At 41.1% G+C, this 72089-nt stretch overlaps 1 pseudogene across 1 annotated transcript; it reads right to left on the bottom strand.

The window, feature by feature from the left end:
- Nucleotides 1-15850: 15850 nt before the first annotated feature.
- On the bottom strand, nt 15851-34540 carry LOC149186910 (putative potassium transporter 2 pseudogene; annotated as a pseudogene). Its single transcript, XR_016255571.1, has 2 exons — nt 32377-34540; nt 15851-16165 (listed from the first exon to the last, which is right to left on the bottom strand). The product of XR_016255571.1 is annotated as a putative potassium transporter 2 pseudogene (transcript).
- Between the last annotated feature and the right edge of the window lie 37549 nt (nt 34541-72089).

Raw genomic sequence — 72089 nt, 5'->3', positions numbered from 1 at the left:
CTAAAATTGAAAAGAACCGAGTTATCTTTGTCATTAAACTCGTTAAAATTTTAATAGCGACAAACTTGTCTATAGACGAGAACGAGTTTCACTATCGCTAGGCTCGTTAAAACATAGCGATGGGTTTGCCCGAAGGGAAAATTATAGAACAAGCATATGTTATCCTCCTCAAGCTTGATAAAAATAAAGAGGTACTGGTCAGCAATGACTGGGGAAAAATTGGGAAGAAAACTTGAAGAAACTTTGTTGGTAGCAAGTCGCTCCTGAACATGACACTTTCACTCCGCATCCAAGTCGGGTTGGGTTGTTTCATTCACCGGTCACATCACCATGGTCCCATCATACCATCCACATTTGGGGTTAATGCTACCAATCCATCACGTCAGTGTCGTCGATATGTTCAAGAGAAGTCATTCAGAGAATTCACCTGTGTCTCACCCACTGCAATACATTTATACTCCATTCTTTCATGACCACCACCTTGAACCTTATATCACCAGATCGTTTTCACCTCCATTAAAATCATTTTCTCTGTTCTGTGTCATTGATGTGGGATTCATTAAGGCCCTCCTATGACGGATCACTTCTTGTCGACATCAGCTCATTATCCAAGAAGTTGATCTAGGAACACCCCATTCAGTACTTTGAAGCTTGCATGCCTCAATGGCAAATTTCTCACTTCCGGCGACAGGTTTACATCAATGACCTTCGACCGAAAGATTTTGCGTGGTGTTCGACGCCAAGACCTTTATTCACACCACGTGAATTGTACTATAGTACCTTGAGGGTCATTATCATTATCGGTGATTCCTCTCGCACTTGTTAACAGCTTATATCATTGGTTGGTAATCAAGCGATGTCTTTCCATGTTCGACTTCAGAACATTTCTCACATGGATAGACTTGTACTTCGAGTGAAGATCGAACGAGATTGAAGACCCCAGATCTAGTTTCATCCATTCGAGCTGCGATATACATTCAGTAAAATAAAAACATCAAATGTACATCATTGCTGCACAGATAATCATCCAATAAAGGGATGATGGCTCTATCAGAATCATCAGTCTACACTCAGACGACTGTCTGTCCTATGTACGTAAAAATGAATTTATAAAGCTGAGCATGGGAATGCCCGCCTCAGCTAGATCATGAAAATATTATGAAGATAATGTATTGTATTGTATCTTATTACAGGTCTCCTCCCAGCTTGAAAGAACTTCGGATCCTCATAATAAAGCATTTCACCCGACATCAAAAGATTAACGACCTCATGCTTTAGGGGGCAACTGTTATAGACATTTTTGGGCACTAAAACCCCAAGCATGAAATGTCCATAAACCAAGGGCTCCTAAGTCCCTAAAAGTGTTGTTCTAACCCCTAAATGAACAAGGTCAACAGATTACAGCTTCTCCCAGAAGATCTCCATGAAAAACTGCTCAAAATTGGTCAAAACAGGATCATTTCAGCTGCTCCACTGGCCAAGTGCGTTGCATCTCACCTAAGTACACTGTGTGGGTGCGTTGCATTTCAAAAATCCCTTCTATGGGGTGTGATGGGCAAGAAATGACAAATGGCAGTGTCATTCCACGAGGTGGAGAAGCAATGGAAGCTTCCAGAAACTTCTCCTGTGACACTTGCCTCTCTGAATTCGACCAAGGATGAGTAAGAGATCATCAATCTCCAAGTGGAAGCAAGAACTATCAGAGGGAAGACACTAATCAAATCATAAGCTGACTCATCTCCATTACAGATATCTATATATGGATCCCTCATCCCAGAGATCCAGAGGCTGGAATTTTGCATATTGTAAGGAATTGTTGTTGGTTTCTTGAGACAAACATCAGATTGTTGGGTGATCTAAGCTTTGTATGAGGTGAAGAGGGGCTTCCTTGCTGAGAGGTTGATGCTGGGTCAGAACAACTGGTTGTAACTCCTCTTGGCTCTTTCTTGTTTATCAATAAAAGCTATTCAAGTTTTCCTCCATACTCTTGTGTCATTGATATTTGCTGCATTTGTATGGTCAATTTACATCTGATCCTAGATTGTTTATGATTATAGATCCATGTCTTTGTATAGTGTTGTGCTACTATGATCTTACAGGTACTTTGTGAAGCTGGGTGTGCAAGGGAACAAGTAGCGAAAGACTATCAAGGAAGAGAGGAATCAAATCAGGAGATTAGCGCAAGACAGAGGTTGGTCTTTTTGTTCCTCTCTATCTATAATTCATAAAGGAAAAATGAAAGTAGCTTTACTCTGTTTGTTTCTAAGGCAGCTGTCACACCTTAGTGGGATAAGCAGTTCTAAGTAGACACTTTTCCCTGTAACAGGAACTTACCCTGTAAATTCCTACAGTTAATCTTATATCACCGTTGATTAGACCCATGGTCCCCTTCGAAAGCTTTTTGTGTAAAGCACCGTGCAACTCCATCTCCCGACTCCCATATGATCTCCCTTCCCCTCATCCTACGGCTCACATCCATATCGATTCGACCCGATGTTTTTCCTTTACCTGCTCGATAAGATGGTTTTCCCCAATCCCCAGAGTGCTACGTGTCACGTGCTTGACTAGATCGGGTGAGCCCTTCTCAAAGCCACTTCCCTCTCAAAAGCAGTGTGACGAACCATTTAAACCACCCTCTCATATAACTAAAAAACTGCCCACTGTTCATCATTTAATGAACCTGCCAAAATAAACGCTTTTCTATATAAACCCATTTTCCCCTCTTTTCACTCTTTTTCTCATATTTGCCATTGAGAATTCAGAAAATTCGTTACAACCCCTCCAAACAGAAAGTTTACTCACAGACCCCTGCCATTGCTCCACAGACGCTGCAGATAGTTCATCTCATTCACCAGTCCATACCAGAACTGTATGAACCTCTACAACCACCATCAACCACCATTTACAATCAATTTCGCCCAATTCCAGTTATTTAACTGTGGAATACCAACTCCATTATCAAATTCCAAGTAAATTCACCCTCATAACACTGTTAATTAAGTAAAAAAGATCAAAATTACTTCAATCTTAACACTTTGAGCCATAGCCAACTGCAAAACCTCTATTGACCTAAAAAACTTTGAATTACCCCCCACGCTCAAATCCACAAGAACTGAGTATGGATGCCCCAATTACAATGGATGTAAGGCCCATCTCTACACCTCATTTAGACATGTACCACCTTCCTTTAGTTGATAAGGATTTTCAAATAAAAGATACCACTACCCAAGAGCCCCTGCTCAAAGTACATTGCCAAAGTAGGGACAGGTACCTTAACCATGCTGATAATATTGGCTTGTGGGAGTCAAATTTGTCCAAATACTAGTTCCCCCAAGTCCACATTTTCCCAGAGATTGTCCACTATTTTTAAGGCAATTACATCTCTAGTCAGAGAGAAGTCATGTCCCCAGACCAAACCATACTTTTCACCATCATTGTTGAGTCCATTAATGAAATGTTGCCGCTCCAACCAGGGCCAAACCTAACTCCCCTCTCAATTGGAGACTTGTTGGAACTATATCCCAAAATTATCTCTGAAAAATTGGCCCAATTGTTCCAAACCTTCATCAGAGAGGAAAAACACATCCCCAAGGGTTCCCCTCCATATGTAGCTGTTATCTTTTCCCCATGGGGCTAGAACATTGTAGCCATGATATCCTGGGTTTTGGGGTACACCACCAATGAATACATTGATGAATTTATCCTTGCCTTCATGTCCATCTACACTCGAGGACAACCTCCTGATATCATTTATGACTATGCCAAATTTATAGCTGATAGGATGCATGAACAATTTCTTAGAATGAGCGATGAGAGAATTTTCAAGTATTCCTCCGTCTTATATCATATGTTTTTGTATTTTCAACCTGATAAGTTCCCATTCACCCTTCAAAAGCTGGACACCAAGGGTCAGCCCAAGTCAGTCATTTTCTGGACCCCATTGATCCAAAAATATCAGTCTCCATACTCTTATTCTTATTTCATTGATTTATTTGTACACCCAGTCATGACAATGTTGACTAGAAGTCCTCCTAGAATTAGCCCAGAAATAAAGAGGGTCCTCCAGCTTTCCAAGCAAACCAAAGTGGGTGACTGGTACCTTTATCAGAACCACACAGAAATTGGAATATATGGTTGCATGCTCGCACCATATAAGTTTCCAAGATACCTCCCCATGAGGTTGTTTGCCTTAGAGTATTACAGACAAATCATCAATGCAGATGAAGTCAACTTCGTCAATGCCAAAAAAAGGCTTATTTCAAGATAAAAGACCAACTAGGCCCCTTCACATGCAACTCTAGGGAGGCAAGCAAAGAGGCAGAATTAATATTGTAGAGCATGAATTTCCAAAAGAGATTCACATGGAAATATGATCCTTTGGAATTCATCGCCAAGAAGAGACAAAAGGTCAAGCTAGGAAATTTCATTTGCCATCCCATACCTGAAATAGAAGCTTATGCCAATCAAATAGAATGGGTGGAAAATACCCTCATTGACAAGGATAGCACCAGGGTAGACATAGAGAATACTCTCATTGATCTAGAAAGACAACTTGATGAGAGTTCTTTCTTGTAGGTATCAGAGCAATCAGGCCAACTAGAGACAACTATGAGTACCCCTACAATTATGCAGACCCCTCAAAATGAGGAGAAGAACCTAAAGAGAATTAGGGAGGAGGCCACTAGATCAACAAGGGGAACCTCACGCACTTAGCTAGAAACAAGCCAACCAAAAAGGTAGAAAATGAATCCTCTTTCTAAACAGGAGGATACAGAGGGCTCAGCTGAGATCACAAACATAGAAGGAAATAGAAGTAGGCCTACCACACCATCTGAAGGCATGCAAGAGCCTTCCACATCACAGACTTAGATGTTGGAAAGGCAACTTAGTGTGGAAGTGTCTTCATTCAGTAGACTTGCTGACAAAGACCAGGACATAAAGGAAAGATACAAGGAAATCAAAGCAAGAAATGAAAGGCTTAAGGCCCAAACATATGCTCAGTACCTGAAACTGACTCCCACCAATAAAACAAGGCTAATGTCAGCCTTTGACATTAAAGAGGGAAAGCTGCAGATGTCTTTTATTAAGCCTACAACTCAGCAGCCCAAGACAACATCGGATTTCAAAAAGGTGAATTTTGAAGTGTTGGCAAGGGATATGCATCCCATAGACCAGATTGAACTACATAAACAGGCTGGAGAGATGATATGCTCCACTCTGACAAGTAAAGCCATAGCTGCCCATCAGCTACAGAACTCTTTGAACAACATATCTGCACAATTTTAGTTAGAGAATGCCTCCTCATTGGCCAAGGATACCAGGATCAAGTCCTTAGAGGACTTAGTGATTGAATTGGGATACAATCCCAAGGATATAAAAGCTACAAAGCATCATATTAAGAAGAAAAATGATGATATTTTTGCACTTAAGAGGCAATTGAAAATACCCCAGCTGCAACATCCTCAAATGCTTGAGGTCTTAGAGCACCAAACCAGACATGAAGAGTTGATGGACTTGGTCCTAAAGTTGAATGATCAATTAAAGGAGACAGAAAAGGAGTTGGATGCTTTAATTCAATCGAAGCAAGGTGACTTGGCCACAACTTCTAAATATATCATCCCTATGGTATTTAGAGTAATCCCTTCCAAACTAGCAACATCTTTGGCACCAACAGCTCCACCTACAAAAGCATTTCCAGCCACAACAGAATCTATAACAAAAGCAGGTGCATCAGGAGAGAAAGCAACAAAACTAGTCAAAGCCATGGAAGAGATGTTTATCCAAGCTACTGAAATGCACAGGTTAAGATAAACGGTTGCAAGTTTGGAAATTGACTACAAACTTGCCCAGCTTAAGCAAAAGGAAGAAGCACAAAAGACCCGAAGGATGAGCGAGAGAATCAAAGTCTTAGAGAAAGACTTAACACTGGAGAAACCCCTTGGGAAAACCAAGGAAATGTTGTGGACCAATATCATTGACTCTGTCAATGATATTTTGCCATCAATTCAAGTTATTTTTTAACAGACAGAGTTAATTAAGATAGTTATAGAAGCTATCCAGAGAATAAAAGAAGAGTTAGGATACATGCCGGAGGATGCCAATAGACTCATCCACTTCCTCAACAGCAAAAACAGGTATGATCTCCATGAGCTAAATATAGAAGATAGGACCGATACCATTTTGGAAATAAGAAAGGTCCTTTCCAAAAGGAACCTTATGCTTAACTTAGAAGAAAAGTGCCACAACATGTAGATAACCATTGATAGGTTCATGGCTAAATTCCAATTTTTGTGAGAAAAGGGTTTGCCTAGTCCTTTGGTTATAAATGAAAAACTCATGACACAGTTGGACTATGGTAATAGACTCGGATAGTTGGATAAGGAACAAGCCAGCTCTTCATCCATAAAAGCATTGCCAACAGGAAAAGTTTTGTACAACACATTTGAAAACTTGTTTTCTTGGAACATGAGATCAAACATTTATTCCTCACCAAGCCCAATTTTACCAAATATACTGAAGCTGATGAGATCTAAAAGAGGATGATGAATGGTGGGAGAAAATGACTGATTTATTGTGATGAATCTACAGCTAAAATTTACTACACAGTAAAAAGGAGAGCAGCAAGGTAGACAGATGAAAACAGGGCAGCAGGGTCAAAGAGTATCAAGCTCAAAGAGCTATATCAGATGAAAGGTAAAAGTTGAAGAAGATTCAAGCGTGAAACACTACAAAAACAAGCTAGCATAAAGGGTTACACTTCAACGATAAAGGCCAGCACAACCATAATAAAAGGGACATCATGAAACAATTCAATAGTTGTCTCTATCTTCTTGCAAGAAGATATTTGTATTTCCTAGATTAAATCTGAAGCTGTTTTGAGATATTTTGTAATCATTTTTTATATAAATACTTCAAAAATCGAAGTATGTAGGGTGGATTCTTAGACATTTATATAGACTTTCTTGATCTAAAACTGTAAGCTATTGTATCACTGTTTGGACCAGCAAGCTTGATTAATGAATAAAGCAAAGACATTTCACTGGATTCATGTGTAGTGCGAAATACAGACAAGTATCTTCTTTTGTTGTTATTTTCTCTTTAAAAGTTTTTCCATAAATCTTAAATGTATCTAAAATATGGATGCTATAATATGGAATGATATCTCATAATTTTCTTCAATGCACTCTGTTATAACTATTATGCATTTAAATGTTTTCTGCTAATTATCTAAGTTAAGGAATTCTTGATTGCTCCTTTGTTCAGGTAGTTTCCCTCTAATCTATAGTAAATGATTCTTAATTTCCCTTTACTCATGATTATCCTCTGCTCCTCATTTTAATCCTGATTTGAGAATTCTTAAGTGCTCTCTCACCCTGGTTAAGATCATTTCACCCATCCGACCTAAAGACATGTATTTCACTTTGCTAGCTTGCCCTTTGAACACTCCCCTTAACGAGTTAATCCAAGTTCTGCTGCCCTTCTTTGACTCCATAGCCCAATATCTAGAGACATAATTCTATCCATCTATTTAAGGATTCCACCATCCAACCTCCAATACAAATCCAAAACCCCCTGAACTTTAAGAACTAGCATAAAATCTCAGCAAACAAAGCTAAATCATATAGAGAGAGCCCTCTCTGAGTCATAGGTTGGCTAGAGCCTATACTTGAAAGATTGGTTTGTGGTTACCTCGGTATTTTCCTTATTCTGATAAATTCTAGGGAAAATTTTTGAGTGATAACAGTATGAACCTTAAAATGAGGGAGAGGGGCTAGGGTTTTTAAGGTATTGCTTTAGGGATGAAGGAAAAAGGGATATGGAGTGTTTTGGAGTGATATGGGGGAGGGTTTTAGGGTTTTAGTGATAAGTGATGGGAGGAATAATAGGAGTTAGGGTTTTTAATTCAAAAATAAGGTATGTTCTAGGGTTTTAAATTTACCATGGAAAATTATCCTCAAATGCATTAATTGCAAACCAATGATGAAGTCAAGGAACAACACTTACTTGTTTGAGGGGAAGGAGGACAAATGTGATATTTTTTAGGTGGTAGGAGGTTGTTTAGCCCTTGCTAGCCCTATGCACAGCACCTCCTATAGGCATGCAACACCCTTCTCTACACGCAGCGCCATTGATTTTTGCACTGGGAAAACTAGCCTACGCGCAAAGGTCTGTCCCTATGCACAACACTCCAGCCTCTACGTGAAGCACCACTTCAAGCTGACTTTTGACTACCTTCCTAATGTCTAAATTGATCCCATGATAGCTCGTTGGAAAAATATTCCTGTATAATTTCCAGAACATCTTGAATTTTTCAATTTGGAGCTCGTTTGCCCTATCACAAGCTCAATCTCCCAAGACTAGTCAAAATGTGTAGAGTGAGGCTGCCAAAATGAAGAGCGTTGTTGAAGTCAACCTTTGGAGGTCGTCCTCAACTCCAAATTGAGCTCATGATAGCTCATTGGAAATCTCTTTGTGTCAATTTATCATTTGACTCATCAAGAAAGTCTTTTGGACATTCCAGCTAGGAGAAAAATTGATTTTCCCAAGGTCATTTCAGAAGTGCATCAACTCTCCTGAGGCAAATGATGTTTTGGAAGTTTCTCCCAATTCATGAGACCTGTGTTAAAACTGAAGGAGGTTTTTCTTATTTGGTCTATTATAGACAACAACCTCTCTCACTTTTTTAAAATTCATATTTTCTTGGTCAGAAACATCATTTGAATAAAATCTATCCCGATATGTGGAACAAGGGATTTGTAGAAATGAACGGAAATGAAGGGAATGAGGGGCTTCTAAATTCTTGAGAAAATTTTCAGAAGTAGGGAGGGATGTTAGGAAGCAGGGGAAAGTGGAATTTCAAGGATTGAGTGAGGGGAAGGGGTCCAAAAGAACACAGACCTAACCTAAAAAAGTGTCAAATTGTAGCAATAAGCTAGGGTTTGTGGGAAAATGATGAATTTGAGGGATATCAATGATGGGAAGTGTTTAAGAAGGTATATTAAGGATAGGGGAAGGTGCAGGAGCATCAGGATATAAGTTTTGTTGATGATTTTACCATCCAAGAAAAATTACCTTCAAAACCCTAAGAGACAGAAATGAGCCCTACCTAAGCACAACTAAAGCACAAATAAGGTGTAAAATGACCCATTGGAACCTAAAATAATGATGAAAACTCTTTGAATGATGGTACATTTAGCTAAATGGTGACATGGACCAATACTTGGAAAACTTTGGAATGAGTGAAAAAAATCCTAGACCTAATACCTAGTGACCAAATTTTACTTGAAGACTCACTGAAATGATAAAAAATTGACTTTGACACCCCAAGACCACTTTATAAGAGCATATTTGATCACTGGTGGAAGGTTGCAAAGACTGACACTAACACATCATCATTCACTCAGATTTTCACCAACCATTGTTGGGCATGGAATACCCCCAAGGAATGTTTTGGGGCTTAAAGCCCAACTTTTGACCAAGTCCATTGTAAAGACTCCGCGATTTGTGGGCGTGGAGGGTGAAGTCATAATAGAGTCACAAGGTTGTCCGCCCTTGTTTTTTGTAATGTAATGTCAGCTTGAAATATCCACACATGGTTAGGGGACCATGGGATTATATAAATAGAGCGAGGCTCTAAGTGTAAAAGATAGCGAATAGAATAGAAGGATGATGAGTCTAAGAGATTGAGTCAAAGTTTAAAGTGTGTCTTGGGTTGTAGAGTAGGAGAAGGCTCTACAGATGAGTGCGCAGAGGTTTAGTAGCCCACAGTTGAGTGCGCAGGGCAGGTTGAGTCTGTAACCATTGGAAACATCAATAAAGAGAAGTTTTATCATATTTCTATGTATCTTTTCTTGTTTCATGTATTATTGGGTATAAATTGCAAGTGCACTATTTATTTGCTACATGAACTCATATGAATGCGTTGTATAACGAAATATAATGTAAAGCCTCCATTTACATGAAGATAACTAACTGGTGTAGGAAGATAAGTACGATCTTAGGTGGGACTTATGGAAATAATGCAGAGCACTTCTCCAGCAGGGCAGAAGCCCCACAGCCCCTGCGAAGGGCTGCATGAAGGAAAATATATCAGGGTGTGAGGGATAGGGAAGTGCATGAAGTAACCTGCATGAAGGGACTAGCAGTTGGACCAATTCAACCTCTCAGACATCCCAAGGGTGCAGAAACCTGCTTCCAACACCCCCCCCCATACTACTTCGGGTGAGACCTCGGTCCACGCCCCATGCACTGTTTCCGAAAGGGCCAGTAGTACAGGGATTTGTTTAGCTAATTAACCTCGAGCTTGGGTCAGGCCCTAACAAACCAACAAATGGTTCCGTTGTCGGGACCGGGATCTGCATAGAGATGTCTGATGTCGTATCACTGGAATCCAACAAAGAAAGGAATTGAAGACTGGTTGGATAAGAAGATTCATGAATTCACGAAGTAGGAGGACAAGAATCCATGGCTATCAAAAGAAGAGTGGTTAGACTACTACTTATACACAGAGATCCACCAAATTTTCTTCGCATCTTTCCCAACTGAGCTATATGAGTGGATCCTGAAGCTCGCAGATAGCCAAGGAAGGTAAAATCTTGAAAAACCTACTGTGTGGACTCCAGAATTGGTGCATAGATTGGATGCATAAGAGGATAAGATAGTGCGCATTGTTGATCACTGGATCGATCAAATTATGGGAGGATTCATCACTGAGTTCGCGGTAGATACTTCAGTCAGCTATAGCGAGGCAGAACGACGCTTCCTCAAAGGACTGCAAGGTAAGTATGTTAAATCTTTGAACACTTGGATTAAAATGATACTATGTCAAAAACGGGTTATGTGAATAAATTGTTGTTTGGGGCTACTCGAAGTGGGAGAATCTATAGAAACAGAGGTAGTACAAAAAACTAGAAACTAGCCCCTTGATTTCATCTCCGCGACGGGACAAGGAAGAACTCATGAAGGTCTCACCAAAAAGTGTGATCAATTTGATAAGATAAAGGATTCCGTGCATACCACCCCCACCCACACCACCTCCAATTTCACCCTCTTCACCCCCATCTTCGCCCATACCACCACCATGCATCAATATGGCGAGCGCGATAAAGTTACCAGTGTTCAAGGGAGTAGGCAATGAAGATCCGGACCAATTTTGGTTCATGATAAAAGCTGTATGGGAAGCGCAGGGAGTTACGGATGACAATTTAAAGAAAGCGACATTGGTCAGCGCTCGACAGGATCACGCGCTGACCTATTACATTAAGCATTCCAATGACAATCTGAATGCGGGGATCGTAGATATTCAAACTGAGCTAAACAAGGAATTTAGCAGGCTAAAGTCAGAGGTGCAGTCAATCATTGGGTTCAAGGAAATCATAATGCTACCAGGCAAGACCCCTTGGGAGTTGGATTAGAGACTCAAGTGCACAATTCACGAAGCTAACATGACGTTGACGAATGGACAACACCGCGAATGGTTTGTAGCATTGTCAATGCCGCATCTAAGGAACGCAATGTCACAACAGAGGCTAACAACTCAGGCTGAGGCCTTGGAGATCATGATGAGATTGCACAAGACCCTGATACAGGATCCCAACCTGGGGGTTCAGCAGATTCACGCGCAGTTGAAAAACTTGTGCCTTGAGATGCAGAGTTTGAAACAAGACAGGACGGCTCACCCAGAAGTGCGCGATGAGGTATGGTGCATAAAGTACAAGGGTTAGGGACATGACAAGGACCACTACCCAGTGTTTGCGAATTACCTCGCGAGTGGAGGACTAATGCCATTGAGACCATAAGGACAAGCAGGACCTAGCATGACACTTGCATTATGGTGTGCGATTTGTCAGATAGGAGGAAAACATGCTACATATAACTACCATTTGTTGCAGAAGTACATGCAAAATTCACAACAGTTGTCCTGTAATTTCTATAGATCAGTGGGACATGATGAGTGAAACTGTAGAAGTTATGAGTTGATGATGGATCAGACACCTACCTACAAAGTTCAGGGTGAAACTTGGGCCCTTGACCAGAACGCAAGGATGGCGCGAACCGAATTTCAGGGGTGCGGACGAGGCCGAGGTGGAGAAGGGCCTGGAAGAGGTCACGAACAGCTGATATGTTACAATTGCAGAGGGTTGAGACATTATGCCCATGATTGTACAAATCCAACGTGGCCATCATGCTTGTATTGTACATTGTTTGATCATGAGATGGAGGATTGTCCCACAATAATAGCACGGCTACGCGATAAAGGAGCGCTCCAAACTCCCCCAACTCAGAGCCTGCAAATGATGAGGTCTGAGCCACGTGAGGAAGACCCTAATGCTAATATTGTGCTCCGAAGTGGAATTACGATAGGGGAGGACAAAGGCAAGCACCCTGAAGAAAGTACCTGGGTTCACAAGGCTCCAACAAAGGAACCAGAGTTTGATTTGGTGCACTAAGGAACCTGCATGGAAGCCAAGAAGAGATTTGTTGATGCCTCCAATTTAGAAAGTAAAGACAGGTCGAAGCTGGAAATGGACCCATCGATGCTCACAATGTTCCTGGAAACATGTATGAAGTTGTTGCGTGACAGCAAGGTTGTAAAGGGGTTGCAGGAACTCATAAATAGATGCACTGGGACCACGCTAGGAGAACCGCACATAGTCTGGAAGCTCTAAAAGCACATGAAATGAACGGGAAGGGAAATGAGATTGACCATGAAGATTGGATAATACGAGATGGACCAAGTGATTTTAGATCTAAGATCAGATGCGAACGTCTTGCCGAAGCAGACCTATGAGCTCATGGGAAGGCCTAAACTGCAATGGTCTCCTATCCAACTATGAATGGCAAACCAACAAAAGATCATACCTATGGGGAGATTGTAGGGAATCATAGTGGATATCGAAGGAGCAAGCGTGCTAGTAGACTTCGAATTAATAGATATTGTTGATGACAACAATCCCTACCCCGTGCTATGAGGAATAGATTGGGCCACTGACATGAATGGGGTAATAAATTTGAAGAAGCGCAAGATGATTTTTGAGAAGAAGTCCCTGCGTGTAGTTGTACCTTTGGACCCTACAAAAGGATCGCACTACACAGAGCCAGTGCGCAACTATGAAAGTGACGATGACTTGGACTGCATCTACAAGATAATTGCACGAGAACAAGACTAGGTGAACCAACCACAGATGGAAAAATATCATGGGAGCACGAACGCTCTTGCACCTCGGATTCTGACGAGCAGATAGAACGATGGAAGAATTGGCTACACGAGATCACCATGCTGAATTGTAACATGATGATGAGATCGTTGTGCTACGTATCAATAGAGGTAAGGGATTTGCCTACGTATGACGGGTTAAGTGAGGTGGATAACCTCCTGAATAGATTTGAAAGAGACGTGCCAAATAGCAACGTTTCGAAGCTTTGAAATGGATATGGAACGCTACACCCGCGAGGTGGTGGGGTACGCACCAAAGAAGCTTTGAGGACTAGCACGAATGCAGGAGGATGATGCACATGCGGTTAGGAAGCTGCAGATGCAATTAATAGACAAGATTGCTGGATGAAACGGTCCACACGCCCACCTGTCTAGATGGATATAGGCATATGGTACGAAACCTACGCAGATGCACATAATCTTCACATTGGGAGACACGGTCACTAAGCATGTACGGGCGAGGCAATGGTGTGAATGGTTGGATAATAGAAATGGCACACAACAATGCTTCCACATCCTCATCCTTTCTTGAGAGTGCATCTGCTACCACATTTTGCTTCCCTTTTTTGTAGACGATTTCAAAGTCATAACCCAACATCTTTGTGACCCACTTTTGTTGCTCTTTAGAGGATAATCTTTGTTCTAAAAAGTATTTAAGGCTATCATGATCCATTTTTACCTTGAAGTGTCTTCCCATTAGGTAGGGTAGCCATTTCTTAAGTGCATGGAGTATTGCCAACATTTCCTTCTCATAAATAGCTTTGTGTAAAAACTTTCCCTTGATTGGATGACTTTCGAAAGTAATGGGTCTTTCATCTTGCATTAAAATAGCACCAATTCCATTTCTTGAAGCATCACATTCCACAATGAAGGTTTTTGTGAAGTCTAGTGTAGCTAAGATCGATGCTTGGCACATTGCCTCTTTAAGATGCTCGAAGGCCTTTGTTGCTTCTAGAGTCCATGAAAATGCATCTTTCTTCAATAATGTTGTTAGAGGTGCTGCTATTCTCCCATAATTCTTAACAAACTTGCGATAATACCCTGTCAACCCGAGAAATCCTCACATATGCTTTATGGATGTGGGGATTTTCCATTCCTTAATGGCTTTAATTTTGCTAGGTCTACCTTAACTCCTTCATGAGATACAATATGACCCAGATATTCCACCTCTTGTACTCCAAAGAAACATTTGGATCTTTTTGCATATAATTGTTTCTCCTCCAATAGTTGTAGCACCCTGTCAACATGTTCAACATGATCCTTCCAAGACTTGCTATAGATTAGTATATCATCAAAAAATACTAACACAAATTTTCTAAGGAATGGTTTGAAAATGGAATTCATCAAACATTGAAATGTTGAAGGTGCATTGGTAAGGCCAAAAGGCATGACCAAAAATTCATAATGACCCTCATGAGTTCTAAATGTTGTTTTCAGAATGTCTTCAGTCTTCATTCTAATTTGATGATATCTTGAATGAAGATCCAACTTGGTGAAGTAAATTGATCCATGCAATTCATCCAGTAATTGATCAATGACAGTGTTAGAGCCTAAATCCGCCTTAGGTTGAAAGAAGGCAAAATTCAGGGTAACCACAAACATCGCTCAGTTTGGTAGCTAGCCCTACCAGAACAGGAGAGGGCTCTCCGGGTCATGCTCAGTGAGGAATAAACAATATGGTCCGAGATGACTTAAATTGAATACTGATTTTAGGCTAGTAAATAGATATGGAAAAAGACAATTTTTGAATGACTGAATTTTCTGGGCTGTGTGGGACCAAAGGACCACATGAGCTGGGAAATTAAATCAAAGACACAGGATATTTCATGAGGAAAGATAGGCGGGAGGTTTAGCAATCATATTTAAATAAAATGGAGAGGAAAGACTGTTGAGAAAAGCTAAAAAGGGCATACACATGAATCCTTTTCAGACAGAAGAAGATATACAAAATATGAATGCTTTACAAGGCAGAGCATAAACTGAATTCTACCTCTTCTACTTAAGAGCATTCAACCAGAAATGATTATGAATGGATGGCAAACATAACAAAATACATATGAAACATAGAAAGAAAAACACATTTGCTAAACTCACACCACAGGGATCTCATGAATCAGAGCTGCATCATTCTATTAATTTCCAAGCCAAAATTGTACAATGAAAGTGCTAAGTTTTTCTCCATGCTATTCCTAGAAATTCCAACCCTTACAAAAAGATTTTTCATACAATAAATAACTCTACCATAAGGAAATGGATCGACCCAAAACAGGGGATTGTTTAATCATTACTAACTGAAGACGAAAAGCCAACCATCGCTAAAGGAGCAGTGTTACATTTTTTACTCTATTCTATTGATGACCACTGGGAAGGCGAAAACTGTAGCTATAACTCCCTTTAATTCGCAACTGAAAACAAAAGTAGACCGCGTAGCTTATTTCACTGCATACGGTCGATGTTCTTCGTTTTAGATTTAGGCGTTTCGGTCTTCGACCGTTCATTTCCTTTTTGTCGTTTGAATAAAAACTGTCAGTTTGAAACCTTTAGGCTCCGGCACACAAAAGCATCTTGTTAATACGGGGAACATGGAACACTTGATTTCTTTGTAACTGCAGCTGTGCCGATTGGTTTGTCAAGTCACGACCATCCTGAGAAAAGTATTTTCATAGCTGTAGACTGTGATTCTTCAGCTTCCATCTGTATAAATTCAGCAATACTGAGAATAAGTCGATTCTCAAAATCATTATCATCTTTCGGGATATCTTTATACCCATACCTCACAATACATCTGTACATATGGTATACTTTTGGGCCAATGCGACCAATAAGATAACGTTCTTCAGCAGGGACAAATGGAACAGGAACTGATTTGATGCACACAAACACAAGTACTCGATGAAATGCAGGAAGATTTGTGACAAAATGTGAGAATATAGTAGGAACCCCTGTGACCTGTTAGAGCCTAGATTTGCCTCACGCTGAAAAGACAAGGTTCTAGGTCCACATCAAACCACGCTCAGCCTCGTAGCTAGTCCTATGAGGACAGGAGAGGGCTCTCTCCGAGTCAGTCTCAGCAAAAGATACTCAATGGGGCTGGAGATGACCAAATTTGCAACTAATTTTAGGATAGGTATTAAGTGCAGGGATTTGATTTGGTTTTTTGAGGGTTTTTGTTGAAAAAATGGGAAAGGAAAATTTGGGCTCGGGCATGAGGCACAGTTTCTTCAGAGGTTTGATTGGGGCAAGGAAGGCGATAGTTTTGATGCTTTAAAGTGAGTGAGATAGATAGATCAGACTGGTGAGAAGCTAAGGAGAGCAAGAGAATCTCAAGAATTCCCCTTAAACAGATGAAAACATGAAAACTTAAAAAAATTCAAAGGCAGAGCATAGCAGTTATGGATTCTACCTTAATTACTCGTTTGTTCAAATTCAGAAGAAGAAGCATAAAAAATGATACAAAAAACACTATATAAACTTACAATTACTCAGAGAAACACACCATCAAAACATAAAGCGACATGGATCACAAACAGTGCTGCAAAACCCTGGTCTTTCCTTAGCCAAAAATGTAGAAGTGAATGTAGAATAGAGTGCTAAACTTTTCCCAAGAGTCCAACCCTGACAATGACTTAGAAAATACATGATATAGACTAGCCCAATCCATTCCCTTGCCTCTAGGGGTTGAGCTCATCATTCTAGTAGCTGTTTCAACCAATTCTAAACAAAGCACTAAAATCTAGGCAGTCAAAACAACTTGCCTCTATAAGGTAGGAAACTGATTCATTCATTAAATTTTAACTTTTTGGAGAATGAATCCTCTAGAACAAATAACTAAGTACCAAAATTACTTCATTTTCATCCAATTACATCAAGATAGATCAAAAATAACATCACAAATCAAAACTAGTCAAACTGGCCGAATTTCTGAGATGGAAGGTGAAAAATTGGGCAAAAAACCTTTGTGCGCCGCGCCAATTTCTGTATGCGTCGCGCCACTTTGATGCTTATTTTGAGGCACTTGATGAAGTCCAAATTGAGCTCAAGTGTGCTTGTTGGAAAGCCCTGCCTGTCTACGTTCCAATCCAAGTGAAATTCCTGAATTTGGTGCCCATTTTCCCATCCAAAACGTCAATCTACCAAGACTGCTTTCTGTGTGTGAAATTAGGGGCAGAGAGGTCATTTTTAGGGTGTTTTTGACCTCCCGAGGACTCAAAACTTGCCCAAATTTCTTGGCCATGCACCAACAATCATGATTTTTCATGAAAAATCCAAAACTATAAACTTTTTTGCATTTGGAGCCTCCTATCATAAGCGCGCGCCATGTGGCGCGCCGAACAGGGAGGCAAAACCCTGTTTTTTAGTGCAAAAAATTTCAAAATGTCAAAAATGCTCCAAATTTCTTGAAATTTGGGCTGTAGGTCCCCCATCAAGTGCCATGCTCAGCCAAAGAAGCTTTGGTCAGTATCTAAAGATGATCAAGCTCCCTTTTGCCTCTTTTGCCTCTTTGATGCCTTCCTCAATTTTGCCTTCAGATTCCTTATTCGTGCCTTGGAACTCATATTTCGTGCCATGTAATGATGTGCCACGCTATTGAAATCACAATCCTTTGCTTTCGAGCTCCAGATAATCGGGTACCATGCTCTTTGAATTGGGTATAAAATCCCCAAAAAGAAAGAGCAACCATGACTGAGGCATGTTACTAATAAATTTTGCTGCATTAGCAAGCTCTCCAGTAGCCTGTATTTCCTCTGTGTTGCCCCATATTTACCATATGCAATATTCTCCTTAATAGTGGTTGCAGAGAGAGCAGGTTCCTGGCTTACAAGTCCAATATTTTGCCTTATCCATTAAATTGATTGATATTGACACTATCTATAAGCACTTCACCAGCTTGTGGATCATAGAATCTATCTATAAGACTTATAATTGTGTACTTCCCACTTCCACACTAAACTATAGTTGTAGTGGTACCTCTATAGCTGCAATGGTACCTCTGGCTATTTCCAGTGAGAACCCTGAAAATATGTGAACATCAGGCTGCGCTGGGTAACCTAAGTGTACATCTTTAAGCTCAATATCACCCTGAATATCCTCAAGTACCAATCCATTTGTATCATATACATCAATCTCTAGCTTTCTATAAATTGTCTCAAACATTTTGTAAGCTACAGCTTGTCCAGCTCCAAAGGAATTTAACCATGTTGACACCTCCATTCAGAACTGCAATGATGACATTAATCACACTCGGCTCCAAAATATCCTTCATGAATGATTAACCGTTATCCATACCAAAGAGTCAATGCAAAGGTGGAGAACAAAATAAAATGTAAGGACCCAATGCCCAAACTAGCTGCCAACCATTGATGAGCAATAGTCTTGTAAGCAATCGCAAGGGAATTTAGATAGTCAGTCACAACATTCTCCTCCCCAATAAAAGCAGCAACCGTGCTAAGTGAACCAACTTCTCCACAAAATTGTCGGCTTCTACATATGCTTGCTGGCCTCAGCTTGACATCTTTGATATTATCATAGCCATAACACTTATTACGACATGCTTGATGAAGATCCCCCTTTGTGCTTCATTTAAGCTCCTCCAAGCTTGAATCTATACTTGTGGAATAAAGAATTTGCAATTTTGAGGAATATTTGAAAGAATTTCAGGCCTTTTTAGCCTAGTGCGCCGCGCCAGTGTAAATTTACACTGGAAAATTTCTCCCAGTGTGCGCGTCTCCCTAGTACACTGTGCCTTTTTCCAGGCGACTTTTGGAGGCCTTCCTGGTGTCCAAATTGGGTTGAGGATAGCGCGTTGGAAAGGTCTTTGAGTCTACTTCTCAACCCAACTAGAATTTTTCAATTTGGAGTTCATTTTCCCTGTCAAAAATTAAATCTCCCAAGACTGGTCAAAATGTGCCAAATGAGGCTGCCTCAAGGCAGAGTGCTGTTGCAGTCAACTTTTTAATGTCTTCCGCAACTCCAAATTGAGCTCATGATAGCTCATTAGAAATATCTATGTGTCTAGTTATCATTTGACCCATAAAGCAAGTCATTTGGCCAACCAAGCTAGGAGAAAATTTGATTTTCCCAAGGTCACTTCAGAGGTGCATCAATTCTCCCGAGGCGACTATATTTTTGACTTTTCTCTAAAACCATGATACCTGTGTAAAACGTGAAGGAGGGTTTTATTCCTTGGCTAGATTTGGAAAAAAACCTCTCTCAGATTTTCCAAATTCATATTTCCTTGCTCAGAAACATCATTTGAGTAAAACCTACCCTGATGTGTGGAACAAGAGATTTGTCGAAATGAAGCGAAATGAAGGGGATAGGGAGCTTCTAAATTCTTGAGAAAATTTTTTGGAAGTAGGGAGGGATGTTAGGAAGTAGGGGAAAGTGTAATATCTGAAATTGAGTGAGGGGAAGGGGTCCAAAAGGGCAAAACACAGGCCTAGCCTAGAAAATAGGGTTTGTAGCAAGAAACTAGGGTTTGTGTGAAAATGAGGAATTTGGGGGATCTCAGTGATGGGAAATGTTTAGTACATTAAGGATAGGGGAAGGTGGATGAACATCAGGATACAAGTTTTGCTAATGATTTGACCGTCCAAGAGAAATTGCCTTCAAAACCCTAGGAGAGGTAAATGACCTTACCTAGGCGCTACTGAAGCATGAACAAGGTGTAAAATGACCCATTGGAACCTGACATGATGATGGCAAACCTCTGAATGATGGTAGACTCAGCTGAATAGTGACATAGACCGACATTTGGACAATTTTGAAAGGAGTGAAAGCAAACCCTACACCTAATGCCTAGTGACCAAATTTTACTTGAAGACTTACTGAAATGATAAAATTTGACCTTGACACCTTAAAATCACTTTGTAAGAGCATGTTTGATCACTGGAGGAAGGCTAGAAAGAATGGCACTAACATTGGATCCAATGGGGTTGGTAGCTCCTTTGAGGTGCCAAGAATGGCAGATCTTTGGGAGAGCAGACCAATGCCTTCGTCCATTGGGCTATGGAGTCATTATTTTGACAAACAACACAAGACTTTGACTAGTTTATTTGACTAAAAATCTGACTAAATTTTGAAATTGAAATGACTGAAAGACCTGACTCAACAGACCAAACATAAATAACTTATGACTGACTTAAAACAAAAGCTTTTGAAAAAGGCAGCAGTCCATCAAGATTTGAAATCACGATGACAACCACCTGTGTTTCTTACAAGACAATATACCATCAAACTATATCAAAATTCCAATGCAACCAATCAAGCAGATGCCTTCTTGATTGATTCTCCTGATCAGATCTTCTGGTCAGCAATGAATACTTGTAACTGGGCATCCAAAAACACAGCTGACCATGATCTCCTTCATCACTGAATACTGCAATAATCACTTTCACCGCTAACTACAATAGATCTGCCATTGTATCCTGAAAAACATGAGGTCTTTGCTCTTGCTGAAAGAGCAAGGTGTCTTTCTCCTTTGATTCTGATCTTTCTTCACACTGTACTTCAATATGTTCCTGGTCCTCAGAAAATTCTGAACAGGTTGATGAGTGAATCTCCTCTTGAAAACACATTTCAAAACATGAAACATATGAAGAGGAATCTGAAAGGGAATCTTGAATAGTCTGATCTTCAGTAGTCTGAATATATTTTTGATCATCTTCATATGATATGATAGCCAGATTCTCATGTTTCTCTTTACATTCATCGATCATAAGAAAAGAAACTTCAAAATATTCTTGAAACCCAATACTATTATTTATATCATCTACCATACATTCATCCAAAGAAACTTTTTCACTTACTTGAACAAAATTCTCATTTTGTTGTTCATGAACTGACTAGATTACCTCTTTATGTAGGCTTTGTTCTGATGACATGAGAACACTCGGATTCATAACTCTGTCTACTTTATTCCAGCTGTTTTCAGCAGCAAAGTTCTCCTTCGTGAGATTCAACACAAGGTATTCTTGGTCATCACAATCTGAATTTGAAATGGGTGACTTAACTTCATCACATTCTGAAATTGAAACTTGACTTCCCGGCATGCTGTCATCTTCTATGGACAGATCTAAAACGACACCTTTTCTTTCGTCACTTTCAGCCATATGGACATCTTCAACCTGCTGATCCATTTCATGTAATTCCTGTTGACTGTCAAGATGCAAAATTCCTTCATCTTCCGCCGTACTAAGATCTTGATCCTGCTGTAAATTTTCCTGATCATCTTGATAAGTATCATTCTCTTTATGTTGCTGAAATGGATTTTTGTACAATGCTTCCATGATTTCTCCATCCATCAAGTCATCATGTCCATAAAAATTCTCAAGATCTTCAATAAAACTATGAATATGGCTACAACAGTCCTGAACTAAAGCCAAGGTTGGTATGATTCTTTATACCTTTCAAAGAATATTGCATGAAAATTTTTTAAACCATAAATAGAAGTAGGTGGCAAACTTTCATACCAAGATCGGGCTTCATCTTCCTGAGTAGCCATAAACATTTTCATCAAACAATCTTCAGGAAAATTGATCTTTAATTTATGCACATGAATGTGAAATTTCACCAGATGAAGAGCAACGTCAATACCTTTCGCATTTCTGAACATAGGCAAATTCTTTGACCAATCTACCTTGGGCATTTTATTTGGAAAACCTGGGATGTGATCTCGGCTCATGGGAGCGTATCTTCTTGCAAACCGATCAATCTTGAAAACCTTAAAGCTACTAATCTCTTTGCAGTGGAGTCACCATGAAGGATTGATTTCTGGATTTTTCAGCGAACGAAGTCGCCAAGTGAATGATTTAAGCCTTCTTATGTCTGGTCGTTGTCCACCATCAACAATTAGATCTGAACTTGATACATGTACTAGGGAAATTAACAAGTTAGATGTCACTTTCACAAGCTATACCGGAGATTGACTGAAGCAACTTTTATCTACTTGCACTAATGCAAAGCAAAAGCGTTTCGAAGGCTTCCTGGCATAACTTCAGGCTTTTTCTGTAGCTTATAAAACAAATGACATCAACAAGCAAACCATTTTCTTCCCCAGTATGGTCGCCACTATGTTGGAGCCTAGATTTGCCTCAGGCTGAAAAGACAAGGTTCTAGGTCCACATCAAACCACGCTCAGCCTCGTAGCTAGCCCTACGAGGACAGGAGAGGGCTCTCTTCGGGTCAGTCTCAGCGGAAGATACTCAATGGGGCTGGAATGACCAAATTTGCAACTGATTTTAGGCTAGGTATTAAGTGTAGGGATTTGATTTGGTTTTTTGAGGGTTTTTGTTGAAAAAATGGGAAAGGCAAATTTGGGCTCAGGGATGAGGAACAGTTTCTGCAGAGGTCTGATTGGGGCAAGGAAGGCGATCGTTTTGATGCTTTAAAGTGAGTGAGATGGATATATCAGACTGGTGAGAAGCTAAGGAGAGCAAGAGAATCTCAAGAATTCCCCTTAAACAGATGAAAACATGAAAACTTAAATAAATTCAAAGGCAGAGCATAGTAGTTATGGATTCTACCTTAATTACTCATTTGTTCAAATTCAGAAGAAGGAGCATGAAAAATGATACACATAAAACTAGATAAACTTACAATTACTCAGAGAAACACACCATCAAAACATAAAGCCACATGGATCCCAAACAGTGCTGCAAAACCCTGGTCTTTCCTTAGCCAAAAATGCAGAAGTGAATGTACAATAGAGTGCGAAACTTTTCCCAAGAGTCCAACTCTGAAAATGACTTAGAAAATACATGATATAGACTAGCCCAACCCATTCCCTTGCCTCTAGGGGTCGAACTCATCATTCTAGGAGCTGTTTCAACCAATTCTAAACAAAGCACTAAAATCTAGGCAGCCAAAACAACTTGCCTCTATAAGGTAGGAAACTGATTCATTCATTAAATTTTCAATTTTTGGAGAATGAATCCTCAAGAACAAGTAACTAAGTACCAAAATTACATCATTTTCATCCAATTACATCAAGGTAGATCAAAAATCACATCCCAAAGCAAAACTAGTCAAACTGGCCGAATTTTTGAGCTGGAAGGTGAAAAATTGGGCAAAAAAACCTTTGTGCGCCGCGCCAATTTTTGTATGCGTCGCACCACTTTGATGCTGATTTTGAGGAACTTGATGAAGTCCAAATTGAGCCCAAGTGTTCTTGTTGGAAAAGCCCCACCTGTATACTTTACAACCCAAGTGGAATTCCTAAATTTGGTGCCCATTTACCCCTCCAAAACCTCAATCTCCTAAGACTGCTTTCTGTGTGTGAAATTAGGGGCAGAGAGGTCATTTTTAGAGTGTTTTTGAGCTCTTGAGGACTCAAAACTTGCCAAAATTTCTTGGCCATGCACCAACAGTCATGATTTTTCATGGAAAATCCAAAAGTATAAACTTTTTTGCATTTGGAGGCTCCTATCGTAAGCGTGCACCACGTGGCGCAACGCACAGGGAGGCAAAACCCTGTTTTTTAGTGCAAAAAATTTCAAAATGTCAAAAATGCTCCAAATTTCTTGAAATTTGGGCTGTAGGTCCCCCATAGAGTGCCATGCTCAGCCAAAGAAGCTTCAGTCAATATCTGAAGATGATCAAGCTTCCTTTTGCCTCTTTTGCCTCTTTGATGCCTTCCTCAATTTTGCCTTCAGATTCCTTATTCGTGCCTTGGAACTCATATTTCATGCCATGTAATGATGGGCCACACAATCGCAATCACAATCCTTTGCTTTTGAGCTCCAGATAATCGGGTACCATGCTCTCTGAATTGGGTATCAAATCTCTGAAAAGAAAAGAGCAACCATGATTGAGGCATGTTACTAATAAATTTTGCCGCATTAGCAGGCTCTCCAACAGCCTGTATTTCCTCTGTGTTGCCCCATCTTTACCATATGCAATATTCTCCTTAATAGTGGTTGCAGAGAGAGCAGGTTCCTGGCTTACAAGTCAAATATTTTGCCTTACCCATTAAATTGATTGATATTGACACTATCTATAAGCACTTCACTAGCTTGTGGATCATAGAATCTATCTATAAGACTTATAATTGTGGACATCCCACTTCCACTCTAAACTATAGTTGTAGTGGTACCTCTATAGATGCAATGGTACCTTTGGCTATTTCTAGTGAGAACCCTAAAAATATGTGAACATCAGGCTGTGCTGGGTAACCTAAGTGTACATCTTTAAGCTCAATATCACCCTGAATATCCTCAAGTACCAATCCATTTGTATCATATACATCAATCTCTAGCTTTCTATAAATTGTCTCAAACATTTTGTAAGCTACAGCTTGTCCAGCTCCAAAGGCATTTAACCATGGTGATGCCTCCATTCAGAACTGCAATGATGACATTAATCACACTCGGCTCCAGAATATCCTTCATGAATGATTAACCGTTATCCATACCAAAGAGTCAATGCAAAGGTGGAGAACAAAATAAAATGTAAGGACCCAACGCCCAAACTAGCTGCCAACCATTGATGAGCAATAGCCTTGTAAGCAATCGCAAGGGAATTTTCATAGTCAGTCACAACATTCTCCTCCCCAATAAAAGCAGCAACCGTGCTAAATGAACCAACTGCTCCACAACATTGCCGGCTTCTACATATGCTTGTTGGCCTCAGCTTGACATCTTTGATATTATCATAGCCATAACACTTATTACGATATGCTTGATGAAGATCCCCCTTTGTGCTTCAGTTCAGCTCCTCCCAGCTTGAACTTATACTTGTGGAATAAAGAATTTGCAATTTTGAGGAATATTTGAAAGAATTTTAGGCCTTTTTAGCCCAGTGCGCCGCGCCAGTGTAAATTTACACTGGAAAATTTCTCCCAGTGCGCCGCGCATTTTTCTAGGCGACTTTTGGAGGCCTTCCTGATGTCCAAATTGGGTTGAGGATAGCGCGTTGGAAATTTCTTTGAGTCTACTTCTCAACCCAACTAGAATTTTTCAATTTTGAGTTCATTTGCCCTGTCAAAAATCAAATCTCCCAAGACTGATCAAAATGTGCCAAATGAGGCTGCATCAAGGCAGAGTGCTGTTGAAGTCAACTTTTGAATGCCTTCCTCAAATCCAATTTGAGCTCATGATAGCTAATTGGAAATATATATGTGTCTAGTTATCATTTGAATCATCAAGAAAGTCATTTGGCCAACCAAGCTAGGATAAATCTTGATTTTCCCAAGGTCACTTCAGAGGTGCATCAATTCCCCCGAGGCGACTATATTTTTGACTTTTTTCTAAAACCATGACACCTGTGTAAAAATTTAAGGAGGGTTTTCTTCTTTGGCCTGTTGTGGACAAAAACCTCTCTCCGTTTTTCCAAATTCATCTTTCCTGTCTCAGAAACATCATTTGAGTAAAACCTACCCTGATGTGTGGAACAAGAGATTTGTTGAAATTAAGCGAAATGAAGGGGATAGGGAGCTTCTAAATTCTTGAGGAAATTTTTGGAAGTAGGGAGGGATGTTAGGAAGTAGGGGAAAGTGTAATATCTGAAATTAAGTGAGGGGAAGGGGTCCAAAAGGGCAAAACACAGGCCTAGCCTAGAAAATAGGGTTTGTAGCAAGAAACTAGGGTTTGTGTGAAAATGAGGAATTTGGGGGATCTTAGTTATGGGAAATGTTTAATAAGGTACATAGAGGATAGGGGAAGGTGGATGAACATCAGGATACAAGTTTTGTTGATGATTTGACCGTCCAAGAGAAATTGCCTTCAAAACCCTAGTAGAGGGAAATGACCTTACCTAGGTGCAACTGAAGCATGAACAAGGTGTAAAATGAGCCATTGGAACCTGACATGATGATGGAAACCCTTTGAATGATGGTAGAATCAGCTGAATACTGAAATAGACCGACATTTGGACAACTTTGAAAGGAGTGAAAGCAAACCCTACACCTAATGCCTAGTGACCAAATTTTACTTGAAGACTCACTGAAATGATAAAATTTGACCTTGACACCTTAAAATCACTTTGTAAGAGCATGTTTGATCACTGGAGGAAGGCTGGAAAGACTGACACTAACATTGGCTCTAATGGGGTTGGTAGCTCCTTGGAGGTGCCAAGAACGACAGATCTTTGGGAGAGTAGACCAATGCCTTCGTCCATTGGGCTATGGAGTCATTATTTCGACAAACAACACAAGACTTTGACTCATTTATTTGACTGAAAATCTGACTAAATTTTGAAACTGAAATGACTGAAAGACCTGACTCAACATACCAAACATAAACGACTTATTACTGACTTAAACCAAAAGCTTTTGAAAAAGGCAGCAGTCCATCAAGATTTGAAATCATGATGACAACTACGTGTGTTTCTTACAAGACAATATACCATCAAACTATATCAAAATGCCAATGCAACCAATCAAGCAGATGCCTTCTTGATTGATTCCCCTGATTAGATCTTCTGGTCAACAATGAATACTTGTAACTGGGCATCCAAAAACACAGTTGACCATGATCTCCTTCATCACTAAATACTGCAATAATCACTTTCACCGCTGACTGCAACAGATCTGCCATTGGATCCTGAAAAACATGAAGTCTTTCCTCTTGCTGAAAGAGCAAGGTGTCTTTCTCCTTTGATTCTGATCTTTCTCCACACTGTACTTCAATATGTTCCTGGTCCTCAGAAAATTCTGAACAGGTTGATGAGTGAATCTCCTCTTGAAAACACATTTCAAAACATGAAACATATGAAGAGGAATCTGAAAGGGAATCCTGAATAGTCTGATCTTTGGTAGTCTGAATATATTTTTGATCATCTTCATATGATATGACAACCAGATTCACATGTTTCTCTTTACATTCATCGATCATAAGAAAAGAAACTTCAAAAGATTCTTGAAACCCAACACTATTATTTATATCATCTACCATAAATTCATCCAAAGAAACTTTTTCACTTACTTGAACAAAATTCTCATTTTGTTGTTCATGAACTGACTGGATTACCTCTTTATGCACGCTTTGTTCTGATGACATGAGAACACTCAGATTCATAACTCTGTCTACTTTATTCCAACTGTTTTCAGCAGCAGAGTTCTCCTTCGTGAGATTCAGCACAAGGTATTCTTGGACATCACAATCTGAATTTGAAATGGGTGACTTAACTTCATCACATTCTGAAATTGAAACTTGACTTCCCGGCATGCTGTCATCTTCTATGGACAGATCTGAAATGAAACTTTTTCTTTCGTCACTTTCAGCCATATGGACATCTTCAACCTGCTGATCCATTTCATGTAATTCCTGTTGACTGTCAAGATGCAAAATTCCTTCATCTTCCGCCGTACTAAGATCTTGATCCTGCTGTAAATTTTCCTGATCATCTTGATAAGTATCATTCTCTTTATGCTGCTGAAATGGATTTTCGTACAATGCTTCCATGATTTCTCCATCCATCATGTCATCATGTCCATAAAAATTCTCAAGATCTTCAATAAAACTATGAATATTGCTACAACAGTCCTGAACTAAAGCCAAGGATGGGTATGATTCTTTATACCTTTCAAAGAATATTGCATGAAATTTTTTTAAACCATAAATAGAAGTAGGTGGAAAACTTTCATACCAAGATTGGGCTTTGTCTTCCAAAGTAGCCATAAACATTTTCATCAAACAATCTTCAGGAAAATTGATCTTTAATTTATGCACATGAATGTGAAATTTCACCAGATGAAGAGCAACTTCATTACCTTCCGGATTTCTGAACATAGGCAAATTATTTGACCAATCTACCTTGGACATTTTATTTGGAAAACCTGGGATGTGATCTCGGCTCATGGGAGCGTATCTTCTTGCAACCCGATCCATCTTGAAAACCTTAAAGCTACTAATCTCTCTGAAGTGTCACCATGAAGGATTGATTTCCGGATTTTTTAGTGAACGGAGTCACCAGGTGAATGATTTCAGCCTTCTTATGTCTGATCGTTGTCCACCATCAACAATCAGATCTAATCTTGATACATGTACTGGGGCAATTAACAAGTTAGATGTCACGTTCACAAGCTAGACTGGAGATTGACTGAAGTAACGTTTATCTACTTGCACTAATGCAAAGCAAAAGCGTTTCGAAGGCTTCCTGACACAACTTCAGGCTCCGTTTGTAGCTTATAAAACAAATGACATCAACAAGCAAACCATTTTCTTCCCCAGTATGGTCGCCACTATGTTAGAGCCTAGATTTGCCTCAGGCTGAAAAGACAAGGTTCTAGGTCCACATCAAACCACGCTCAGCCTCGTAGCTAGCCCTACGAGGACAGGAGAGGGCTCTCTTCGGGTCAGTCTCAGCGAAAGATACTCAATGGGGCTGGAGATGACCAAATTTTCAACTGATTTTAGGCTATGTATTAAGTGCAGGGATTTGATTTGGTTTTTCGAGGGTTTTTGTTGAAAAAATGGGAAAGGCAAATTTGGGATCGGAGATGAGGCACAGTTTCTGCAGAGGTCTGATTGGGGCAAGGAAGGCGATCGTTTTGATGCTTTAAAGTGAGTGAGATGGATAGATTAGACTGGTGAGAAGCTAAGGAGAGCAAGAGAATCTCAGTAATTCCCCTTAACAGATGAAAACATGAAAACTTAAACAAATTCAAAGGCAGAGCATATCAATTATGGATTCTACCTTAATTACTCATTTGTTCAAATTCAGAAGAAGGAGCATGAAAAATGATATGCATAACACTAGATAAACTTACAATTAATCAGAGAAACACACCATCAAAACATAAAGCCACATGGATCCCAAACAGTGCTGCAAAACCCTGGTCTTTCCTTAGCCAAAAATGCAGAAGTGAATGTACAATAGAGTGCCAAACTTTTCCCAAGAGTCCAACCCTGAAAATGAATTAGAAAATACATGATATAGACTAGCCCAACCCATTCCATTGCCTCTAGGGGTCGATCTCATCATTCTAGGAGCTTTTTCAACCAATTCTAAACAAAGCACTAAAATCTAGGCAGTCAAAACAACTTGCCTCTATAAGGTAGGAAACTGATTCATTCATTAAATTTTCACTTTTTGGAGAATGAATCCTCTAGAACAAGTAACTAAGTACCAAAATTACATCATGTTCATCCAATTACATCAAGGTAGATCAAAAATAACATCACAAAGCAAAACTAGTCAAACTGGCCAAATTTCTGAGTTGGAAGGTGAAAAATTGGGCAAAAAACCTCTGTGCGCTGCGCCAATTTCTGTATGCGTCATGCCACTTTGATGCTGATTTTGAGGCACTTTATGAAGTTCAAATTGAGCCCAGGTGTTCTTTTTGGAAAGCTCTGCCTGTCTACTTTCCAACCCAAGTGGAATTCCTGAATTTGGTGCCCATTTGCCCCTCCAAAACCTCAATCTCCCAAGACTGCGTTTTGTGTGTGAAATTAGGGGTAGAGAGGTCATTTTTAGGGTGTTTTTGACCTCCTAAGGACTCAAAAGTTGCCAAAATTTCTTGGCCATGCACCAACAGTCATGATTTTTCATGAAAAATCCAAAACTATAAACGTTTTTTCATTTTGAGCCTCCTATCATAAGCGCGTGCCACGTGGCGCGGCGCACAGGGAGGCAAATCCCTGTTTTTTAGTGCAAAAAATTTCAAAATGTCAAAAATGCTCCAAATTTCTTGAAATTTGGGCTGTAGGTCCCCCATCAAGTGCCATGCTCAGCCAAAGAAGCTTCGGTCAATATCTGAAGACAATCAAGCTCCCTTCTGCCTCTTTTGCCTCTTTGATGCCTTCCCCAATTTTGCCTTCAGATTCCTTATTCATGCCTTGGAACTCATATTTCGTGCCATGTACTGATGGGCCACGCAATCGCAATCACAATCCTTTGCTTTTGAGCTCCAGATAATCAGGTACCATGCTATCTGAATTGGGTATCAAATCCCCGAAAAGAAAAGAGCAACCATGACTGAGGCATGTTACTAATAAATTTTTCCGCATTAGCAAGCTCTCCAGTAGCCTGTATTTCCTCTGTGTTGCCCCATCTTTACCATATGCAATATTCTCCTTAATAGTGGTTGCAGAGAGAGCATGTTCCTGGCTTACAAGTCCAATATTTTTCCTTATCCATTAAATTGATTGATATTGACACTATCTATAAGCACTTCACCAGCTTGTGGATCATAGAATCTATCTATAAGACTTATAATTGTGGACTTCCCACTTCCACTCTCAACTATAGTTGTAGTGGTACCTCTATAGCTGCAATGGTACCTTTGGCTATTTCCAGTGAGAAACCTGAAAATATGTGAACATCAGACCGCGCTGGTTAACCTAAGTGTACATCTTTAAGCTCAATATCACCCTGAATATCCTCAAGTACCAATCCATTTGTATCATATACATCAATCTCTAGCTTTCTATAACTTGTCTCAAACATTTTGTAAGCTACATCTTGTCTAGCTCCAAAGGCATTTAACCATGGTGACGCCTCCATTCAGAGCTACAATGATGACATTAATCACACTCGGCTCCAGAATATCCTTCATGAATGATTAATCGTTATCCATACCAAAGAGTCAATGCAAAGGTGGAGAACAAAATAAAATGTAAGGACCCAATGCCCAAACTAGCTGCCAACCATTGATGAGCAATAGCCTTGTAAGCAATCGCAAGGGAATTTCCATAGTCAGTCACAACATTCTCCTCCCCATTAAAATCAGCAACCATGCTAAATGAACCAACTTCTCCACAACATTGCCGGCTTCTACATATGCTTGCTGGCCTTAGCTTGACATCTTTGATATTATCATAGCCATAGCACTTATTACGACATGCTTGATGAAGATCCCCCTTTGTGCTTCAGTTCAGCTCCTCCAAGCCTGAATCTATACTTGTGGAATAAAGAATTTTCAATTTTGAGGAAGATTTGAAAGAATTTCAGGCCTTTTTAGCCCAGTGCGCCGCGCCAGTGTAAATTTACACTGGAAAATTTCTCCCAGTGCACCGCGCCTCCCTAGTGCGCTACGCCGTTTTCTAGGTGACTTTTGGAGGCCTTCCTGGTGTCCAAATTGGATGTAGGATAGCTCGTTGGAAAGATCTTTGAGTCGAATTTCCAACCCAACTAGAATTTTTCAATTTGGAGTTCTTTTTCCCTATCAAAAATCAAATCTCCCAAGACTGGTCAAAATGTGCCAAATGAGGCTGCCTCAAGGCAGAGTGCTGTTGCAGTCAACTTTTGAATGCCTTCCTCAACTCGCAATTGAGCTCATGATAGCTAATTAGAAATATATATGTGTCTAGTTATCATTTGACTCATCAAGCAAGTCATTTGGCCAACCACGCTAGGAGAAAACTTGATTTTCCCAAGGTCACTTCAGAGGTGCTTCAATTCTCCTGAGGCGACTATATTTTTGACTTTTCTCTAAAACCATGACACCTGTGTAAAAAGTGAAGGAGGTGTTTCTTCCTTGGCCTGTTGTGGACAAAAACCTCTCTCCGGTTTTCCAAATTCATCTTTCCTTGGTCAGAAACATCATTTGAGTAAAACTTACCCCGATGTGTGGAACAAGAGATTTGTCGAAATGAAGCGAAATGATAGGGATAGGGAGCTTCTAAATTCTTTAGGAAATTTTTGGAAGTAGGGAGGGATGTTAGGAAGTAGGGGAAAGTGTAATCTCTGAAATTGAGTGAGGGGAAGGGGTCCAAAAGGGCAAAACACAGGCCTAGCCTAGAAAATAGGGTTTGTAGCAAGAAACTAGGGTTTGTGTGAAAATGAGGAATTCAGTGGATCTCAGTGATGGGAAACGTTTAATAAGATACATTAAGGATAGGGGAAGGTGGATGAACATCAGTATACAAGTTTTGTTGATGATTTTACCGTCCAAGAGAAATTGCCTTCAAAATCCTAGGAGAGGGAAATGACCTTACCTAGGCGCAATTGAAGCATGAACAAGGTGTAAAATGACCCATTAGAACCTGAAATGATGATGGCAACCCTCTGAATGATGGTAGACTCAGTTGAATACTGACATAGACCGACATTTGGACAACTTTGAAAGGAGTGAAAGCAAACCCTACACCTAATTCCTAGTGACCAAATTTTACTTGAAGACTCACTGAAATGATAAAATTTGACCTTGACACCTTAAAATCACTTTGTAAGAGCATGTTTGATCACTGTAGGAAGGCTGGAAAGATTGACACTAACATGACCAATTCGGTATAGATTAATCCAATACCAGGAACCCGCACAATTCCAAGGCTTGGTCCAAGTGTGAGAATCCATTTCATAGAAACCTTGTTTTGTAAGTCAAACATGTATTTTCTCCGTGTACCATAATGCCATACATACATGACAACCATAAATATTGCTGCCAAAGCAAGAGGAGCCCAGCCTCCCTGTGGCACCTTCATAACAGAGGCTGAGAGGTAGGATCCTTCAATCCATCCAAAGAAGAGAAGAAAAGCAATAGCCCATACAAAATTCTTTCACCATACAATGATTATAACAAGTGACATAAGGCATGTTGTCACAAACATAACAGTGATAGCAGCAATTCCATAAGCATTCCCAATTAAGGTGGTATCCCTGAATCCTACAGTGATGGCAAGGCATAGAACCAAGAGAATCCAATTTATTTCTGGTATGTAAATTCGACCACAGATATGCCTCGAAGTGTGGACTATCTTGATACGTGGAAAACAACCCAAAGCATGGCATTGCTTGATGATTGAAAAGGTCGCTGAAATAACAGCCTGGCTTCCAACAATAGCAGCAAGGGTGGCCACTACAAACACAGGCCAAAAAACACGCTCAGGTATTGAATCGTAGAAAGTTCTGTCAACAGAATGAAATTTTTTCGAAAGAAAGGTAGCTTGTCCCATGTAAGAGAGTATCAGACATGGATAGACAACTCCTGCAAAGGCAATCCGGATGGAAAAAGGAGTGAAGTGTCCAAGATCTGCAAACATCGCCTCTGTACCTGTAATACATAGGAGTATCCCTCCGAGAGAAATCCATTTATCTTTACCATTATTCTGAAAAAAACTTGTATGCATAATAAGGAGAGAGGGCACGTAATATACTAGGATTCCAATAAACAACATTGTATATGCCAACTGCGCAGATGCAGAATAGCCAAGCAATCACAATAGGTGCAAATGTAAAGGCCACCCTATGAGTGCCAAAATGCTGCAGAGCAAAAAGGCCAATCAATATAATGCAGGCAAGAACCACCACCACACTATCAGGAAGCTTTGAAGTGCGTACTTGAAGTCCAGATACTGATGAGAGAACAGATATTGCAGGCGTGAGAACACCATCACCTATTACCATGGAAGTGCCTAGTAAAACCACAACCAGTAAACCTGTGCGCAGTCTTCTATGCTTTTCCAGAAATCTCTTCAAAGGAGAGGTTCCTGTATTCTGAGCTGTCTGCCGTGTATTATAATATGTAGAAACTTCCTCATCAGCTGCTTGCTGATTTGGAATCAAACTCAACTTCACATGTCTACAAAGAAGTGAATACAATGCAAATGTTCCCCTTTCACCATTGTCGCTTGCACTCAAAACTATGACAACATACTTAACAACAGGGATTAAGGTCAACGTCCAAAAGATTAATGAAAAGACCCCAAAGACTGTATCTTCACTCATATAGTTACCCAACTTTCCATCAAAAGTACTTTTATAGACATATAGTGGGGATGTGCTCAAATCACCATAAACCACCCCAAAGCTTTCGTATGCCAATAGCAAAGTTGATTTGTAGTACATCACCCGAGAAACCTGGAACAAATATATCTGGCTCGATTGATAACCTCTGAAAATGAGGCACCCTTGGACCAATGGACGGGTTGTTGACTCAACATACTGCTCTATATCAACCTCTAACCTGCACTCACGCTGCACCTGTGCAATCCACCGTGCACTATCCTGAAGTTGACGTAATGGCTTCACAAGCTCATTAGTCAAATGTATTTGTTCAGATGATTTATCGTATGGAATGAAACAGCTTGCAAGTGCTGCTGTTTGATGATGATCCAGCTCATTGAATGTGCCATTGAACATCAACTCTGTCACAAGAAGTTCATCCCCTGTGTCAATGAGACATGTAGCCCGACCTTTCACTTGCACCACACCATCAGAATCAATGTGTCCAAGTCGCTTAAGCACTCTTGAGCGATTTTTTAACTCTTCCCTAAATTTGTGAAGCTGAGAGTCACGCATTTTCATTCGAAGTTGTTGAGCTGCACTATTTAATTCTGCTTTTCTTTGAAAAGACCTCAACTGGTGTTCATCCTGTTCAGACTTATGACAGGGATGAGCAAGCAACTTTTGCTCCAATGCTTTCAACTTCTGGTAGTGCCTTATCATGTTGAAACTGATGGAAACCATTCAATTTCAAATTGTCCCTCGGCGCGACTCATTAAATTTCAAATAGCTCAACCTGAAGGTACTAACTAACGGTGCGGGTTTTCCCAAGATCATTTCTTTGCAAGTCTTCATGTCCAGCTGTTCATCAATCATAATAATACAAATGCCATGTCCATCTGTCTAGAATAATTTTGTCTTCACGTATCACTAAAATCGCTGGTTTTTGCGGCGATCTCCACAAAGGCAATACTCAGGTGTGCGCTCTGTATTTGTCAATAAATTTAGGCATCTTTCTCCACACAGACTCTCTGGATCATCAGGTACATATTTGCAAACAATAATGTCCTCCTCCGTCTGCTTCTTGTGCCCACGATCTGTGATGAACTATTTGATTTTGGAACACTGATGATGATTTTTTCTAGTGTGTCGACCCTGTGCGCCGCGCCCCAGCCCAACGTGTCGCGCAGGTTGGATGCGCCGTGCACGACCAAATTTGCACTGCTGTATATGGCTCTATGTGCAACGCGCTGTGGATGCGCCGCGACCTCCCTTCTATGCGCCGCGCCTGCAATTTCACCAACAATTTCGATTTTCACATTGACTTTTGTTTCCTCCACAATGTGTCATGACTTCAATGATGTCTTCAACCCACCAATCTTTAGGTACAAGGTGATAATGCTGGCTATGAATTTCATTCAATGTAGGGTTCAATATGCTTCTGAAAGATTTTTGATCTTGCATCATATAAGTTCTTGTATAAGTAAACGACCAGCCTACATTTACTGGATCTGTCAATGCTTTCCAAGCTACAACATCAATGCATCGACCATTAATCTTCAGATTTTCAGACCAGAGCAAGAATGATTTTGTAGTATGCAATGTAATGATAGAATCTTTCCAGCCATTAAGGAGGCTTGAATTGAGAAAGGTATCCAATTTCAATGTTAAGTTTCTTTTCTCTATTCCGTCAATCATTTCAAGATAGTCTGCAGCACAACGTGTAGACACGATGTTCTGGACACTTACAGTGACTATGATCCCACAGCCAAACTTGGCACAAAACTCAAATGCCTTCGCACCTCCTGGAATATCATTAAGGGACACATTGTCATTCATGGATTCATGAGCTTCAACAGCTAGTTTCTACAGTCGACCAGACTTTGAAGGCAGTGGAAACTTGTGCAACAAGAATTTTGTATCCTTAATTTCCACAACATAGTCAGTAGGCACTTCAACAGAAACTGTCCTGCCAATGCTGCAGAACTTTTGGCACTTTCTCATTTTGAAATGACTCTGTTTTACCTGTCTTTGAATTTTTGGAGTGTGTTAACACCCAGGTTGTTCCCTATGACTCCCAAGGGAATACGGCCGGGGTAACCACTAACCAATCTTTTAATCACTGCTTCTAGCCAAACAGTGATCAGAGAGGGCTCTCTCTTTATGATTTATATCTACTGTGATGGTGTTTTAGGCTAGGTATTGAGTACAGGTCATGTTTGTGTTTCGGTTGATGAAATTCCCTTAGACTTCAGTGATGTAGTTTTTAGATATGTTGAATATCATTGGGCAATGGAGTCTGTGGCTTACTGTGTTTGAATCTGTGAGGTGAAAAATGGAACTTACAGGGCCATTTGGGTGTTTAATAGAACAGATTTTTGATTAAAAGACTGGTAACAGGTAGCACGAACAGTGAAAGCATTTAAGAATTTTCACTATTTATCTATATGTTCCCAACAGATAGCTTTAAGAAGAGAAAACAGAGGTCTTAGGGGCAAAAGTTGAATCCCTGAGAATGGCTGTTACAATAAAAACACAGTTTTGAATTGCAGCAATTAAGAATTACAATTCTGTTACTGTATAAGAGGAAAACATTTATAATAGCTCAGTTTGAGTCCAGGGTAAACATGGTTAAATCCTGGTACTATCCTTTCACCTTGCTATCAAGTGTAAAACATTAGAACGACAAAGAGAACAAACGACTCAAAACAGACACGACAAGAGATTTGAGAATACTTATAGTTTTATGCAACACCCATGGAATCCTGTAACATGCATCCTTCACCACAAGACATCAAATACACCAAACTTCTGGAAGTTCCATTCCTCCTTTGTATTAATTCTCTGAAAATATTACAGCAGATGGAAGTTATCCAAGAGAAAATTCCAGCAACCTCTTCAGCATCTGTGAAGGGTCTATATATACTAGCGGTGGTCTACAGAAATATCTGAGTTCTGCGTTATCTCAGTCTTTACATTCTCACCAACTCTTTAAGATATTATGTCGAAAATTTATTACACATTTAATACACAGTACAGGCATTTTAATGCTCTGTCAGAAGATATTTAGCTTTATAAGAATAGCTAAGTCGGTCTGAATATTTGGAGTTAATGCATAGAAAACCCGACTGTAGGCTGGTACACTATGTCTCGGGCCTGTCAGCTGTATCTTTGACTGCCGCTGGTGGTGAGTCATTGGTCTGGCTGAGTTGGCTCAGCCTCTGCCTTTTCCTGTGGGTATTAATTCCCAAAATTGTCACTGTATGTACCTGCTTCTTTCCCTTTGCGCTATTGGTTCTGTCCCGTTAAAATTGTCTGGGTCAAATGCCTCCAGACATCCTGTGTGGGCAGTTGATGTGCCAAAATTGCCCCTAGAGTCTCATCTGCTTCTGTGAACTTGAAGAAATTGGGTGGTGTATCAAACAGATGCTCTATCTCATTCATGAGAAAAAACAGGTTCTCCACTCTGTCATACATCATTTGCCCTGTGGCTGGCCCTGTGTCCTTTGAAGTGCTGGGAGGTTTTGCAATCTCTGCTACTGCATGTGCATCAATTCTCTTGTTATAGTTGTCCAGGGTGAGCAGTCTTCCCACGCTGCTCAAAATGTTGGGGAGGCCTCTGTTCTGCAGTGTTACAAACTTCTCCAGGAACCTGTTAATTTCTGTCTGCATGTCCTGTGTCCTTCTTTCCAAGGTTCCAATCAAGTTTCTCAATGTAACAACTCTCTTGGCTATGGCAATTGTTTCTGTCCTGTTGTTGATTCCCATGGTAGCCAATTGAGTGCTGGTCTTGTAATTCAGGATATTGATCATCCTGGTAGCTGCTTCTGGCATGTGTCCAAGGCTTGCCCTGGCTCTCTGTATCTCCTTGTTTGCTTTGGTGATGAGCACCATTTGCTCATCCATAGTCTCAATATATTGCCACTGGTTGGCAATGGATCTTCCAATGTTGCTCCATAATACTGCTTTCATCTGAGCAGTTACCTTTTCCAATGCAAGCTCTTTTTCCAGCTCAGCAATCCTTCTCTTAAGGGTTTTCACCTCCCTCTCCTTGGCTGCCTCATTTTGTTTGCTTTTATCAAATTTCTCATTAACATTAGCCAAGTTCTGTTTGAGCCCATCCAGCTCTTTCATTTGAGCTTCCATAGCTCGGATCTCTGCTTGCAGCTTTTGCATGTCTAGACTAGCAGCCTGTTCTGATGTTGTAGTTGTTGCTGCTGTGGATGGCGCTGTAGTTGGTGCTGTAGCTTCTGTTTGCTGAGGAGGAGGAGCAGTCTTTGGAGGGACTTCCTCAAGATTTATTATCACAGGAGGAGGCTGGGAGGGATGGCCCTCTTCTCTTTGCTTCAGTGCTTCCTGTAGTGCTGCCTTTGCAGCTTCAGTTTGTCCTAGCTGGTCTTGAGTCCTAACCAGCTCTTTGTATAAGGATACCAGCAGGTCTGTGGTATCTTTTTCTTGCTGTTGCTGGGCAACTTCATCTGTTTGTGGATGGATGGTGGCCGGGAGTTTGATTTTCTTTCTTAGGGCTGCCATGTCTGCATCCCTTATTTTCAGCAGTTCTTGGATGCCTTTGACATCCTTGGGATCATGTCCAATATCTATGATTACCTCCTCCAAGGATTTGATCCTGTTGTCCTTGGCCTGTGAGGATGCTCGTTCCAATTCTAGCTGGGATGATGTATTGTCTAGGCTGCTCTTTAACTTGTAATTTTCCAGTGTCTCATCTGCCAGGGAGGCATACACCATTTCACCCGTTTGTTTGTGTAACTCTATCTTATCCATGGGGTGAATATCTTTAGCCAGAACCTCCATATTTGTTCTCAAATAGTCTGAGGTGGACTGAGGATGTAGAGTTGTGGGCATAAAATGGCTCATTATCATTTTGCCCTCACTCACATCAAAAGCAGACATTAGTCTCTGCTGGTTGCTGGGGGCTAGTTTTAACAAGTGATCATAGAGTTGCACTTTTATGGGATCACTCCTTCTCTTGATTTCGATGAACTGCTGCTTTATACTTGAGTGCCCCTCTCTATGCCGGCCAGAAGAGCTGACCTCTCCTCCCATTGTCATATCTGGTCCTCTTTGAGATGAGCTGGCCGAGAGTTCTCCACTGGGTGGGCCCATGCCCATGGCCTGCCTTACTGCTATGTCCTCCTCTTGGGAGTCATTCAATCTTTGTCTTTTCTCTCCTCTGATAAAGGATGAAGTCTGGGGAGTCTCTCTTTCTCTCTTTTTGGTTAAGTCCTCCTTCTGAGGTGTTTGGAGGACTGAGCTGTCCACACTGATGTCTGTTCTTGGAGACAACTCTGTTTGGGGCTGCTGTTCTGTAGATCCGGGCAAATCTGTCTCTTTATTTTGCTGTAATGGCTGCTGCCCACTAGTTTGTGGTTTATCTTGTTGCTGCCCCAACTCCCGTTCTTCCATTTCTTCTTGCTGCTGTAGCAAGGTGTCAACCTGTTCTTCTGTTAATATAGGTGGTTGTTCCACCTGTTTGCCTTTGTCCTTGCTTGCTGCTTGGGTTGTCTGCTCGGCAGTTCGCTGTTGTGTTGCTGGTGTTGTGGTGGCTGCCCCAATTTGCCTCCTGTAGGAAATAGGCACCTGTCCACAAGTTTCCAAGTCAGCTTGTTTTTGGACATTTCTAGCCTCTTGCTCAAGTATTTCTTCATTAGTCATTTGCTCTACTAATGTGCCCTCTTCCCAATCTGGTGCATTTGCATATTTTTCAATTTCAGGTAATCTTGCATGTGCATAGTTGCCTAACTTATACCTGATCCTCCTGAGGGAAATAGAGTGGTTAGGGTCATATGGAATCCACTCAAAACTAGTTTTCAACTGGAGTCCTTCCAGAATCCTGTCTGCCTCTTTCCAGCCTTCCTCCTTCCTGTTGTATAAGAAGGGACCTAGCTGATTTCTCACTTTCAACTGTGATTTCTTGTTTTTACTCTGAAAGTGTAGGTAATCTGAGTTCCCAAATTGCCTGAAATATTCTAAGGCAAACAGTCTCATGGGAACGTACCTTGGCAGCCTAAATGGATTTAATTCACATCCATACACCCTAATGACTGTGTGATTCTGGTAGAAGTACCAGTTGCCGATGTTGTAAAGCTTGTTCAAATGAAGAATTCTTTTCATGTCATCGGTCAGTCTAGGAGGAGGGGCACCTTGCAGCACTGTTAGGGCTGGATGAACAAATAAATCAATAAACTCACAGTATGTATAAGGTGATAGTGAGGTACGATGGAACACAGGGGTCCAAAAAACAACTGATCTTGGGGTTCCTTGGGCGTTGAGTGACCTCAAAGGGACAGAGAAGGCAGCTGGCTGGTTGAACAAGAACAGATGATATATGTAGGAGGTATATCTGAACAGCCTCTCCCTCTTCAAGTTCATGAACTGGTCATGAATCTTCTCAGCTATATAAGTTGCATAATCATAGTGGATAGCTGGAGGCTTACCCGGGGCAAATATGGACAGCATGGCCAATATGCTGTCATCTACATCTTCCAGTCCTCTGAATCCCAGGACATATCCAATCAAGTCCACCATCATCCTGCCCAACTCATTCAGGTATTGGTACCCAATGGGAGGGGTTCTGACTGCTTCAGAGCTAGGTGTGACAAATAGCTGGTTAATCTTCACAATCTGGTCATTAGACAGGTTATTTCCTCTCTTTATCAAATCTTGCATGGAAAGAGGGGTCAATTTCTTGGCTGTATGAAAATGCAGCATCTGATTTATACTCTCTGGAGTGATCTGAAACAGGACTAGGCCTGTGGGGCTAATGACTGCCCTTTGGCTGGGGTCATAGCACTCTTGGCAACTGTAGATAAGCTCTGGCATGGGATTAACTTGGGGAAGGTTGTATATGGGCAAATTTGATTCCCAAATTCCCAGGATATCTGCTCCACTCATGTGCTGGGCTCTTAGTTCATTTAACATCTGGATATTATACTTAGTTCCCATAGGAAACCAGTCCAACATCTGGTAATCCATGTCTCCCAGGGGTTTCCATGCTAATTCTTGGTGGGGGGCATTGATAGGCTTAATATTGAGAGCAATGGGAGTCTCCATAGCTTGTGAAGGGATAAACTAATGCAATTTGACAAGTGAGTTGGCAAAGACAGACTGCAGATTGCCCTCTGTGGTAAAAACTCGATTTTCTGAACTGTCAGAGGGGAATTTACCAGCTAGCAATTGAAATACTGCTGGTAATTGGTTACAGAGACTCTTTTGGGGCCCAATTTAGCTCCTGGTAGTAATTCAGAGGTATTCAGCGGGGCATTTAGCCGAGAAAACGCAGGACGAGGGGTTTTCAGATGAATTGCAGTTTGTTACAACTCTGCAGGGAATTTTTGGACTTCACAGAGACAATGGTGGAGGTATAACCCGGTTCTAGCGGTGAAAAAATCTGTTTTACGGTCCTATTATGCCTGTGAGCAGTTTAGAGCAGAATGCAGGTCGAATGGAGGGCAGGGTAGGGTAAATACCTGTAACTCGACGTGCAGAAGTCGTGATAAGGTGTACTGCAGTTGCTGGAGTGGTCGCCTTTGTTGAATTTACAGGTTGGCGGAAATCCGGGCAGAAACGGTTAAACAGAGAGTTCGGCAGACAAAACAATGAAATGGTAAAAAATGCGCGAAATTTGGTTAATATGAGATTTTTACCCATTTGGCGCTTTTATAGGATGACGTCAGCATGACGTCATTGGTGGGTCACGGTGATGTGACGTCAGCTGACGTCATCGGGGAGGACGTGGCAGCAGACGACCGGTCAACGGGGGTGAGGTGGCAGTCCAGTCAGCGGTGAGCTGGACGTGGCGGGACGGTCAAATAGCGGACGGGCGGAGGTTAAGCCGTGAAGGTTACGGTTAAGGCTTTAACCGTCACGGTCTCTCGGGGCGGTTAGAGTACGGCGCCCAGGGTGTCAGAGGGAGCTCCGAGACGGTCTAACGGGCGACGCGTGGCAGAGGCATGACGAGGCGCAACGTCATGTTCTCGGGAGTTAACGCGCGGACGTGGACGGCGTTCCGATATTGTGGTGGGCCGTCGGATCTGGAAGACTTGATCCGACGGCTGGCGGAGGTGTAAGGTGCACGGCGGATAGGGCGGCGGAAAAATTTAACGTTTATGGGTTTTTTGACAAGGTTTTCAAATGTTTCAACCTCTGACCACCCGCGCTTGCATTTGGGGGCATGCTGAAGGCGGGATTTTGCCTTTTATAAGGTTTGCGGAGGGTTTGTGGGCTAGAGGGGTTTAGAGAGGGGTTTTTACCCATGCAAAGGTATTTTTTGAGGGGAAATGATCTGCAGCAAAGGGAGAGTATCGGGGATAGGTTCACCATGGTGGCCAGATGCCACTATGATCCCTCTTTGCAGATTTCTCGGCTATTATGCCTAGGGGAGGGAATATATAACATTTAGGGCTTTATACACCTTAGTGTTATTACTATTAGGGCAAGGGGTAGAATAAGGGAGTTAAATAGTAGAATTAGGAGTTAGTAAAGTGAAGGAGGGGAATCTTTGAGAAAGGGGATGTTAATGATGGAGTAAGGGGGAAAAAGTGAAGTTAGTGATGCTTTCTGCTGTGAATCCATGAAATTCACCACCTTTTTTGCTGATATGTCCATTGCCTTGGCAAAATATCTTTGACAACTATGTAATGGTGAACCTGTCCTTTCTGCAACCACAACTGCCTACCCAATTATTTCACCTAACATTTTTTAGTTTCTTCTTGGAGGGGCACTTAGACTTGCAACCCTCAATTGCCTTTTCTTTTCTTTGGCTTTTTCCTTTTTTACTCTATCTGCTTCTACCCTTATCTCTTCCAAGGTCCCAGATTAGGCTTTTGGGAACCTTTGTTTCTCTACCTGAACTACTTGTCTGCCAAGATTAAGCTGTTTGGACAGACTTCTTTCTCTATTCTACAACTCAAAATTGAAACATGGCATGATCCAGATTAGACTGTTGAATCATCCACAAAAATGTAATAAGGTCCTCAATATCTGAAGTAATTTCACACACCTCTGATTACCTGGAAATATGGGATCTTTGTGCTAACAAAGCAGAGCCTATTTGGATTTTCAATAATCAATCATGAAATATGAAACCTATTACTATAGGTATCCAACAGAGTGAATGATGAATCTCATCTATCTGTTGCAGGGTCGCTGAAGCTGCTGAAGATAATAAGGTGACCAAGGCCTGCATTTGAAATTCTTCATGGTGGAAAACTTTAAAAATACACTTATTACAAACCATTGATTTGACGATTTCGTTTTGAAGAGGAATCACCTTTGAGCATTATTGATGATGACAATCTTGAAATGAAAACTTATTGATCCTCCCTCTAGCCTGGTGACATGATTGGGCACTTTCAAGACACAACTTATGAAACCTGGTGGGCTCCAGTATTGTAGCAATAATGCTACAACTCCTGGAACTCCCTTCTTTAATTTTATCAACCCGGTAGTTCGTAACAAACTTGGAAGCGACGGTGCTGTATGCACAAGTACTAGCTCTTGCCGCAGCTGTCACTTGGTCAGCTGGCACAAGTCCACTAGGAGCTTAAGCCAACTTCTATGAGCTATTAGAAGAAGCTTTTTAATTGAGGGATGAAAGCTAACTCGAAGGAAGCTAATCTAATTGCAAAAAGAAACTGAAAGCCAAAAAGAAATGCAAACCCTAGCAAACCCTAATTCTACCAGCTAGTCCTACTGACGCAAAGGAAAGCATGCAAACTACTGAAAGAGATGCCATTACTTCTATGAAGGTAAAATACATGTGTCTAGACTACCTATATCTGAAGAAAACATCTTTTTGTATTTTTGTTTAAGTTGTTGGAATTATCATGCATGTGCTTCTAACTATTTTTGACTGTGCAGAGGTGGATCAGGGAGGAGAAATGCTTGGGACAGGTTGGGAAGGTTCAGAGAGGGTCTAAGGGGTCCCTAACACCCTTCCAGAGAGTCTCACAAAGTTTGGCTGCCAAGAAACCGTGTTTATGAGCTTCTACAGGAAGTCTGCAGGGGTTCTACAGGATGTTCAGGATTTCTACAAGATGTTCTGTAATTCTTCTACAAGATGTTTCGAAATGGGATTTTGGAGCATGGATGGAGGGAAAAAGATGGAGGAATGAGTATGGAGGTGAAATAGGGGTGTGAAGAGGTCTAGGACTTGGTGGATGAGGCTAAGGAGCGATTGGATTTGTTCAAGGATGGAGGACACGATGATGCACAAGAATGTAGGAATTAGGGCAAGGTGGGGAAAGTATGGCAAATGAAGGGTACGAATCATGGACTAAGGGGTGGAGCAGATTATCTGATGGATTATGGGTAGATAGAGAAGGATAACATGTGCTCTGCAAGTTATGTTTCCAACTGAACCAACAAAGACATGCAAGAAAACAAAGATCTAGTTATGCTACCCTAATATGATCTAGCTAACAGTAACAAGAATGGACAACAACTTTATTTGCAAGGAAACCATGTATATTAACTGTGAAATGAAGCATTCAAAGATCTGAACATGTAACCAACTTCTGCAAATGAAAACCAAACACTAATGATTGCATGGAAAAGCAAAGTCAGTGCTTTTGTGGGCAGCAAAGTCATCCTAGTCACAGCTCCTGATCCCACTAAGGGAGAGGTGAAACCACAGATGTTTGTTGGCCCTTTTCTTGAAGCTTTTTCTGTTAACAACCTATCAACTAAATCTGAGCATGAAAAGCTATTTTACACATAAAAAAACAAACTAAATAACAAAACAAGAGTTAGATCTAAATAGCAGATTTTATTCTAAGAATGCAGCAAAAACACATAAAGATAATCAAAGGAGGTATTGGGCACTTGAGATGGGCCCAACCCCAAGAGCTACAGCCTCCTAAGAGAGATTTAGAGCTGGTGCAAAGCTGGATTCATCTTTATTGATCAAGAAATGAAGAGTTACATCAAAACTGTCCACAAGGAGAACTTGAAAATGAGCTGACAGCAAAACTAATCTATTGCCTAGAAATCGAACTACAAAATGACTACAAGAAGACTATGAAATGACTAACTACCAGCTACAAAATGACTAACCACTAGCTAACCCAAAATGAGGCCCTAAGCCTTCTTATTTATACAAATTGAGGACCCCAACAGTCCTCCTAAACTTTAGGGACTCGGCTGCCCAAGACTTGTAGTTAACAACAGTCCTACTTGACTTGCTTGGCTGCCCTTGTGCTGATTGATTTGGTGGCCCTTGAACTCTGAGATGATGGTGGAGAATTCGAGGTAAGGGCCCATAAATGAGGGGGACACCTTCCTACAAATCCTCTCCCTTGTTCTCCCACGAATTTGGCTCCCAAGTGCTCATTAAGACTTTCAATTTTGTCTCCAAGTTGACCAAAAAGGCTACACAAAGCACCCATTAGACTTGTTGGCATAATGACTAACCAAATTCACTCTATTAGCATAAATATAATCAAAAACATGCAATAAACTAATGAGAATGGTGGATTAAGTCAAATTAGGAGGTTGAATGAGCCCAAATAATTATCCATTTTTGGGGCTCATCATCACCCCCTACTGAAAGTGTTGCTCATCCTCTGAGCAACCAATCTCTATCCTCATCTTTGATGGCCCTGGTGGCCTCCTTGTCATGCCAAGCTTCAAATCCCTCCGATTTCTCCTTTTGCTGCCCCTTTTTCCAAACTTCCTGTAGAAAGTCCTATAGCTGAGTTCTGGCTTCCTGTAGAAACAGACAGCACCACTATATCCTGCTTGGCTGTGGGTGACTTTCCTTTCATCTTGGCTGTGGCTATCCTAGACTCAAGCTTGTAATATCCCATCCCAGGGTAAAGCACAAACCATTTCGGGATAGAGCACCTAGACACGATCAAAACTACTCAAGAATCTGTTAAGAGGGGAACGATAAAACCTCATCTGCTGCAATTTCAGACCATCAACAGCCCATACTGTAACTCCTCAGCCCTATTTGCAAGACTGTCAGCTTCAGTGTTTTCTTCTCTGTAGATATGTGAGGAACTGCTGTCATTAGCCATCCTTATTGCATCTGGAAGCAGTAGGTTCTGATTATTGTATATCCTCCCCTCATCCATTCCATCAACGGCTTTGAGTCCTCAAAGAATCGCATATCGTCCACCTGCCTCTCCTTTGCGACTGCCAAAAGAACAAAGACGGACCTAACCTCTTTCCAGTTATTCGTGTCAATTAGATGATGAATAAAGTTCAAATCCTTGCTTAAAACTTGAGCAATGGCAACAGTCCCTATTGTTGCTTCCACCTCATAAATGACTCTCCACCAATTTTCGAGCCAACCCTTATAAGCATTCTCATTGTAGCTCCTATTTTCCTTTACCCTGGCACCAAAACTTGATGCTTGGGGCTGAATAGCATGACCACAGACAACCGTATTAACTCTCAATCAGTAAGGTAGCTCTTTGATAATGTCCCCTTAGAATATGATAGACCAAGCCATCTGCCACCAAAGACAGGTACCAATCTTCATAACTTTTCGACTGACAGCTACACCTTGTTTGAGTCCATCTGTTCATTTTTCACTGTAGCGCACAGGACCTTGCAAACATTTTCAACTGAGAAAAGATCTTACAGGTTCAGATAAAAAAGTGAAAAATGACTCCTCCATACTTTACCTTGCAAACTTGAACATTTCCTAATGCCAATCACAACACATGCCAACGATAGGTACCAACATTGCAAGTTTGGACTGAAGTCTACAACTTACTTTAGCCCATCTGTAATTTTCAGGCACCACTGATCTCGAATTTTGCAAATGACCTTGATACCTTGCAGCAAGCTTTAAAATGCCATCACTTAAAGGATGTCCCATGAGTACTTGTTCATTTTTCACTTTGTTGCATAGGTACTTGTAAAAAAATGTCAAAGCACACAGAGAATGCAGCATGCACGGATTGAAGCAGTTGAGAATTGGTGGTTTTTTTGGGATAACAAGAGACACCTTTAGAAGCTAAATTACCTTTTAGATGGTGGTTTACAGTGGAAGAGATTGTTACTAAAACCAATTCTTATCCTAAAGCTTGCAAATATTCAGTTCCATATGATGATGACAGTAGACTGGATGATGGAAGGCTTGTTTATGACTGCACCACAGAAAGTAGCCAAAACAAAAAGATCAGAGTTGCAGAGTCTCAGGGTTGTATGTTTTGCATTGGTTGTTGTCAAGAACGTGGAAAAAATAATCAGCGGATGGTGAGAGTCAGCCGAGCATTTTTAATTGAGGCGTGATTTGTGGCGAGGTGGCAGAGACGTGTAATAGCCCATGCAAACTGTTGGTCCTCTGCAGTGCTTAACTGTTTGTTCTCTACCTGTAATCTCATCCATCAATCACGCTGAAGTTTAACTATCCATCACTACCTGTTTTCCAATATTCTTCCTGAGATGGCTGAGCACACGTGTTGATTGCACCCACCGAGCGCTGTTTGACTGGACGAGGGTGGCCAGTTAGCTGGCCACCGATTTTTTTAATCCCAACCATCTCATTCATTCATGCAATGCTTAGATTAGATTCATGCAAACAGAGGAACAAGTTTAGTCACGTACCTGCAAGTCGTGTGTGGTTGCTTTGCTGCATGCATGTGTTGATCTTCATTTGTCGCATGCATGTGTTGATGTAGTTGCATGGTGGCTTGATTGATGATTCATGGTTGTTTTTTCTTGTGCAGGTGTCCTCTGGACGGATCCAAGCTGCAGGAGTTCATTTCCACGTTCAGACCTCCACCTTCAAGCTGCTGCTGTTGAATTTTCACAGAACCAGAACTTGTTTTCGCCATTGCTCCCAAACGGTAAACCGGATTGATCTGAAACTTGCTGAGCATGTTCCTATCATCATTATGCACCTCCCATAGCAAAATCGTGATCAATGGATGCACGGATTTCGAGAAAAATGGAAAATGGCTGAAGATTTCAGAGATCGATTTCTCGGAAACCGTGCATCGGAATCGGCTGAAACTGCTTGGGTAGGTTACTATCACCCATGTGCATCTCCCCATGAAACAGGTTTTAAAATGGATGCACGGATATGGAGAAAATGCAAAAATGGTGGATGGTGATGGAGGCTGATTTCTTGGAAACCGTGCACCGGAATGGCCTGAAACTTCTCAGGCATGTTGCCACCACCCTTGTACAATTCCCCATAAAACGGTTTTTCAAATGGATGCATGGTTTTCAAGTTATGGCAAAGACAAATTTTGTTCTAGGTATTTTTGCTTCAAGGTATTTTGCATTTTTGTTGCATGGTATGAAAAATGAATTTGGGCTGTGATGCAGGTATGGAGATGATGGAGGAGGAGTTGGAAGATTTCATGAGGACTTCTGAACCCTTGAGGAAACTACCATGTTCACCAAACCACTTTTTTCAATCCATTTTTAACTTCTTGTAGCTCCTACAGGAACTTCCTGTAGAAAACACAGTTTTGAGGAAAGAAGCACAATGACATGAAAAAAATGATGGAAAAGGGGTGAGGGATGGAAACATGGATTCTTGCAGGCATAACCAATAGATTCCAAGCTTTAAATCCCCTTCCAAAATCGAATCTGGCTCGCTTGAAGGTTCTACAGGATGTTTCCTGTAGAAATATAGAACTTCCTCTAGAAGGCCCAAAAACTCCTTTGTCTTTGTTTTGAGTGATCCTCCTGACCTGCAATGTCATTGCTGCAACATGAAATTATTCAATGGAGATTAGCTTTATTTTTATTTTTCTTTTTCTCTTCTTTTTTTTTTTGAAAAACAACTAGGGCGCCTCATGGAGGTTTTCACCCTAATTGCCTGCCCTGGGCGCCTCCAAGGGAGGTTTTCACCCAGAGATCTTATTCTCTTTTCTCTTTTTTCCCAACCCATTGACCGCCTCATGGAGGTTTTCAATCAATGAGCCAATCTAAGGCGCCTCTGAGGAGGTTTTCACCTTAGATTTTTATTTTTTCTTCTTATTTTCATTTTTTCTCTTTTTTTTTCTTTTTTCTCTACCCTACCCTACTTGAAAAACAAAATCATTTTCAAGTATAAGAATACTTCCAATGGAGCCATGTGCACATCGATATTAGAGAAAAAATGATGTGAAGGCTCGAAATGCATGCTTTGATAGGTATCCAGATCTCAGAGACCAAATGATCTGACCTTGAAGGGATCAAACATAGCTGAGGAAGAGAGTACCGCTGCAACTTAGTGACTGTCTGAAACCATATCTCAATATAGCTCTGATATCCTTGGTTCTTTTGCTGATCTGGATCATGTTTCATGTCACCTTCTAACATGAATTTCTCATCTTCCTCTTTTTGCTGATCTTTCTCTTGAATACATGGAAGATTTGATGGTAACCATGAGGAGGCTTTCTCGATCTCTGATTCTGATCTCTTCTCTTAATCAAGTGCAGCCCATGGTTCTTTGATCTCCTCTTTTGAATCTTCTTTTGCTGGATGTGATCCTTCAATGCTTTCAAGATGATCTCTTTTTTGCAATGCTTTTCCTGAGCTATGGTGAAGATCATTGAGCTCAAGAGGAGTCATTTGGATATGTTGTGCCTCAGCTTTGCAATTGGGTTGAGCTGCTCCATTGTATGGTTTTGGAAATGGTGGTACGAGTAGTTGAGTGGAGGTGTGTATTTGAGATGGATGTGGATGGGGTTGTGGTTGAGCAGGAATTTGGGGTTGCCTTGGTGGAGCAGGAGGCGATGGTTGTGGATGAGCAGGTGGTGGAGGGAAAGAAGCAGGAGGAGTGTTGTATTGGGGCCTCCACTCCTGATGAGGTGCATTCCACTGAGGCTGTGGCTGAGCATAAGAGTGAAATGAATGAGCAACTGGTTGGGCATAATATGGATCTGTGAAGGAACAAGGAGGAGGTGTGAACCAGGAAGGATGAGTAGGGGGACCCCAAGAAGGCATGAAAGTGGCTTGATAAGGGTCATAATAGGTCTCGGATGTCCCTTGCAGTTCCTGCTAGTAAGATCTAGGTCCAGGCGGCTTCCTTTGGTTCATATGATAGAGTGGTTCAGTGGCTCCTTTAACTCTTTGATATGCAACTTTAAGTCCAGGAAAGGAAGGGCACTGATTCATAGGATGGTATTCTTCACAGACAAAACACACTTCTAGGGAGTGCATTGGACATTTGTTCCTAGGATGCTTTCTAGTGCACCTAGGACAAAAGATGACCAAATCCCTCTTGGCTTCCTCTTGCTTCTTTTGGATCCACAGGGTATCTAATTGCATGGCAAGAAACTGCCTCATATCACTCTTGAAATCTTCTATCTGATCTTCAAATTCGTCTTTGGACAAGGGACTGCTCCCAACATTTCTTCTTGTAGCCATTTGCTCTAGAGGAATGGTTTCTTCTTCTTCTCCCCTAGAGGTTCTTCAAATATGTCTTGATGTCCACCCAGGGGTTCTTCTTAGTCACAACCATCGAAGAAGAGAGAAGATTGGCTGTGTGAAGCAAAGGGGGTGTTGTGAAAATATTTTTCTAACTTATCTCTACTCCTACAAGGCATGAAAGGAAATATTTTTGGTTGATTTTTTTGTATTTTTATTCTTGTACTTTCAAAACTAAAATAGATTGAACTACAACTAACTATCTTGCTGAAATGAAAATGCGGAATTGAAATGAAAGCAGTAAAGGACTAACCTATTTTGCTCAAATGAAATTGCAGGAATGAAATGCTAAGCTACGCTTGCGGAATTGAAATGCTACTCTACACTTGCAAAAATGAAATTGCGGAATTGAAAAGCTAATCTATGAAAGCGGGAAATGCTAATCTACTTTTTCATAAACGAAATTGCATAATGGAAATGAAATAAACTACTTAGCAGAAGATTGTAGTGGAAAATAGAAGAAAAGCGACAATCACCAATACTCTGACGCTTCCCCGGCAACGACGCCAAAAAGATGGTGGGCTCCAGTATTGTAGCAATAATGCTACAACTCCTGGAACTCCCTTCTCTAATTTTATCAACCCGGTAGTTCGTAACAAACTTGGAAGCGACGGTGCTGTATGCACAAGTACTAGCTCTTGCCGCAGCTGTCACTTGGTCAGCTGGCACAAGTCCACTAGGAGCTTAAGCCAACTTCTATGAGCTCTTAGAAGAAGCTTTTTAATTGAGGGATGAAAGCTAACTCGAAGGAAGCTAATCTAATTGGAAAAAGAAACTGAAAGCCAAAAAGAAACGCAAACCCTAGCAAACCCTAATTCTACCAGCTAGTCCTACTGACGCAAAGGAGAGCATGCAAACTACTGAAAGAGATGCCATTACTTCTATGAAGGTAAAATACATGTGTCTAGACTACCTATATCTGAAGAAAACATCTTTTTGTATTTTTGTTTAAGTTGTTGGAATTATCATGCATGTGCTTCTAACTATTTTTGACAGTGCAGAGGTGGATCACGGAGGAGAAATGCTTGGGACAGGTTGGGAAGGTTCAGAGAGGGTCTAAGGGGTCCCTAACACCCTTCCAGAGAGTCTCACAAAGTTTGGCTGCCAAGAAACCGTGTTTATGAGCTTCTACAGGAAGTCTGCAGGGGTTCTACAGGATGTTCAGGATTTCTACAGGATGTTCTGTAATTCTTCTACAAGATGTTTCGAAATGGGATTTTGGAGCATGGATGGAGGGAAAAAAATGGAGGAATGAGTATGGAGGTGAAATAGGGGTGTGAAGAGGTCTAGGACTTGGTGGATGAGGCTAAGGAGCGATTGGATTTGTTCAACGATGGAGGACACGATGATGCACAAGAATGTAGGAATTAGGGCAAGGTGGGGAAAGTATGGCAAATGAAGGGTACGAATCATGGACTAAGGGGTGGAGAAGATTATCTGATGGATTATGGGTAGATAGAGAAGGATAACAGGTGCTCTGCAAGTTATGTTTCCAACTGAACCAACAAAGACATGCAAGAAAACAAAGATCTAGTTATGCTACCCTAATATGATCTAGCTAACAGTAACAAGAATGGAAAACAACTTTATTTGCAAGGAAACCATGTATATTAACTGTGAAATGAAGCATTCAAAGATCTGAACATGTAACCAACTTCTGCAAATGAAAACCAAACAGTAATGATTGCATGGAAAAGCAAAGTCAGTGCTTTTGTGGGCAGCAAAGTCATCCTAGTCACAGCTCCTGATCCCACTAAGGGAGAGGTGAAACCACAGATGTTTGTTGGCCCTTTTCTTGAAGCTTTTTCTGTTAACAACCTACCAACTAAATCTGAGTATGAAAAGCTATTTTACACATAAAAAAACAAACTAAATAACAAAACAAGAGTTAGATCTAAATAGCAGATTTTATTCTAAGAATGCAGCAAAAACACATAAAGATAATCAAAGGAGGTATTGGGTGCTTGAGATGGGCCCAACCCCAAGAGCTACAGCCTCCTAAGAGAGATTTAGAGCTGGTGCAAAGCTGGATTCATCTTTATTGATCAAGAAATGAAGAGTTACATCAAAACTGTCCACAAGGAGAACTTGAAAATGAGGTGACAGCAAAACTAATCTATTGCCTAGAAATCGAACTACAAAATGACTACAACAAGACTATGAAATGACTAACTACCAGCTACAAAATGACTAACCACTAGCTAACCCCAAATGAGGCCCTAAGCCTTCTTATTTATACAAATTGAGGACCCCAACAGTCCTCCTAAACTTTAGGGACTCGGCTGCCCAAGACTTGTAGTTAACAGCAATCCTACTTGACTTGCTTGGCTGCCCTTGTGCTGATTGATTTGGTGGCCCTTGAACTCCGAGCTGATGGTGGAGAATTCGAGGTAAGGGCCCATAAATGAGGGGGACACCTTCCTACAAATCCTCTCCCTTGTTCTCCCACGAATTTGGCTCCCAAGTGCTCATTAAGACTTTCAATTTTGTCTCCAAGTTGACCAAAAAGGCTACACAAAGCACCCATTAGACTTGTTGGCATAATGACTAACCAAATTCACTCTATTAGCATAAATATAATAAAAAACATGCAATAAACTAATGAGAATGGTGGATTAAGTCAAATTAGGAGGTTGAATGAGCCCAAATAATTATCCATTTTTGGGGCTCATCAAAACCCTAGACCTATGATTGACATGACTCTTTACCCATTAAAAGATCAAACATTGACTGTCATGGATTTTAATAAACATTGATGAAAAGATCTAAGCCAGCAGGTAAAATACATGAGGGGAATAAATGACAAAGTCCTTCCGTCAGATTATGGCATGCCCCTAAATGGAATGCAGGTGATCGAGAAGAATGGGACACCTGAAAATGAAATGTAAAAAGAGTTTTGATCTCTGACGGAGGGCTACAAAGACCGACTCTAACAGATAGGAATGGGAAACTTATCTTTAATAGTGAGCTTGTTGAGCTCCCTATAATCCGGACACATGCGCCACGATCCATCCTTCTTGTGCACCAATACTACTAGATCAAAGAAAGAACTTTGACTCGACTGAATTATACCAGCCTCTAGCATTTCTGCAACCATACGTTCAATTTCACTCTTTTGGGCATAGGGATATCTGTACGGCCTGATGTTTGGAGGAACACTTCCTGGAATCAAATGAATAGCAGGATCATGATCACAAATAGGTGGGAGACCTTTGGGAGTCTCAAATACCTTGGAATGATTGTCCAAGACTTTTTGGAGATCTGGAGAAATAGATGATTCCAATGTGGAAAAATCTAGTGAACATAATTGTGTAATTACACCTCTTTGTTCCTTTTTTAGAAGCTTTGTCATACCGTTAAAGCTTATTATCTTTCCCGGTTTCCCTGCAATACCCCTTAATTCAACTTCCTTTCCTTCCACAGAAAATTTCTTGAAAATTTATTGAAAATTAAAAGCTATTTTACCCAAGGATTGTAGCCATTGGACTCCTAGTATAACATCAACACCTCCCATTGGAATGGAAAGCATTGGGCTAGTCAATTCATATTCTCCCATGGATAGCTTGATATTATGGCACTTTCCAGAGAAATTTTTTGTTCCCCCATTTGCAACCATCACTTGAAACTCTGGTTCTGGATATAAGAAGCAATTCAATTCTTTTGCTACCTTACAATGAATAGAATTGTGGGTACTTCCTGAATCAATCATCACTATTACCTTTTTCTTCTTGATTTGTCCTTCTATCTTGATGGTTTGAGGAGTGGTAATTCCCACCAATGCATTACAAGATATGGTTGGATTCATTTCTTCTTTATATAGGCTTTGTTCCTGGAGTATATCCTCTTCTTTTAACCTTTCTTGCTCCTTTTCTTCTTCCTCTTCACAATCTATGTAGAATAATTTCTTCTGAGCACACTTATGACCTTTAGTGTATTTTCTATCACAACTGTAACAAAACCCTTTTGCTCTTTTTTCTTCCAATTGTTGTGGTGTCAACCTTATAGGTTGTGGACGACTAGGGGCAACAACACTTCCATCTTTATAGTTGTGAGTGTTATGCTTCCTGGTTGCCATAATTTTGCTTTCCATTTTTCTTGCTAACCTGAATGCCTTCTCTAATGAATCAGGTTCCCAAAGGCGAACATCATGTTGGATATTATCCTTTAACGTCCCTATGAACACATCAATCCTATGCTCCTCTAGAATATTTTTTACCCTTATGTTCAATTTTTGGAACTCCTTAATGTGCTTCATTATTGAACCCTTTTGATTGAGACTTATCAATTGGCTAAAAAAAGTGTTGCTTTTTGTATCCTCATAATGTGCTTTCAGTTCTTCTGTAAAAATTTCCCAAGTGATAATTTGTTTATGAGAGAAAAGCAATTGATACCATACAAACTGATTTGGTTCCAAATAGAAAGTTGCAATACGTACCTTTTGTGTGTTTTGCACATTATTGAGATCGAAAAATTGCTCCATCTGTAATATCCATGTTGCGGGATCCTTGCCATCAAACTTCCTCATATCGATTTTTGGGTCTTCGATCCAACATTAGAGTCTATGGAATCATGATTAACATTTCTTTTGTTCTCATCATGAGTTTCCTTTACTACCCTTTCACCATTAGTGACCATTTCTTGTAGCAACTTATTCATATTTATCTTCAATTCTTCCATCTTATCATCCATGCCATCAATTTTAGCGTCCATTCCATTCATCTTAGCTTCCATGCCATCCATCTTAGCTTCTACATCTTTCCTTAAACCATCCATCTTAGATTATATTGCTTTTTGTGCAAGTGACATTTGTTGCACTTGGTCTCGTAATTTTGATATATCATGTTGTATTTCTTCCTCTTCTTCATGAGTCATGCTAGAGCTTTCAGGTTGCTTACTAGGTGTTTGCATTTTCTTTCCTCGGGGTATCAATTACCGATTCAAACTAATTTTTCAAACCAAGCTTATGCAAAAATAAAAAATAAAAACTACACACCTTTTTTCACTTTTTAGAAGCTTGACATTGAATCTGATGTATCTCTACAATTTCAAATCATATAGTTCTAAAATTGTGATCTGTAGTATGCCTATATGTCCTCTTTCCAATGCCACCAGTCTAATCCAAATTGGATTCTCAAAGGAAGAGTTATGAACAATCTTCCCACATGACCTGATTATAGACTAGTTCAGTAGAGCGAACTTGTATGATGTGCCATGAGTCACTGTTTCGACCTTTGGATCTGAAAAAGATATAAAAGAAACTACAATCCGTCATCTTTCTAAACCTTCTTATGAAATTTCAATCTAATGCTTAGAGAGAAAGTTATGACAATTTTCTCCAGGTCACCTGTTTGGAATGTAATTCAGGAGTCTGCAAAAAGACCAACTTCTTCAGATCATATCTCCAAAAATGTAGCGCGAAAAGCTTTGAAATTCGGACTCGAGATTCAACGCGATTTCTTCTCAAATGGGTTTTTTTTGTTTTAGCTTCTGAAACATCACAGAAAAAAATTTATAGCGAAAATTCCACGATGACCTGTTTGGAGTAGCGAAACCCTAGAATCCAAAGCTCTGATACCAAATGTTATGAAACCAGCTCAAGAAAAAGATAGAAAAGATAGATCAATGCCTTAGAATTCAGCCTCTTTGAGGGGGAAACCTCCTTTACATTACATAAATGAACAATTCTTGGATGATACAAATGAAAAGACCTCCTTTCTATATATAGGAGTGTAAGGGGTCATAACATAATCAAAGCCGACATAACAATAATAATGTAAGGGCACAATAATAACAATAGTGGGTTTCTATGGGGCACAATAGTAACAATATGGGCACTACATGGGTACATCAATATAATAAGTGGGTTGTACTAATAACAATAATGGGTTACATTAGTAGTATAAGGGCCTAACACCTTAGGTTCCAAGAACTTAGGAAAGAAAGGGTGTGATTAAGGGCCAAAAACGCTCTGGTGGAAGGAGAAGTCAAGAAACTTGAGGACGAGATAAGGAAAGATTGTCTCGATAAGAAGACCAAGGTGATAAAATAGGGTGTGCATGATCACACTGACAAATTTGGGGACTATCGCCGCGAATTGATCAGTCTGATGCCTTGGCTCAAACCACATATTACCAAATGGATCAACCATGGTGGTGAAATGCTGATGATAAAGTGCGCAACGCAACCAACAACAATAAAAGGTGGGTATTTTCTAGGAAAACAGATAGATGACCGAATGAAACCCTACACAGGTGGTGTGACCACCTGACTAGCCGTGGGAAGTACAGTCTTAGCACTCTTGGCAGTTGAAAGGAAGTGCGAGACTATAAACTACTCTACCTACGAGTTGTGTGATGTTGGAGCTACGCGCAGAAGCAAAGATTCAAAAGGTCCGCGACCGCACAAGGGGGGTTGCGTTGCCACCCGGGTTGGCCGAAAAGTGACCATTGGAGTCACTATTCACAATGTGATGCTCGACTTAAGACCAAATGGAGTGAGCAGTAGGCATTTAAGATGAGATTTATGGGCAAGATTTGGGAAAATCTGCTTCCAAGGGAGCATTAATGAACCAGATTTGGGGGAAATGGTCGAATTCAAATTCAAAAGGCGCTATAAATTACAAAGGGATACCTAGCAAACAACACTTGGTCATTTGAAAATTGAGCTGTTGTATACCTCGCGTAGCCTTAGCAGAGCCCTGTTTGACCTATGCAAAGTGTTGATTGAGATCCTGATTAGTCGAGTGATATATTTCTGGTCGGACACAATGGCAGCATCTGAGGAAGTTATGGAAATTGCAGAGATGATTTCTGAAGAGGCCGTGTAGGCCCTGACTATGGGGGATGCCCCTGAAGGTGCTAGGATTGTGGCAGAAATCCCTAAATCGCCACGCACACCAAGTCGAAAGAAAGACAAATAGTTGATGGTTCCCGTACGTGTGTCTCGACGAAACCCATTACACACCAAGCTAACGATGGAGGAGAAGGGGAAAGTCATTAACGTAGAAACCGACGAGGAGGAGGAAGACCTGGAGGACCTTATGATTGAAGACGAAAAGGACAAAGGCATGGAGGAAGAAACTGAGCCTATGCACCCTCCAACAAAGTTGCCCGCCTATATCCTCCTGTGTAAGGAGAAGGCTAAAGTGCCCAAGGTTCTTGACGAGAGCAAGAGATCTCTCCAGACCCTGCTCGTCCCAGACGACATCGTTTTTTACGGCACACACCTGGTACGGATGCCTAGATTGAAATTTGAATATTGGGATCTCGCTAACCACAAGAAGTTCCCTCACCTAGAGACCATGCAACACATGAGTCCCAAGTAGAACACCGCGGTGGAGGTTACTGAATTAGAGCTACGAAAGAGGTTACGCGGACTGGAAAAGGCAGGGTTACTAAACCTGCTCTAGGTGCCACATTTCCATCGTGCCCCAATAACAATTTTCGTCATTAGGTAGCTGATATTCTTGGTGCATGGTGGGTGTTTGTGGTTGGAGGAGCCCATCCCCATCATGGACCACTTGATTCACCACATTACTCAGCTCCCATGCAAAGGTGAGGACCCCATAGATATCTCAGAGGGGAAGATCATTGACATAGCCATCGCGGAGGCCATGAAGAAGAAATATAAATTGGAGAAGAAGAAAATGGGCTACGCCATATCCAGAATCAACAACAAAATAGTAAAAGTGGCGACCCAAATACTGGAAAGTAGAGTTATGCGCAAGTGTCACGTGGACGAGGTACCCATGTTGGTGGTTGCACTTACTAAGCAGTGCACAGAGGGGGTCCAGTTTAACTGGTCCAAGTTGATCTGCAAGGAGTTCCTGGAAAATTGTTGTGAGGCCCAAGATCAAGGCTAAACATTCCACTATGCATGGCCTATGTTGTCCATAGTGCTCATGGCAGGGGAATTTCCAGAGTACAGTCAGTTCCCCACAATTGATAGGGATCTACCTGAGGCCGCGAAGTATGCTTCGCTCTGGGCCACGAAGGACGTGAACCAGATCCACAACAGTAAGATATTATAGGTTTTCATGGAAATGAACATCAGAATAGGGATTAACTGCAAGCCGAATTTGTCAACAACTGTCTACAATAGCCTGCAAAGTTTTGCAGAATTTAAAGCAGACCTCCACAACATCTATATCTGAGCATGCAAGGACTCATCCATTAAATGGAGATAGCTACCCTTTGTAGCCACAAACGATGTGATATTTGATGTACTAGAGACATGGCCGCCAGAGTGGCACACCCCAGACATCGCAACAATGAAGAATTCTGCGGCACAAAAGAAGAAAGAGGAGGCCAAAGTGCGCATTGTATAGTTGGAAAAGAAGAAAAGGTAGGAGGCAATGGCAGCAAAAGTGCAGGAGGCGTGAGACGCTACACAGAAAGAAACAAAACAGAAAAAGGCTGCAATAGCAGCAACAGTTCAGGAGGTAGCCGAGAAGGCGCGCGACGACCAAAAGTTGCCTTTGCACAGGTATGAAGCAGAGGAAGAGGAGGGAGTCGCAAACCCACAAACCGTGTTGACACAGCTGAAGCACCAGCACTCAAGCAAGTGAACGGGGCTATGAAAGAATGTCAAGGCATCAAATTTGTCTATTGAACCGATCGCCCTTACTAAGGGTGATTTGAACGACATCAGCAAGACGACGCGCGATGTCACCTCCGAGGGCCTCCATAATTTTATGCAAGAGAACTAGATTGTGTTGGGGGCCTTCAGAGTGCAGCTACAGGAGTTGCAGTTGCGCATTCCTCAGGTTGGTACCATTTTGACTAGCCTCGCAGTAGGGACAACTGCAGCAGAGCAAATGTTGCACGCTCGGACGACAAATACGATAGTGTTGCCAGAAAGGGCACTAGTGACAACAAATGAGGCCAATAGGCCTATGATTAGTGCACTGAATGGTATTTGGATCAACATGGCTACATTCCCGTAGGAGACATTATATGTTCTGCAGGATGGGATTACTGTAGAATTGTGGGATAGGGAGATCCATGTGCTGTAAGTACTAAGCAAGAAAAAGATCAACATGGAGTAGTTGAGCTTGTAGCACGACAAAGTGGTGTCACAGAATTAGTAGCTGGTATAGGTACTGGAAGAAGCCTGTCAGATAGTCCCTGAGCTGGCCATCCTAGCAGACGCACTAGCAGAGGTGCGCATCCACAAACTAGTAGTAGGGGTGTGCAAGGCGCAAGAAGAAATGACCATGGTGTTGTGGGGAAAAATGCCTATGCAGGACGATCCTATCCACCTAAGGTGTGACAGTGCCTTAACAACAAACGAGTACAGCTACACTGGTTTCTTCCTTTATGAAATGTGAAAGAAGAGAGATCAATAGACTTACCAGTGTCTTCCGTTTGTCCCTCGATCCAATCTCCCTTCTCTTTGGGTGTTCACAGCTACTTGCCTTCTTGCTTATCCAGCTACAACTTCCTGCAAGATCACAAGAGAACAACTACTTGCGACAAGAGAACAACTACTTGAGACAAGAGAAGAACACTACACAAAGACAGATGTTCACATTCATAACTAGTTTAGGATTAGAAATAAACCAAATACACTAATACATTTATACATCAAAATACATCAGCATATAGGAGAAACCAAGATAGCTTTATTGATGAATACCAAGGTTCAGGAAGAGATACAACCCAGAGGGCTCCAATCCAGCATCTGCTTCCCAGCAAATGGAATTCCTATCTTCAGCCCCTTCAAAGCATTAAGCACCCAATGATTCCAGTCTCAAACCAACAACAATTCTTTGCAATAACAAAATTCCAGCCTCTAGATCTCATGGAGGAGAGATCCATATATAGATGTTTGGAGAGAGGATGAGTCAGCTTGAGATATGACTAGTGTCCTCTCCCTCTGTCAGTTCTTGAGTCCACTTGGAGGTTCTTGCTTCCACTTGGAGATTTGGAACCTCTTACTCATCACCAGTCGAATTCCCTGAGGCAAGTGTCATTTTGGAAGCTTCCTGGGTTCTGACACCTTGAGGAATGAGTCTGCCACTTGTCCAATCTCGCTCAGCGCAGGTAGCCAGTGTTGGGGTTGACATTCAGCGCAGGTAGCCAGTGGAGCCATTGACATTCAGCGCAGATGGTCAGTGGAGCAGTTGACATGATCCTGAATTGACTTGTTTTTGAGTAGTTTCAGGTGGAGAACTTTTGTGAATTGCTGTGGTTTGTTAGCCTTGTTCCTCTAGGGGTAGGAACAACATGTTTAGGGACTTTGGATCCCTTAGATTATGGACATTTCATGCTCAATGCTGTAAGGCAAAAAAATGTCTATAACAGTTGCCCCCTAAAGTATGAGGCTGTTTATCGGGCGAAATGATTTATCAGGGGGATCCGAAGTTCATCCAATGCTGGGAGGAGACCTGTAATACAATACAATACAATACATTATTTTCCATACTGCTTTCATGATCTAGCTGAGGCGGGCATTCCCATGCTCAGCTTTATAAATTCATTTTTCCGTACATAGAACAGACAATCGTCTGATGATAGATTGATAATTTTGATGAAATTATCATCCTTTGAGTACGATGATTATCTGCTGCAATGATGTACATGTCAATGTCTTTATCTTTCTTGAATATATATCGCAGCCCGGATGGATGAAACTAGATCTGGGGTCTTCAAACTCGTTCGATCTTCACTCTAAGTACAAGTCGATCCATGTGAGAATTGTCCTGAAGTCGAACATGGAAAGACATCGCTTGATTACCGGTCAATGATGTAAACTGTTAACAAGCGCGAGAGGAATCACCGATAATGATAATGACCCTCAAGGTACTGCAGTACAATTTACGTGGTGTGAATAAAGGACTTGGCATCGAACACCACGCAAAATCTTCTGGTCGAAGGTCATTGATGTATACCTGTCGTCGGAAGTGAGAAACTTGCCATTGTGGCATGCAAGCTTCAAAGTACTGAAGGGGTTGTTCCTAGATCAACTTCTTGGATAATGAGCTGACGTCGACAAGAAGCGATCCGTCACAGGAGGGCCTTAATGAATCCCACATCAGTGACACGGAACGGAGCTAATGATTTTAATGGAGGTGAAAACGATCTATGACATATGATTCAGGGTGGCGGTCATGAATGGATGAAGGATAATGTATGGCAGTGGATGGGACACGGTTGACTCTTTCTGAACGACTTCTCTTGAACATATGGCGACACTGATGCGATGGATCGGTAGCATTACCCCAAATATGGATGGTATGGTGAGACCATGGATGTGACCGGTGAATGAAACAACCCAACCCGATTGTGGTACGGAGGAAAAGTGTCATGTTCAAGAGCGACTTGCTACCATCAAAGTTTTCTTTAGTTTCTCCCAATTTTTCCCCAGTCATTGCTGACCAGTACCTCTTTATTTTTATCAAGCTTGAGGAGGATAACATATGCTTGTTCTATAACCTGCCCTTCAGGCAAGCCCATCGCTATGTTTTAACGAGCCTAGCGATAGTGAAACTCGTTCTCGTCTAAAGACAAGTTTGTCGCTATTTAATGATTTTAACGAGTCTAACGACAAGGATAACTCGGTCCTTTTCATTTTTAGAGAGTCTGAAAAGGTACATAAAGTCAACTCCAAAATTCCTTTTTCGTCATCTAATCCCTTAAGTCCGAAAAAGTATAAAACAATACAGAAGGGATGAGTTTTCGATAGTTTTAACGAGCCGAAAAAACAAGCGCTCGATCTTTTTGTGCAATAATCCCTCAGGTCCAAAAAGATTAAAATCTAGAGGAGGGATAGCTATTCCGGTCGCTTTAACGAGCTGGAAGGCCAAAACTCGGCAATCTTTTCATATTTTACGAGTCAGTTGAAAAGAGCTTAAAGAAGACTCATCTTTTGAGGAACGAGTGATAAACAGGGTTAGCAGCTGATTCCAGGTACAGGTTGGAATTTTCTAATCACGGCAGTGTCACAAGGATGGCTAGGTGAAATCACTCTTCGCAGCTGTTCCTCAAAATGGGTAAACAATCATATGGAGGTGAACGATCGGCCAAATGAAAAGTGGAGGTGACAGGTGCAAACACGACCAAGGCTTTAACGGCTGATTATATTACATTCACAGTGGTTATTTACCGGGTAGGTTCATTTTTTATTTTAAAATGAGCTTAAACACTGGAGGAAACTCTTGCTCATTGCTTATGTTTATTTTTTAACGAGCATGAAGTCTGCGTTAAAACTACTCGGATCTTGCGTTTATTTTTTAACGAGCATGAACTTTATGCTAAAACTGCTCGATTACCCAGTCATATGATAAGAGTGTCTCATCAAGATTCTATTTTTTATGGAGCTTCATCTCACTAAGCTTTGCTCAGGATCCTTTCTTTATGCAAGTTTGGAAACGACTAATCCTACGAGTTTAAAGGGTTAGAGGTCCTAAAAATTTAAAAAATAAATAGTTGCCCCTTGCTTGCGCTCCAAAAGGTTTGCATGCCCCCAGGTATAAAGCAGAGTTTCAAGGTTACCTCTACTTCTCTTCCGCCAAAACATTTGTTTTAACGAGAGAGGCTTACCTCTTTCAGGTTACCCAAAGATTGTCTCGTTAATCTTTCAAACAAAACACTTCCTCGGCAATGTCTACCGAAATAGACAAAGGTGAGTGACGTAGCCCGCCAACTCACATAACTTTGACAAAAGAATCTTATTCTAGAACAACCCTCTTCCTAGACGGAGAGGGTACGGACTACTCATATTCTCCCGCGGAAACCTACCCTATACCCAAAGTTTTCCTGCCGAAGCAGACCAGGACGCATGCCCCCTGGGTTCCAGTCATATTCTCCTGGATTACTCACGCTCATCAGGAGGACGGACCGTGGGTTGAGACACTTCTTGCGTGAATAGACCATTTAGGGATGGTACATGACTATTTGCGATGCGTGATCCGGGAAACGAAAGTTGGTCCACGAGCTTGACCACTCTTCCTTCATGCGGAAAACACATTACTCTAAAGAGTGAGGAGACGATGGCTCCCATGCAATATATATAGTCTCGTCCAAGGAGTAGGTTATAATCCAGGGGTCCTTCAATGACCATCACGTTCATTTGAACGGTCTTCCCTTTCAATGTTATGGGCACATTGGGGAGGATCCCTAAAGGTCGACTGGTTCCTTTATCAAAACCTGATAGATTTCTCATTTCAGGTAAAAGCGCTGGCGAACCAAGCGCTTTCCAAGCAATAGAGGAAAGGATACTCACAGATGCCCCTTCATCAATGATAGTGTCAGCCATTACCATTCTGTATATTTGGACAATAATTCTGAATGGTATACTGGCTGGAAACCGGGGTCTGCCTAGTTGGTTCCAGTCGAACGAGACAACTAGGTTGCTTGGTGGTGGGACCGAATAGATGGCCGAATATCGCTCTAACGAACTTCCTTCCTACGATAAAGGAATGGGGGCATTGCCCCCTTGTTCATCAGAGTCAGTGTTGATGAAGAGAATTTGGACGATGTCATCTTTATTCTCCTCTGTGATGGTATCATTCGAAGATAGAGCCTCTGAAGGCAAAACTGGGTCAACTGCCGTATCAACCTGTTGACTTTCGTCAGGCATGGATCCAGACGGTTCATCTTCAATGACAGGTGCTTCGGCTGACCACCTGGGCGGGTCAGCCGGGTTCTCAACTAGTGAAGGACTTGGCAGGAGTCTTTGATATCCAGGAGGAAGTTGCGCTCGTAAAATCGGGCGATCTTCCAGAACTCTTTTTGCCTCGTGTAAGAAGGGACAACGGTGGATGGCATGATCGCCTTCACACAGTTTACAGGGAAATCTAGCTTTCCCTCTCTGTCCTGGGGCTTTACTCCCACTAGTTGACGGTGAGCAATCAACATGGCTATCAGAGGTTCATGCTACCGAATTTTGCAAACGGGGAGACCAGTCCCTTAGTATTCGAGGGATACAGGGACAATCTCTGTGGAAGTGGTCTCCCTTGCATATGACGCATGGCGATTTAGGCCTGGTCAGTGCTGTGTGTGGATTTTTGTCAGATGACTCTCGTTTTCCCCCAGTCGCCTTTGGCTCCTTCTTCTTCTTTTCTTTCTTCTTCTTCTCCTTCTTCTCCTTAGGAGCCTGGTTTTTGGTTTTACCAGTTCCGTCAAGCGAAGAGGAAGGAGGAGAGGAAGATGAAGTAGAAGGCTGGTGGGCAACTCTGGTCTGGTCTGACTATTGACTCGACTGTTCATGAATGGTGACGTTCTGAATGACATTGGTTGAAAAGAGCCAGACTGGCAGGCCAATTGTCAGTCCTGGAAGCGACAATGTGGCCATGTGGGGCGCACCAACATCTCCCCAAGAGGAGAAGGGACTAGGATTTCCACCAAGGGGAATTCCTTGGTTGGTGTGCTCCATCTTTCAACCTAAAGATCAACGCAGGAATTAATGGGTGATTGTTCCGTTTAAAATAAATTTTAAAGACGCTTTAGACACAACTTTCTTTTTCAGTTTTAAAGAGTCGAGAAAAAGCTAAAGATGACTCTAGTCTCCTTCGATGTTTTAATGAGCCCGAAGTGACAAATGCTCGGATGGACTTTTTCTGTTATAGAGTCTGAAAAAGGCCAAAAGAAACTGCTCTGGAGTTCTAGGCAGAGGGTGTGCCAAAATTTTCGCAAAACCGCAGAATACTTTTTAAGGTACGGGCAGTCGATCTTCGTGAATGCTGTGTTCACTGCATTGCGATCAGTAGGGCGGCCGACACGGCTTCCTAAGGATAAAGGATATATGCCTATAGGGGTCTCCCAATATATACGCGACGGTACGTGGGAGCACAATCCGTACTAGCACTATCGTCCCTCAGGAGGAATCACCCACCTTCCACGAGATCGACAGTCACTAGGCTTAACGACGCCGGAACACGTCTCTAGCCTAGACCTCTATGTTGTGCGTTATGTTACAAAGCGTTGTTAAGTTCATTCAGTTTATTTTAGGTTGATCTTTTTAAAGTTTGCCTTTCAAGGTTCACCACGAGATGTATGATACAAATTCCTAAATGCAGTCTAAAGATGATAAGCAAGCTTTATATCTTTTCAACTTTGAAAATCCTAGCTACTAAGGGAAAAGAAAGACACCATCTTTTCTTAAAGAGCAATCAGCACACTCTAATGCACTTTTCCTAAATACAACATGCAAACTATCAAATGCAAAATGCACAATGCAGGTGTTTGTTTTCCGCTTTCTTAGTATTGATGCCTACAAAGAAAGCTTTTTGTACAACTTTGAATTTGCTTTTAAATGATCAATACAAACAAGTTCACTTTTTCGAAATCAGAGAAGATAGAAGAGATTACAACACTTAACGATTTATCGAAATAAAGACTTGTTTTGACACTTAAAAGAGACAAATTCAAACCAATAAGCAAAAGTAAATGTATAATCAATTTGCAAACAACCAATGAACTCTCTTCTAAGATCACAATCAATCAGATCTGAATCAAAGGCTACAGAATGACTACTTTACTCATGCAAAGGAAAACTGTAAATGACGCCACAAACACATAAAAAACACTCATAGTCTTTTTGTACAAAAGGAGGCGGAATCTAAGCAAAGAAAAGGAGTTATCTGACTAGTACCTATGCTGGTTAAAGGCTGCAAAAAACAGAGATCAAAACAGGGCAACAGAGAGCAGAGAACCCCAGCTGCACAAGGCCAAACTGGTTCAGCACAACCTCAACACTGAGGATTTGACATTCAGCGCAGGTAGCCTTCACGGGACCTGCGTTGAAATGCAGACTGCCTTCACAGCAGTTGCGCTGAAGGAGAAACTCTCGTTTCTCCTGGGTTTTGTGTCACAAATTGCTCAAAAATCAACAGTTTTAGGCCAAATTAGAAACACAAGCAAGGTATAATCAAAGGGATGCTTTGAAAGCTACTAAGATCTATCACAAGGATCATCAAATCATCTGTGAACCCATTGTTCAGATCATAGACAAGTCCAGCAACTGGATCAAAGCAGCAACTTTCTACTTTGCATCCGGGAAAGATGCAGTTCGATTGTTGCTGTCAAGTCTATGAAGTAAACAAATGATGGAAACACAAATAAAATGACTAAACAAATCTTCCCCAGCGGAGTCGCCAATTTGTTGTGGGGAAAAATGCCTATGCAGGACGATCCTATCCACCTAAGGTGTGACAGTGCCTTAGCAACAAACGAGTACAACTACACTGGTTTCTTCCTTTATGAAATGTGAAAGAAGAGAGATCAATAGACTTACCGGTGTCTTCCGTTTGTCCCTCGATCCAATCTCCCTTCTCTTTGGGTGTTCACAACTACTTGCCTTCTTTCTTATCCAGCTACAACTTCCTGCAAGAAAACAAGAGAACAGCTACTTGCGACAAGAGAACAACTACTTGAGACAAGAGAAGAACACTACACAAAGACAGATGTTCACATTCATAACTAGTTTAGGATTAGAAATAAACCAAATACACTAATACATTTATACATCAAAATACATCAGCATATAGGAGAAACCAAGATAGCTTTATTGATGAATACCAAGGTTCAGGAAGAGATACAACCCAGAGGGCTCCAATCCAGCATCTCCTTCCCAGCAAATGGAATTCCTATCTTCAGCCCCTTCAAAGCATTAAGCACCCAATGATTCCAGTCTCAAACCAACAGCAATTCTTTGCAATAACAAAATTCCAGCCTCTAGATCTCATGGAGGAGAGATCCATATATAGATGTTTGGAGAGAGGATGAGTCAGCTTGAGATCTGACTAGTGTCCTCTCCCTCTGTCAGTTCTTGAGTCCACTTGGAGGTTCTTGCTTCCACTTGGAGATTTGGAACCTCTTACTCATCACCAGTCGAATTCCCTGAGGCAAGTGTCATTTTGGAAGCTTCCTGGGTTCTGACACCTTGAGGAATGAGTCTGCCACTTGTCCAATCTCGCTCAGCGCAGGTAGCCAGTGTTGGAGTTGACATTCAGCGTAGGTAGCCAGTGGAGCCATTGACATTCAGCGTAGATGGTCAGTGGAGCAGTTGACATGATCCTGAATTGACTTGTTTTTGAGTAGTTTCAGGTGGAGAACTTTTGTGAATTGCTGTGGTTTGTTAGCCTTGTTCCTCTAGGGGTAGGAACAACATGTTTAGGGACTTTGGATCCCTTAGATTATGGAAATTTCATGCTCAATGCTGTAAGGCACAAAAATGTCTATAACACATGGTTCAGTTAGAGTTGAACCTTCAGATAGCAGAATTGTGGTTGAAGGTGCCGCTATCTACCCCTCCAAAAGTAAGAGAACAATGGGCCAACGTTATTACATTAGGGATGGATGAGATCGGCAGTGCAGTAAGGGACTGTACTAGAATGTTGGAGGAGTCATTTGAGGTCATCAGGAATCTACAGGAGGACCCCAACATCCAGCACTTATAGACAGAGGCGCGCAAACTCCAGCAGAAATATGACAACGTCAAAGGGACCGCGTAAATGGTGGCCCTCACCCAGAGGCTCACACATATGTAATAGGCCAAAGCGTTGAAAGAGCAAGTGGACGTAGCATGGCACAAAGAAGTAGTCCTGAAGGCACGCGTTCAACCTTGGATCGACAAAGCCTTCACCATCACAACAACAATTGAAGGCAATCTCGCATAAATGCATGGGACACAGGAACAGATGTAGGGAAGCAGTTCTGACACTGTGGTATCGGAACAACGGGTACAGGAATTTCAGCAAGTAGCTGCTCAATGCGTTGTCGGCCTTGTAGTAGTTCGAACAGAGTTGGAGGGACTTTGTGCGAAGATCTCCACACTGACAGAGTGACTCGAGGGCGAGCCGCAATGTTTGTGTTGGGGGTCTGTTGGACATGGAATCCTTTGAAGGCATGTTTTGGGGCTTAAAGCCCAAGTCTTGACCAAGTCCATCGTAAGGTCCCACCTTACCAACGATCAATATTATATTAAGGCTGAATCAAAATGTGATTTAATTTTAAGTTTTTAAGACGTAAAAGTTAATGCAAGGTTATATATCTATAATTTTATTTTTATTTTTATTGGTATTCTTTACGTTACATACTAGTTTCTACTAACTAACTAACCCATGGTAATATTAAACTTCTCATTAAGGCTATAGGGTCATGGTTCCTCAAGATCCAAAACTTACAACCATAAGTCTTAAAATCACATTTAAATGATAGAGTATTTAGTGGGATAAATAATATCAATATTTACAAACCACAATTTCCAATAATCTAATTGTTCATTCTATTGCAATTAAGAGTGTTTAAGAGTGACTAATTTTATTTTGTTCTAGATAATATCCCTATAAATTCTTTGGTAAAACAAAGGGAAGAAAAACAAGATAATTCAACTTCTAAAGGAGTGGTTTCCAATTATTATGAATTCATATGTGAGCTAACAATTACAACATTTCACCTAACCAATTTGCCTTCCATGGATTTTTACTTCAATGTAATCATCATGCTTATTCTTTAAGATATTTCCAAAAACTATATTTATTGCAAAATTCCTTCAACATTTAGTGTGCAGCATTTGATATACATCTAAGTTTCAGTCAACAACCAAATAAGAAAAACCATGTAATGAACTACAAAAAGAAACACAATATAATGTTGTCAACATACCTAAAAGTGAATTTATACAACTCAAAAAAAATGGGAGTATGCTCTAGCTCCAATGAGAGTATGTTCGAGTTCCAATATCCTTACCAACTCATTGTGAACCACCCAATTTTCCTCCCAACCATATCTAGGAAGAATTTCTCCTCCTAGAACCCCTGAGCTGCAAAATCTCACAAGCAGTACCAAAAGACAATAATAGAGAGATTTGCAAGGCAAACCAAGGAAGCAAATTTTCACTTCCTCTCAATACCACTCATGGCCAACCTCAATAGCTAGAGATCTCAGGGTTTTAACAATAATTTCATATTTATTATGGAAGCAATTGACTACTCTCCATATCTCTCCCTCTCACTATTTTCCTCAAGTCTCTTCCACTCTTGGCCTCCTAATCCCCAAGTGATAATACATGAGACATATATAGGAGGAGCAACCAATTCTTGTCATAAAGGAGGAGTAATGTGCATGCATTAGATTCCATTTATAGGAGTGTAACTTATGCCATTAATGAGAGGTATGCATCCCTTATTTAAGGAGAGTGTAACATATGCATTAAAGAGAGCGTAAGAGGAATATTTTATGACATATTATTAATGAGTGAAAAGGAATATTCCCTTCTTTGATGAGTGCATAAAATAGAGTATAATGAATTATTAAAAGAGATAGAGAGAGAGTTACATAGAGCAATGAGAGTCATGAAGGAGATTTTTATAGACATTTTTGGGCACTGCAACCCCAATCACATGTGTCCATAAACCAAGGGCTTCTAAGTCCCTAAAAGTGTTGTTTCATGCCCTAAAGGAATAAGGTCATCTGATTACATCATCTCCCAGAAGTTCTCCACAGAAAACTACTCAGAACTGGTCAAAATTGGACCATACAGGTTGCTCAGTGCCAAGGGTGTGATGCATCTCACCTACCCAGTGTAAAAGATGTGATTCATATTGGAAATCCCTTCTGTAGGGTGCGATGGATGAGAATGGACAAATGGCATAGACAATTTGCAAGGTGGATGATCATGGAATCTTCCAGAAACTTCTCCTGTGACACTTGCCTCTCTTAATTCACCCAGGGATGTGTAAGAGATCATCAATCTCCAAGTGGAATCAAGAACTATCAGAGAGAAGACACTAATCAAAATCCCAAAAGCTGACTCACCTACCTGCAATCATCTATATATGGATCCCTCATCCGAGAGATCCAGAGGCTGGAATTTTGTATCTTGTAAGGAAGTGTTGTTGGTTTCCTGGTGGAATATCATAGCATCGGGTGATCTAAGCTTTTCATGAGGTGAAGAAGGGCTTTCATGCTGGGAGGATGACACTGGATCAGATCAATGGGTTGTGATCCTCTCTTCTAATCTTCACAACAATAAAGCTATTCAAGTTTTCCTCCACATTCTTGTATGTCTGATAGTATATGCATTTATGTGGTCAATATATATCTAGTCCTATATTGCTTATGATTGTAGATCTCTGTACTTTGAAGGTATTATGCTACTTTGAATTTACAGGTACTCTTTGAAGCGGAGTGGTCAAGGAAGAAGCGGCAAAGACCTATCGGTGAGGAGAAGGAACAAGCAAGGAACCGAGTGAAAAATCGAGGTTGGTATTCTTTGATCCTCTCTTATCTACTTCTCATAAAGGAAAATGAAAGTAACTTCAATCTGTTTGTTTCTAAGATAGCTACCCGTCTTAGTGGGACTAGCAGCTCTGCATAGACACTATATTTCCTGATAACAAAATGGCGACTCCACTGAGGAGCGAATAGATTGTTTGCTTGTCTATATTTATTTGTTTTATAAACTTACAGATGGAGACAGAAGTCAAGCCAGCTAGCCTTCGAACTGCATTTGCTATGCAAGTGAAAAGTAGATCAATGCTGCTTCAGTCTATCTCCAGGTTTTGTTTATAAACTGAACAATTGATTTGCAAACATCCTAATTGCCCTGGTGGTGGCTCTAGTAACCTCATTAGATCAACCCCTGTGATTTCTATTTATTGACTATCATTAGCTCAGCCTAAATCCCTGAAATAAGCTGCAAACTGTGACCAAAAACCAAGTTGAAGTCTCGTCCCTATGGTGGACCCTAGTATTGCAGCAATAATGCTGCAACTCCTAGAACTCCCTTCTTTAATTTTATCAACCCGGTAGTTCGTAACAAACTTGCAAGCGACGGTGTTGTATGCACAAGTACTAGCTCTTGCCACGACTATCACTGTGATAATCGATTTGGTGGCCCTTGAACTCCAAGCTGATGGTGGAGAATTCGAGGTAAGGGTCCATAAATGAAGGGGACACCTTCCTAAAAATCCTCTCCACGAATTTGGCTGCCAAGTGCTCATTTAAACCTTTGATTTTGTCTCCAAATTGACCAAAAAGACTGCATAAAGCACACATTAGACTTGTTGGCATAATGACTAACCCAATTCACTCTATTAGCATAAATATAATAAAAAACATGCAATAAACTAATGAGAATGGTGGATTAAGTCGAATTAGGATGCTGAATGAGCCCATATAATTATCCATTTTTGGGGCTCATCATCACCTCCCTATTGAAAGTGTTGCTCATCCTCTGAGCAACTAATCTATCTCTTCATCTTTGATGGCCCTGGTGGCCTCCTTGTCATGCTAAGCTTCTGAAGTGATGTCCTCTTCTCGGTCATGAAACCATGCTTTTCTCTCTACTTCTTCCCACTGCCTGTGCTCCTTTTCTTGTAACTATTTTGTTAGTGCCTCAATCTCAGCCTGCAACCCATCCTTCCTTTGTTGTTCATCCAAGGTTTCTTTTTTTGTTGGAGGCTTTTCCCGTTGCTGTTGTTCTCCCAAGATGTGGGGCCTGTCTTTCTTATACTGTCCGTGTAGTTGTAGCTTCTGTTTAAGCAGCTCGTTTTCTTCCTGTAGCTTAGCCCACTGGCTGCTTTCCACATACCGTACCATAGCCAATTCCTTTCTCTCCTCTTTGAGTTGTTCCTCCAGGGGACCTATATTTGCCACACCCTTGGACTTGGCGATCTTCATCCAAGTGTGGGTCCTCACTCTCTCTTCTTCTAGTGCAAAGAAAAGTGGCACTGCGAATTTTTGGGGAACGATATTTCCGGCCTCTAACAAGTTATAGTAGGAGCCCAAGCTGGGATGGGGGCTTGGTTCCACAATGTTCTCAACCTTTTCTTCCTCCTGTGATGATTTAGCTGCCTTTCCTTCCAATTCTTCGGTCTCCTTTAGCCTAGCCAACATTTCCTGTAGAACAGTCTCAGCATCCTGTAGAG

This window comes from Pinus tabuliformis, chromosome 3_1 (genome assembly GCF_031772625.1).
Source record: "Pinus tabuliformis cultivar Carrire ecotype Pingquan chromosome 3_1, CPIR1, whole genome shotgun sequence".
Taxonomy (NCBI): Eukaryota; Viridiplantae; Streptophyta; class Pinopsida; order Pinales; family Pinaceae; genus Pinus; species Pinus tabuliformis.
This window is presented reverse-complemented; position numbering and strand designations above follow the sequence as displayed.